A 72,089-nucleotide genomic window follows, 5' to 3' on the forward strand; every position below is an offset into this window, starting at 1 on the left:
GAGAAAAGGAAAGATATAAGCATCTGAATGCAGAGTTCCAAAGAATAGCAAGAAGAGATAAGAAAGCCTTCCTCACCAATCAATGCAAAGAAATAGAGCAAAAAAAGAGAATGGGAAAGACTAGAGATCTCTTCAAGAAAATTAGAGACACCAAATGAATATTTCATGCAAAGATGGGCTCGATAAAGGACAGAAATGGTATGGCCCTAACAGAGGTAGAAGATATTAAGAAGAGGTGGCAAGAATACACAGAAGAACTGTACCAAAAAGATCTTCACGATCAAGATAATCATGATGGTGTGATCACTGACCTATCGCCAAACATCCTGGAATGTGAAATCAAGTGGTCCTTAGAAAGCATCACTATGAACAAAGCTAGTGGAGGTGATGGAATTCGAGTTGAGCTCTTTCAAATCCTGAAAGATGGTGCTGTGAAAGTGCTGCACTTCATATGCCAGCAAATTTGGAAAACTCAGCAGTGGCCACAGGACTGGAAAAGGTCAGTTTTCATTCCAATCCCAAAGAAAGGCAATGCCAAAGAATGCTCAAACTACTGCACAATTGCACTCATCTCACACGCTAGTAAAGTAATTCTCAAAATTCTCCACAGCAATATGTGAACTGTGAAATTCCAGATGTTTAAGCTGGTTTTAGAAAAGGAAGAAGAACAAGAGATCAAATTTCCAACACCTGTTGGATCATCAAAAAAGCAAGAGAGTTCCATAAAAACATCTATTTCTGCTTCATTGACTATTCCAAAGCCTCTGACTGCGTGGATCACAATAAACTGTGGATAATTTTGAAAGAGAGGGGAATACCAGACCACCTGACCTGCCTCTTGAGAAACCTATATGTAGGTCAGGAAGCAACAGTTAGAACTGGACATGGAACAACAGACTCGTTCCAAATAGGAAAAGGAGCAAGTCAAGGCTGTATATTGTCACCCTGCTTATTTAACTTCTATGCAGAGTACATCATGAGAAACGCTGGGCTGGAAGAAGCACAAGCTGGAATCAAGATTGCCAGGAGAATTATGAATAACCTCAGATATGCAGATGACACCACCCTTATGGCAGAAAGTGAAGAGGAACTAAAAAGCCTCTTGATGAAAGTGAAAGAGGAGAGTGAAAAAGTTGGCCTAAAGCTCAACATTCAGAAATCTAAGATCATGGCATCTGGTCCCATCACTTCATGGGAAATAGATGGGGAAACAGTGGAAACAGTGTCAGACTTTATTTTGGGGGGCTCCAAAATCACTGCAGATGGTGACTGCAGCCATGAAATTAAAAGACGCTTACTCCTTGGAAGGAAAGTTATGACCAACCTAGAGAGCATATTCAAAAGCAGAGACATTACTTTGCCAACAAAGGTCCATCTAGTCAAGGCTATGGTTTTTCCAGTGGTCATGTATGGATGTGAGAGTTGGACTGTGTAGAAACTGAGCGCTGAAGAATTGATGCTTTTGAACTGTGGTGTTGGAGAAGACTCTTGAGAGTCCCTTGGACTGCAAGGAGATCCAGCCAGCCCATTCTGAAGAAGATCAGTCCTGGGTGTTCTTTGGAAGGAATGATGCTAAAGCTGAAACTCCAGTACTTTGGCCACCTCATGCAAATAGTTGACTCATTGGAAAAGACTCTGATGCTGGGAAGAATCGGGGGCAGGAGGAGAAGGGGATGACAGAGGATGAGATGGCTGGATTGCATCACTGACTCAATGGACATGAGTTTGAGTGAACTCTGGGAGTTGGTGATGGACAGGGAGGCCTGGAGTGCTGCAGTCTTGGGGTCGCAAAGATTCGGACACGACTGAGTGACTGAACTGAACTGAACTAAAAGGTATGGAGAAGGAAATGGTAACCCACTCCAGTATTCTTGCCTGGAGAATCCCATGGACGGAGGAGCCTGGCAGGCTGCAGTCCATGGGGTCGCAAAGAGTCAGACATGACTGAGCAACTACCAAATAGGTCTAGGTGAAGTAAATATAAATGTACTAAGTTCATTTCTCACCTCCGTAAAGTATTTTAAATCAGTATTTTAAACTGCATGTCTCTCTGTTAGGAATATACACATAATCTTCTGTTCTGACATCATGTTTAAGGTGAAACACTACTATCTTCTCCATCAAATTTGAAAAGAATGTTCACCATCACACATATTGTGAAATGTACAGCCAGGGAAATTAGGTAGAACAAGTTAACATTCTGATTGGAGAAAAGAAGATGCAAAGAATTGCCTTTACACATAATATGGTCGCATTCCTTGAATGTCCAAATATAACAACTGAAAAGCTCTTTGAAAAAGTAAAATTTAGTAAACTGAATAATCTTAATCTACAGAAAAACTTTGCATTTCATATATATTAACACCTGGGGGGGGAACTTTTAGGGTTATGAACAAGCAACACAAAATATATAGGACCTATTTTTAAAAGATATAAAACTATAAGGCAAAATGCATATATACAGATGTATCTATGAAAGCACATATTTTTTTTTCCTCCTAAAGAAATGTATAAATTAAATACAGTCTTAGATTTTTTTTTTTTTTGGTTTGTTTTTCTAATTCCATTGTTTAGTTCATGTGGAAAAGACAAAACACCCGAGAATAGGAGATTTTCATAAAGGAAGCTGTAAATATCATTTAAAAGCTATAGTGATTAAAAGACAATAGCATACACCTAGGACCAGATAGATTAACAAAACTGATGATCTAAAACTTTTTGTTTCAACTTGCTGGTTTGTTTCTACTGACTATCTTTTCTTTGTACAACAATACCTTGAGTTCATTTCCTTTTGAAATTGATTTTATGGTTTAACATTTGAATACTGTTTCTATTCATTTACAAATATGAACATTACGATCTTCCTGTATTTGGCACAGAAAGAGTCATAGGGAATTAATATTGGTCACATCTAAAGAAAGATTCCCATGAGGAAAACAAGGTAAAGAAAAGTAAGAATAGGAAAGAGCTGATAGTAATGAAAGGCTTACCTTGATAGAGGAGGTCTGAAAAGTGGGCCCTGAGTGTTCTAGCAACAGATATAAGGAGAGAAATACATTTATGGGACTTTTATTGTCTGAGATAAGTCAACCAGTTCTTTCAGAAATGCTGAACTATTCCTGATACTGAGGGCTTCCCCGATGGCTCAGCTGGTAAATACCCACCTGCCAATTCAGGAGACACAGAGGGTTGGGAAGACCCCTTGGAGAAGGAAGTGGGAACCCACTCCAGTATTCTTGCCTGGAGAATTCCATGGACAGAGGAGCCTGGCGGGCTACATTCCATGGGGTCGCAAAGAGTTAGATACAACGAGTTCATGTGCACACACACATTCCTGATACTGAGGCCGGGAGAATATGTCTCCAGTCGCAGTAAAAGGAAAGGGTATAACATGAAATGTGACATCAACACCTTTTCAGTAATTATAGTGACATCAGTTTTAGGAAAAATAAAATAGAGTCACTAGCAAAGTGAACTAAATCACCTCTAAATGAATCATGTTTGCACACTGCCTTTTAAAGCATTAAGTATTTATTTTGCTTTGTTTTGAACTTACTTTGACACAGCCACTTTCCAAAAAAGATATGGGGGAAAAATCAGATTCATGTTATGTATGCCAAATTCTTCATAATGCATTAGAGGACAAAGAATTTTTACTATCTTGGAAGGAATTTGGATATACAAATAAGAGCAACATCAGGTCATATGAACCACCAGCTTGAGAACTCAGTGTGTAAATCACAAGTACGGTATAATTGCTCAGCTTTACTTTTTTCATTTATGTTCAGCCTAAGAATCACTGTGTATATAGATTAATGTCTAATATACAATATATTTTACATGTTTTATAGTAAATATAGTGGTATATATTGTAGTGATTACATACACTGATGATTTATCATACTAAAAATTTAATATCTTCAGTCATCAAATTATTTTATTTCTCCCTTGTAGTCTACCTCTCTCTAAGGCCTATTACCACAAGCCTTGATCAACCTGTCAATGAAATGGAAAATAAAACAGAGCTCCTGGATCTAATGCCTGGTGTTCCTCCTGCCTATAACTGCCATTTAAATTCATCAGATCCAAATTCTGATGCCCCTCCAGAATACAATTCCCATTTTGTACCTGGTAAGTTAAATATTCTCTTCGACAGAAAATGACACTAAGAATTAAGGTTACTCTTTTAATTAACTGGTTAGCTTCTTGATTCAACAAATAAATAGTGTGTGCCTGCTGGACTCCAAATAGTTTACTGGCTGTCAAGTGGAACAGATTCCTGCCCTCAAAGAATTTATAGCCTCCTGAGGTCAGAAGTTGTGAAAACATTGATGGCATTCTCCACGTTATTAGGGAAATATGAAGCGAGTATTACAGAGGCCCAGAAGACAGAGTAACTGATTCTGCCAGAGATGAAAGTGAAATGAAAATGTTAGTCACTCAGTCATGTCTGACTCTTTCCAATCCATGGACTGTAGCACCCTCAGACTCCTCTGTCCATGGGATTTCCCAGACAATAACACTAGAGCAGATCACCATTACCTTTTCTCCAGGAGATCTTCCAAACCTGAGGATCAAACCCAGGTTTCCCACATTGCAGGCAGATTCTTTAGCATCTGAGCCACCAGGGAACACAGAAGACAGAGCAGATGATTCTGCCAGGGATGAGGGAAATCCTAAATAAGGAAGTAAATTTTGTTGTCATGATAAGGATTTTCTCAACCCACCCCCCCCCCAAAAAAAAGTGGGAAGGGACCAAGCCTGGGAGAAAGAAAAACATATTCAGAAGCACAAGGTCATGAAGACCTGGTGGTTTCTTGGGGACATGATAAAGGCCTATTTGGGACAAATAGCAAAAGTGCAGAGAAATGATGGTGAAAGGGCTTGAGTGCAGATAAGGAGTTTGCATCTTATCCAAGAGACCATGGGGGATCTGCAGATGCTGTTTAACAGGCCATCAGGACTATAAAGTAGATACTTGAGTTTGTTTTTCATCACCTTCCCAACTTCTGGCACAGGGTCCACTGCATAATGAGTGCTCAGTGAATATCCTGTGAGCAGCTAGTTGATATCTAATAAGACAGCTCTAAGGATCAGTGTGAAGGAATTACTGGAACAAAAAGAAAGTAAGAAAAAGGTGAAAAGTCAACAATAGTCCCAACTGGATGAGACTTAGTAACATTATCAAGAAGAGAGGCAAAAACTTACAGTTTCGAAAATAACCATCTGTGAGATGATGCAGAGATACTGTGTCTTTCTAGAAATAAGATTCTGTAGCTCAGGCAGCCTTTGCTCCTGCGCTGTTTTCTGAAAATAGCAGGGCTCTTTCCCCCTCTGCCTCATGTTTATGCATGTTGTCTGGATCTGGTCCAGTGTAACCCCCGATTCTTAGGTCAACCCCTTCTAAACCCAGATATTAACAATCCAACATAATACAGTCAGTACTATTTCTCAATATTTAGTGCCTTTCAACATGATTTATCTTAATTTCTTTTTTAATGGAGATAAATTTATATACATAAAATTCACCACTTTAAAAGTATGCAAGCCAGTGGTTTCTAGTATGTTCATAAGGTTATACAACCATCACTAGTTTAAATTTAAATCCAGAACATTTTCACTTTATTCATCACCTTCCATTAACAATCACTCCACATTTTGTCCTTCTCCTGGAAACCACTGATTTACTTATATCTGTATAGTCTTGCCTAATCTGGATATTTTGTATAGATGGAATCATAACACAGATGGCCTTTTATGCCTACTTTTTTCAGCATATAGTTGTCAGGGTTTATCCATGTTGAAGCATGTGTCTGAACATTATCCCTTTTTATGCTGAATTATATTCTGTTTCATAAACATCTTAATTATCCATTGATCACTTCATGAACATTTGGACTCTTTCCACTTTTGAGCTACTATAAATAATGTTGCTATGAACATTCAATTTTAATGGCAGGTTATGTGTTTCAGGAAAAAAATTCTAATCATCTCTTAAAGGGTAGTTTAATATATGCTAAGTGTATCAAAACAGTAGGATTTCTTTTAATAAAATAAAAATGATAGATTTCTGGCCACCTATTGAATCAAGATTGCCGGGAGAAATATCAATAACCTCAGATATGCAGATGACACCACCCTTATGGCAGAAAGTGAAGAGGAACTCAAAAGCCTCTTGATGAAAGTGAAAGTGGAGAGTGAAAAAGTTGGCTTAAAGCTCAACATTCAGAAGACGAAGATCATGGCATCCGGTCCCACCACTTCATGGGAAATAGATGGGGAAACAGTGGAAACAGTGTCAGACTTTATTTTGGGGGGCTCCAAAATCACTGCAGATGGTGACTGCAGCCATGAAATTAAAAGACGCTTACTCCTTGGAAGGAAAGTTATGACCAACCTAGACAGCATATTCAAAAGCAGAGACATTACTTTGCCAACAAAGGTCCGTCTAGTCAAGGCTATGGTTTTTCCCGTGGTCATGTATGGATGTGAGAGTTGGACTGTGAAGAAGGCTAAGCGCCGAAGAATTGATGCTTTTGAACTGTGGTGTTGGAGAAGACTCTTGAGAATCCCTTGGACTGCCAGGAGATCCAACCAGTCCATTCTAAAAGAGATGAGCCCTGGGATTTCTTTGGAAGGAATGATGCTAAAGCTGAAACTCCAGTACTTTGGCCACCTCATGCAAAGAGTTGACTCATTGGAAAAGACTCTGATGCTGGGAGGGATTGGGGGCAGGAGGAGAGGGGGACAACAGAGAATGAGATGGCTGGATGGCATCACTGACTCGATGGACATGAGTCTGAGTGAACTCCGGGAGTTGGTGATGGACAGGGAGGCCTGGCGTGCTGCAATTCATGGGGTCGCAAAGAGTCGGACATGACTGAGTGACTGATCTGATCTGATTGAATCAGGATCTCCAACAAAAATCTTGAAAGACATCCTATCTTGTTGATTTTTATCAACAGCTAAATTGTTTCAAGTTATTTTTAATTGGAGGACAATTCCTTTACAATGTTTTTTGGTCTCTGCCATACATCAACATGAATCAGCCATAGGTATACATATGTTCCCTCCCTCTTAAACCTCCCTCCCACCCAGACCCCACTCTACCTCTCTAGGTTGTCACAGAGCACTGGGTTGAGCTCCCTGTGGTATACAGCAACTTTCCACCAGCTAGCTATTTTACATACAGTCATGTATATGTTTCAGGCTACTCCCTCAATTTGTCCCATCCACTTCTTCCCCTGCTGTGTCCACAAGTCCATTTGCTAGATCTGTGTCTCTATTTTGGCCCTGCAAATAGGTTCATCAGTACTATTTTTAATATGCATTAATATATAATACTTGTTTTTCTCTCTCTGACTTCACTTTGTATAACAGGCCATAGGTTCATTCACCTCACTAGAACTGGCTCAAATTCATTCCTTTTTATGTATAAGTAATATTCCACTGTAAATATATACCCCAACTTCTTTATCCATTCATCTTTCAATGGACATCTAGGTTGCTTCCATGTCCTGTCTATTATAAATAGTGCTGCAATGAACATTGGTGTACGGGTGTCTTTTTTAATTATGTCAACAGCTAAATTTGAGAATTACTGTCCTAATATTGTTTCCCAACATATACATCCATGAGTAGACTATGAAATTAAGTTAGTAATTTTCAGTCAATAAATTCTTGACAAAAAAAGGTGAGAATATTCAAAATAAATAAAACCCCACAAATGTCATCAAGGCTTCAGTCAGTTTTATAGGTCAGGTCTCAGCTAGAATCTCCTGTTAATTTGGAGTTAGTTGTATTTTAGCTAAAATAGATCTGTAATAAAACATGAGAATAAAATATTCAACCTGGTTTTTTCTTTTTTTTTTTTAATTCTTAACTTTATTTTTTTTAATTTTATTTTATTTTTAAACTTTACAATATTGTATTGGTTTTGCCAAATATCGAAATGAATCTGCCACAGGTATACATGTGTTCCCCATCCTGAACCCTCCTCCCTCCTCCCTCCCCATACCATCCCTCTGGGTCGTCCCAGTGCACCAGCCCCAAGCATCCAGTATCGTGCATCAAACCTGGACTGGCGACTCGTTTCATACATGATAGTATACATGTTTCAATGCCATTCTCCCAAATCATCCCACCCTCTCCCTCTCCCACAGAGTCCAAAAGACTGTTCTATACATCAGTGTCTCTTCTGCTGTCTCGTATACAGGGTTATTGTTACCATCTTTCTAAATTCCATATATATGTGTTAGTATACTGTATTGGTGTTTTTCTTTCTGGCTTACTTCACTCTGTATAATAGGCTCCAGTTTCATCCATCTCATTAGAACTGCTTCAAATGAATTCTTTTTAATGGCTGAGTAATACTCCATTGTATATATGTACCACTGCTTTCTTATCCATTCATCTGCTGATGGACATCTAGGTTGCTTCCATGTCCTGGCTATTATAAACAGTGCTGCGATGAACATTGGGGTACACGTGTCTCTTTCCCTTCTGGTTTCCTCAGTGTGTATGCCTAGCAGTGGGATTGCTGGATCATAAGGCAGCTCTATTTCCAGTTTTTTAAGGAATCTCCACACTGTTCTCCATAGTGGCTGTACTAGTTTGCATTCCCACCAACAGTGTAAGAGGGTTCCCTTTTCTCCACACCCTCTCCAGCATTTATTGCTTGTAGACTTTTGGATCGCAGCCACTCTGACTGGCGTGAAATGGTACCTCATAGTGGTTTTGAGTGATGTTGAGCATCTTTTCATGTGTTTGTTAGCCATCTGTATGTCTTCTTTGGAGAAATGTCTATTTAGTTCTTTGGCCCATTTTTTGATTGGGTCATTTATTTTTCTGGAATTGAGGTGTAGGAGTTGCTTATATATTTTTGAGATTAGTTGTTTGTCAGTTGCTTCATTTGCTATTATCTTCTCCCATTCTGAAGGCTGTCTTTTCACCTTGCTAATAGTTTCCTTTGTTGTGCAGAAGCTTTTAAGTAGTTTTTAAAAGCCATCTCTTTTGGCTGGGATTAAGAGGAAAGCACCTTTTGTCTTGTGGATCTGACTGTTTATTACATTTTGTTCCGGCCCTTCCTCAAAGGTCAGAGAAAGAGACCTGTGGTTCTCCCTCTCACAGGGCTTCAGGTAAGGCTCTCCAAAGTTAGGAATAACATAGTTTATTAGATACCCCTTAGTAGTAGACCAAAGCCCAATTACTTACATAAATAAACCAATTAATTAGTTTAAATCTAAGAAAGTAAAATGAAACAAATTTGGAGATAAAAGTACTTAGATCTTATTTTTTTCGAGAACTATAGATACTTCCCAGCAGAATAGACAGTCTCAGGTCTAAATGCTGGTAATTCTTCATATTTTAAGCAGTCATTGTGAAATGTTTGTGGAAAGTTACCCATGCTTCTTCATTAAATGTCAGGGGATCCTGCTTCCTTACAGGGAGCCTTCCTTTTGCACAGGCGGAGGTGAAGTGCTCCTTGTTACTGCTGGCAGGAGTTCAAGCTCCCTATTAGGCCTGCACTGATACCATCCTGGCTGGAGAAGAGAGAGAGAAAATGAGATGATTTTAATATGCTGTCTAGGTTGGTCATAACTTTCCTTCCAAGGAGTAAGCGTGGAAGGAAAAACCTGCTGCTTTTAAGAGACATTTAGTAAAAGAAAAACAAAATCTAAAGTCACCCATTAGTTATACCCTCTTATTAATTCATGATTTTTGAGTGCTTGTCTTCTTAAACATCATGTCTCTTTAAGGAAATCTGGTTTCCTTGACTGTGATCTTTTTTATATTGACAGAGTTAAAATTTAACTGATCCTTGGTTGGAGGAAAGCTTGTGAGAACCAGACGATGAGGGTATAAACAGGTGACTGAGCCACAGACAATGCAGCAGTCTAAATCGTCACTTTGACACTAGCACATGACTTCAAATCTCAGTGTTACCACTTATGTGAACTTAAACAATAATGGTAAAGAATATAAAAGTAGAAATTTGTATCATGGTAATTTTATGCCAGACCCTGTGTTAACTAGCTTTATGTGATAGGCATAGAGAGGGTAACAAATTACTTAATCTCTTCAACCTTAGTTTTTGCACTTGTGTACTGGGCATAACTATCTCACAGGTATAAGAAGATTAAATGAATTAATAATCTGGAAATCCTCCCACTACATTTTTGGTACATGCCCCTTCCCTTAGAAAATGGAACTTCTTGTCATTGTTAAGAACCTGTCATGTGACTCATGTAATCTCCATATAAAAATTCATGCTAAGTCTCAAAATATTAGTTTTCACTATATATAATTGTCTCATTTGTTTTTGAATGCAGGCTCCCTGGACCAGCTGTCCCTTCACCTACATACACCCCATGAGACTTTCCTGTGGGATACTACAGCCCATAGCAACTCAGGACCCTCCCTTCATACCTGCCAACTGGTGGCACCCACCCTATACAGTACCAATATGACTGGTACCCTTCAACAAGTAAGTCTGCTCCAGCAACTTGGATGCTAGAGCCAGCTCCTATGCTGAACTGTCCTCCTGGTCTGGAATACTTAGGTCAGGTACTTCACACAAATCCAAATTGTTTTCTTATGAAATATGATCTGGGAGATCCAACAAGAAGAAATGCAAAGTTGAAGAGGGTGGGTAAAGGTTAGTGATGACAGGTGTCTATTTTGTGAGACTTTAAAAGTGGTGGTACTAATTTAAGAAATGTAGAGGATAGGGATTCTTTTAGTGGGAAGAGTGTGGTTTTCATAAACAGAGTAGGTTGAACTGTAAAATACTCAAGGTGGCCTCTTGTAGAGAATTAGAAAAACAGAAGTAGGAATAGAAAAATGCTATGGTAGATGCAAGCTGGGGTGTCATTTACTAGGAGCTAAGAGTGAACATGAAGAAAGGTGATATGAAAGAAATAGACACTTAATGACCAAATCATCAAGTGGCTTGACTCCTTGCTTTCCCTCACCACTCATAATTCATTAGCTGCTTCAGCCCCCACAAAAACCTAATACCTTAGTAAAAAATAAGGTAATTACCAAGCATACATGGGCTTCCCTGGTAACTCAGTTGTAAAGAGTCCACCTGCCAGTGCAGGAGATGGAGGTTCAGTCATTGGATAGGGGAGATCCCCTGGAGAAAGAAATGGCAACCCGCTCCAGTATTCTTGTCTGGAGAATACCATGGATGAAGGAGCCTGGGGAGCTACAGTCCATGGGGTCACAAAGAGTTGGATGCAACTGAGAGGCTAAACAACAGCAACCAAGCACACATAGCTTCAAGTCAAGTCCATAAGACTCCCCCTCCCACAAAATGGTGATCTCCTCAATCCCTTCTACATAAAAATTGTAGAACCACCCTGAAACCCTGATCAGAAATTTGAGGATAGGCAGGTTTGGTGAACAAAATGTTGTACACTAAAAAATTGTACCCTAAGATAAAGCTGTTGATGGAAAACCTTCTGTAATCTTGGCCTATTTGGTTTTGGATGCCAGGGGTTCTGAAGTTCATTGTGAGCAAAAGACTATAATTCAATACTTGTCTCCCAATATAGTCAATAAAATATTCTTTGAGATTGCCCAGTTCCTTTTGGCAATTCTATATATCATTAATCTTGTGCATTGCAAACTATTGATACAATGCTATAGAAACAATGTGTGAAATTCAATACAGTTGTATTAGGAAACTGAAATTTTAACACAAAAATTGTATTAAATTTTCTCTTTGTAAAACAACTAGAAATACACATAAAAGCCATTAAATTGCTAAAGTAAATCCTTTTATAGAATGTTTATAGGTAATACATTTTGGAAAATCATTTTTCTACTCACACACTAATAGAGCAATTTGTCCTTGCAAGCCTAGGGTCTCCTAGACCATTTCCCTTTCTTTTAAAATTGTACAGATTCATGTCAATATATGGCAAAAACCACCACAATATTGTAATTAGCCTCCAATTAAAATAAATAATTTTTTTAAAAAAGAAAAGGAAAAATAAAAATTATAATACATAATAAAAAAATAAAATTGTACAACTTTAAAATTACCCAAGTTCAAAAAAGTTGTTCAACTTTTTCTATTACCTTGACAGATACTATTGATTCACTTTTCCCTTTCAGAAATGGTTTCAGTTAAAAAACAAAACCAGAAATAAACAAAAATAAAACAGGCTTTGGAGCCAGACAATATGGTTTTTAATTCTGACTTTATCCCCTACAAGCTCTGCAACCTTTAACACACTTCTTAACTTGTTGGTGTTTTAATTCCCTCATTTATAAAACAGTACTATCTATCCCTGCCCTACTGGGCATTATGAGAATTATTGACATGTAATATAATTCCGCACACAGGAAGTACAGAGTAAATGAGAACTATATTGATGCTGTTTAGTTAAAGTGCCTCCTTGGCTGTGAGTGGAAGGCACACACCCAATCATTGTTCTGTATCTTCCCTAGATCTTTGAGATGTCATATGGAAGATATGTAGATCCTTTTCAGGACCCGTTAGGGGAATTCTGTCTAGCATAGCAGGATTATTTGGTCTCTGAGACTTAAGTTTGCTAGAGACTCCAATAAATCCTCAAATAACTAGTCCTAAATAACCGCAGTTTGCTATGGGGTAAATTTCTCCCACAATGAAGAGCTTCATTTCTTTAGGATATTTTGCCCAGCAGTGGACATTTTACCAAGTAGTGAATATGTTTTATCTTTTAATCCTAGATTTAAGATGCTAGAATGTTTAAAAGGGATGGTAAACCATTTTAATGGCCACCTTTGAAGTATCACAAGACATTTTCAGACTCCCCCTGCCACCTTTTTGTGTTTTCACAGGAGAAATACTACCGAATTAAACATGGATTGTGTTATCTCTGTCTGCATGTAATCACTCACATGACTAAACACTCATTATTTCAATTCATTTCAAAATGTATTCATTAACTTTTTCAACAAATTCATTAACTTAATCAATAAATATGTAAGAAATATGGCATTTCAGTCAATGTTCTATGTTCACAGATTAGGAATGATGTAAAATTGTATAAAGTATTATCAGTCTGTCCTCAAGGAGATTTGCTCTCTTAGAAGGAATCAAATATAATAGGTAATGGAACTGTCAAATGTCTATCTTGGGAGTAATTCTGAAATAAAGTGAAGATAAAAATTTACCTAATGGTATTCCCAACCTCCCTTTCCTTTGCTCTAATCCTAGTCACATGTTGCCTGCCCTCTCCAAACTTTTCCTAATTAAAGTATGTGCTGCGGGAAGATCTTGGTGTTTAGTAGTGTACATGAATGGCAGTCACTATGTTATTTTCTCAGAAGTACCCGTGAAATGATATAAAATTGGGCATTCCTGAGTAAAGTGCACTGGCTAATTCACTCTCTGTAAACCACTGAGAAAATTGGCTTCTCTGTGACTGGTCCATATTAAACCATCATGAACTTCCTGACAACTCCAGTCTGTGGGAGACATGTCAGATGTCAGTGAGTGGAGATTGAGGGGACTAAGCTGGGAGCAGTCCATGTCAACACAGCTTCTCAATTCAGTCACTGTAGCAGGAAGGTGCTTTTCTGATATTTTAGATAAATATTTCTATCTTTTACGGTAGAACTGGAGGAAACTGTTTTCCCTATCTGGTCATCTCTGCTAATAACCATCTGATCAGGTGCAAATAGGCTAATTTCACTTGATAAAATATATTTTTAATTAATTCTACTCATATTAAGTCATGTCCAACTCCTTGCGACCCTGTGGACTGTAGCCTACCAAGAGCCTCAGTCCATGGAATTTTCCACGTAAGAGTACTGGAGTGGGTTGCCATTTCCTTCTCCAGGGGATCTTCCCAACACAGGATTGAACCTGAGTCTCCCGCATTGCAGGCAGATGCTTTACCGTCTGAACCACCAGGGAAGCCCTGATGCTATTATTAAAGATACTTTAAAAATCAAGTAATATGCCATAATATATGATCAATTTCTTTTCTAATGCTGACTTAATTCTTTTATTTCTCTCCTAATTGTTTTTTTCTCTCCTAACAGTTGGACTACATACATGTTCTTCAGCATTTTGAGCTTCTGGAAAGTATATATAATTCAACAATGTTCAACAGTATTTGAATAAGGTGAAAGTTTGAATCAGCAACATTACAATCAGAATTATACAGTGGCCACTTTCTTCTTTAGACTAATCCATTTTAGTGGTTCAAAGAGGAAAGATTTCCTTTAGAAACTAAGAGAATTATCTTTGTATAATTGTATTTGTTTATAAATCATGTAATCATCAAATCTTTTATATTATCTGGTTCTTCATTTAGTCCTTGTCTCCACTCCTATCATTAACGTGTGTAAGGTGGAGGGGAAAGAGCAGAAAAACGAAATGACTTAGCAAATGCCAGGCAGAATCTTGATTTGCTGAATTACAGTCCAGGGCCCTTGCTTTGGAAATAGGAAGAATGAGGATAGTCAACATGGAGACTGTCCTTCATCACTAAAACATTCCTAACCCTTAAAGCAACAGCTCTACACATTTGTTTGACTATAACATAAAGTTTTTAACTCTTCTTGGTCCTTTTCCTATTTGCAAGTTGCAATTACACTAATCATCTTCCACAAGCTGACTAATTCATGATGCAACATACAATCTCATCAAAATACTTTTTTATAAGTCAAATTTTCTGGATATAGGTATTATATAAGACATGATCAGTCTTCTTCAATATGGTTTTAATCTTTACTTTTATTTGAAAAAAATTTTTTAATCATTTTACACTGAGATTAAAATAAATGTTTTAAATTCTAAAAGATCTAAATACTTATAAGATTATAAAATATTTTTGATGTTTGAATCAGTTGCATTTGTTTCACATGAAATTTTAAAAAGTTGTTTTTTTTTACATCTGTAACAAATGTTGCACAAATAACTTCTTGAGGACTATTTTCACTACTTCTAATTTAAAATGGCTCTCTCATTTTTTGTTGTAATGATGGCAGGTTTTGAAACTAATTGGAGAAGGAAATGGCAACCAACTCCAATATTCTTGCCTGGAGTATTCCATGGACAGAGGAACCTGGTGGGCTACAGTCCATGGGGTCACAAAGAGTAGGACAGGACTGAGTGACTAACACACTTTGAAACTAATTATAGATACAATGATGAAAATAACCTGGACCAGATGGTTTACATTGTAACTGAAGATGGAGCTGACTTTATGCAGAATGCTACTGAGACACTAAAGCCCTCTGTGCTCAGGGTCACTGCCTCTGTGGGCCAAGAAGTCATGGCAATGCAGAGACCTTTCAAATGCACCTGTTTCTGTTGTCCCTTCTCTGGGCAAGAGGTCATAGAAAGAAAGCTAATCCATTGTTTCTTCCTGATCCAACTCTTCACCACATGGCTGTGCTCTTTCCAAAACCACAGAGATGGGGATTGTCACTGGCTCTGACAAGTCAGTATGGAAGAAGATTTAGGGGAGGGGGAAATTTAATTAATCAATTAATTCACCAGAGGAAAATTGCCAAGGGATTTTCTTATGGGTTCTTGCTTTTCAGTGATAATTGGTAAGCCAAGAACAAATTAGAATTGTTTAGTCAGTGTCCACAGTTCTATCAATTGTGTGTACTGAATTAGAAATTTACCTGTCACCGAGAACAGTAGTAACACACTTATCTAAAGGTACCTTTGGATCCCTAGATAAGGTATTGGTAAACATACACTTAGGCTTTTAGTATTAGAAGAGATTTTAGGTAACTTTACACAATCCATCACACCCATGTCTTGCTACAGATAAAGAAAGAGTGGTCAAAAGAGCTAAGTGCCTGATGATAGTGTTCTGTTTGGCAGGTGGCAGTGCCAGAACTAGAAAGCAGATATTCTGAATTATGGTTTGGTTGTGCATGTGTATCTGTCACTTCAGCCATGTCTGACTCTGTGACCCTATGGACGGTAGCCCGCCAGGCTCCTCTGTCCATGGGATTTCCCAGGCAAGCATACTGGAATGGGTTGCCATGCCCTCCTCGAGGGGATCTCCCCAACCCAGGGATCGAACCCCCATCTCCTGCAATGGTGGGCAGAATCTTTGCCACTAGCGCCACCTGGAAAGCCAACTCTTCTCCAAACTGTTTGCTACAAGGAAAAGAAAAGCAGTTTTAAAAAGAGGCCAAACAGAATTTTGAATTCCAGATATGTCACTCACTTAAATGTCTACAGTTTATTTAACTTCTTTGGGACCCAGAGTTCTTGTACTTAAAAATAAGCACAATAATATCCACAGGATTTTTTAAAAGATGTTTATTAGCATTTAATAGATGTTAATTTATTTACATTAATAATTTAGTAAATGCTGATACTTAATGATTATGTGATTCGATTTTCTATATAATAGAGAAAATAGTAGTACCCATCACTTGGATCTTTTTGAGGATTAAATAATAATAAATGTTAACTGCTCTGAACAGCACCTGGCACATAGTACACTGGTGGCAGAATGTTATTAATATTTATTTCCAGGTATCATACTTTATCACTACTGCTTTTGTAATAACAGTCTTATATTTGGAATGAAACTTTATTTCTAATCCTTTATTATTTTGGATATACTAGGAATTTTTCTTCATATTCATGGTTTGCATTTTCTTCCAAGATTAAAGCAAGCCATGATGTAGTATGGCTCCATGGTAAACAATCTACATACCAATGCAGGAGACACAAGTTTGATCCCTGGGTTAGGAAGATACCTTGGAGAAGGAAATGACAACCCACTCCAGTATTCTTGCCTGGGAAATCCCATGGACAGAGGAGCCTGATGGGCCTCAGTCCATGGGGATCATCAAGAGTTGGACACAACCGACTACACACACACACATGCTTTAGTAAAGCTAATCAAAATTATAGACTTACTCAATTTATGGAACATTTATCCCATGATAAATTTTTTTTTCTGATTTTTCCACTTATATTTGTGTTATGTGTGTATTCATGTTTAGTTCTATGAAATTGTATCACCTGTGTGGATTCCTGTATTCACCACAATACAGATACCGAACAGTTCCATCACCACAAATATCCCCTTTTATAACCACATCCACCATAGAATTAGAAAGGGAGCTGCCTGTTTTATAGCAAGCAGTAGTCAAGCCTCCTCTGTGTCCTGAAGGAAAACATAACCCCATCCTTCAAAGTTTCTTTCTGCAAAGATATCCTTGAAGTGTAAGAGCGAAGTACCAGAGAACCATGAAGGGCTATCTCTCCCAACAATAGTTTCCCTAGTCCTTGAATAAGTTAAGAACATATGTAGTGGTGTGTGTGTATGTGTGTGTGTGTATAAATATAGCATCTTCACCTCTGTCTCGGCTTCACTGGCAGGTGGAGGTGCAGTGTTCTCCTGGTGTCACCACTGGCTTTGTAGCTGAACACCTGGAACCCGTGCAGGGTGGTGTACAGCACGAGAAGAAAGGAGATATGATGGAGTGCTTGGGCCATGTTCTACCTATGGCTGTGGTTCATTCTATTTTTGAGGTAACCTAATGTTAAAATCGGAGAAGGCAGTGGCACCCCACTCCAGTACTCTTGCCTGGAAAATCCCATGGATGGAGGAGCCTGGTAGGCTGCAGCCCATGGGGTCGCTAGGAGTCGGACATGACTGAGCGACTTCACTTTCACGCGTTGGAGAAGGAAATGGCAACCCACTGCAGTGTTCTTGCCTGGAGAATCCCAGGGACGGGGGAGCCTGGTGGGCTGCCGTCTCTGGGGTTGCACAGAGTCGGACGCGGCTGAAGCGATTTAGCAGCAGCAGCAGCAATGTTAAAATAATGTATTTAGAATTTCTCTATGTGGCAGATCAGCCTCTGAATGATCTTGTTTCAGTCCACTTTCACATATAAGTGAATTGAAGTTTATAATATTACTCAAAAATGAATATAGGACTTTCCTGGTACCGTGGATAGGAATCCACCTTCCAGTGCAGGGACACTGGTTCTACCCCTGGTCCAGGAAGACTCCACATGCTATAGAGCAACTAAGCCCATGTGCCACAACTCCGAGCCTGTGCTCTAGGGCCTGCGAGCCACAACTACTGAGCCCACGTGCCACAACTCCTGAAGCCTGCACACCTAGAGCCTGTGCTCCGCAACAAGAGAAGCCGCCGTAATGAGCAGCCTGAGCGCCATGACAAAGAGTAGCCCCTGCTCACCTCAACTAGAGAAAGCCCATGTGCACCAACCAGTGCAACCAAGAAATAAAGATTGCTTTTTTAAAAAGCTTTAAAAAATAAATAAAATAAGCATAGTAGTATGGTCAAAGAGTTAATTACCCAGCTGATATCAAAACATTTTCAAAGATTGCTAATGGGTTCCATCATCCTTTCCCAAAATGGGAGGTCTTTTTTTTATGATTTCAGCAGTTGATAAAGGTACAAAGAGTAATAACTCACTAAAAATATCAAAAATGTTCTGAGAGATAGCCTGACCTAATCTATTTTTTAATACAAACAGAACTTATAACAGGTCATACTATAGCATTTTTTAAGTTAAAAAAAAATTGCCTTTCAGTGTCTACGAGAAATTTCTTATTATCTAACAGTAAGATTTGACAAAAGAAATTTATAGAAATATTTCCAGGATTTTTTAAAGATTCCTTTCTGAATGCTTGACAAGCCAGCTAAGTTCATCATGCTTATCCAGTAAACTTCTCAAAGTCCCATATTTATTTCACCATATTATCCGGCATTGCTTATCTGATTAAAAAAGACAAAAGTTACTGTCACAAAGAGAAAATGTGGCTGAGCTAAAGAGTGGGAAGGATGGAGTATATTATTCCCATGAGCAAGTGACATTAACATATTCACCATATAGTAAGTGCCAGGGTCTCCCTTTTAGAAGCAGAAGTCCTTTGGTGTCCTAGAATACCTTAAAGACAGTGAGTTTAACCTATAAAAGCTTGTGAGTATATGGATTTTATGAAGTGCACAGTACCATACCTCCTTGCTTTTTCATGTTGCTTGCTAAGCTGGAGGAGAATCCTCCCAATCCCCAGTCCTAATCCTTTGCTATATTGAGAATAATTTAGTAATTAATTCAAATAATACCTCATGACACAAGTTCCCCCTAATGCTTCATTTAAAGTTGAAGAAAGAGCATCGGCCTGATAATTTTAAGATGTAGTCCATTCTCTACATTTGCCTCTCTATTCTTGCCCTGCAAATAGGTTCCTCTGTACCATTATTTTAGACTCTATATATATGTGTTAATATATGATATTTGTTTTACCTTTTCTGACTTATTCACTCAGTATGACCAACTCTGGGTTCATTCACACTACTGCAAATGACCCTTTCACTCCTTTTTGTGGCCGAGTAATGCTCCATTGTATACATGTACTACGTTTTCTTTATCCATTCATCTGTAGATGGACATTTAGTTTGCTTCTATAATTTGGCTGTTGTAAATAGTGCTGCAATGAACATTGGGATGCATGTATCTTTTTGAATTATGGTTTTCTCATGATATATGCCCAGTAGTGTGATTGCTTGGAGAAGGCGATGGCACCTCACTCCAGTACTCTTGCCTGGAAAATCCCTTGGATGGAGGAGCCTGGAAGGCTGCAGTCCATGGGGTCACACAGAGTCGGACACGACTGAGCGACTTCACTTTCAATTTTCACTTTCATGCATTGGAGAAGGAAATGGAGACCCACTGCAGTGTTCTTGCCTGGAGAATCCCAGGGACGGGGGAGCCTGATGGGCTGCCATCTCTAGGGTTGCACAGAGTCAGACACAACTGAAGCGACTTAGCAGCAGCAATGTGATTGTTGGGTAATATGCTGGTTCTATTTTTAATTTTTAGCTCTTAACTAATTGAATAGTACATAACCCTTCTTAACTATAATTTCCTCATTTGAAATTACATTAAATTCTAAGTCCCTTTCCTGAACTGTTTTTATGCTCTCTCAATATAAATTGTTTCTAATTAGAAAATTAAAACATGTATTTTAACACTTTTCAATCATCACAAAGTCTCATTCTTGTCTTTCTAGGTAAGATTACTTGATGGCATATCTAGTATGGGCAGTATCACTCGGAAGTAGAATGGTATGTTATCAGCAATGAGCAATGCTGACCACTTTGAAATTCACTTCCCATTAGACCTGGATGTGATGATGAAAGCCATGATTTTTGGAGCTTGCTTCCTCATTGTAAGTCTGTCACTTTTGAATTATCTTGAAAGTGTTATTCTTTCTAATGAGGAATAATAGTACAGAGTGCTGGGAAGGGAATAAATGTGAGAACTAGGACACCTCCTTTCTCTGCCACACACGGTAGGTACATGACTTGTGACATGATTCAGTTGAAAAGGTCAGTCAGTAAATTTGAGTTATTCATTAACCAACACTGAAGCCAGGAACAGTCTCTAGTACATTTGAAATGTTCAGTGAATTCTGGATGAATAAAAGTCCTGTTATTTGTAAGACATGGCTGGCTATTTAAGGGGAATCAAAGATAAACAAAACAGTACTATATCCCTTAGCAAATGTAAATGAATTAAATATGTAACTAGATATGAAGCTTCCCAAGAGTTTCTATTATAAAATCAATGTAAATTAATCTTTTCCAGACCATGTCATGAGACAGGTGTCAATTACTTCTGTTTTTTTAGAGATAAAACTAAAATTTTTCAGGCGTTCATAGTAGGCAGATGGGAGTACTGAGGAATCTCTTCCCTCAAATGGAATTGTAATGAAGGGAGTTGGAAAGAAAGGGAGAGACTTGAAAGGTCCATGAAGAGAGGGTTGCAGAACGGACAGAATTTAGCTGATACAAAAGCTTAGTGAGCTCATAAGTTCAAATTTCCAACAGAAAACTTGATGAGGCAGCCTGCTGTCTTAACTCTGTTTTCCCAGTCCCCTAGAGTAGGCTGGTGGTCAGTGCCACTGGACTGTGTGGTGGGGCAGGGAGAGGTCTAGGGCTGCAATGACCGTGGTACATCCACTCTTGAGATCAAAGCTATATTCTGTTTACCCAACCAAGTGTGTATCTTAGAGCATCTATCCATGTAACAGTTTTTGGATTTTAAGAAATCAAAATATATGTACAGTAACATAACACATTATAAGGCAAATGATTTACATTGGAAACCTATATATAAATGTAGTTAAAAAAATAAATTCTAAAAATAAGTTTTCAGTTCAGTTCAGTTCAGTCACTCAGTTGTGTCTGACTTTGGGACCCCATGAATCGCAGCACGCCAGGCCTCCCTGTCCATCACCAACTCCCGGAGTTCACTCAGACTCACGTCCATCGAGTCAGTGATGCCATCCAGCCATCTCATCCTCTGTCGTCCCCTTCTCCTCCTGCCCCCAATCCCTCCCAGCATCAGAGTCTTTTCCAATGAGTCAAATAATTTTATTATTCTAAAAAATAAGTTTTAGACACATATAATTAGATAGCTGAATAGTTGCCCATTACATTTTCCCATGGTTCTTAGTTCTACTGCTGATATCAACAAAGGACCAGTCATGTGAAATCAAATAACTTTGTTATATATAATTTCTAGGTTTACCTTAAAATTAAATGCAGGCCAGACTTATATGCATCTGGGTAGATTTTGAGGAAAAAAATCCTAATCATGAAATGGGTGGATAATATAACCAATTACTTGTAATAACAAAGATGCTAACTGTGATGCTAATGATGATAGGGGCAGCTATTCCTTTTTAGTGTTTTTGTATTATATGCACGCTTCTTGTTCTAACTACTTTCTGTGTAGTAACTCACTGAATTCTTATATGTTAGATAAGTTACTATGATGATTCCCATTTTATTTATTTATTTATTTTAATTTTATTTTATTTTTAAACTTTACAAAATTGTATTAGTTTTGCCAAATATCAAAATGAATCAGCCACAGGTATACATGTGTTTCCCCATCCTGAACCCTCCTCCCTCCTCCCTCCCCATACCATCCCTCTGGGTCGTCCCAGTGCACTAGCCCCTTGCATCCAGTATCGTGCATCGAACCTGGACTGGCAACTCATTTCATACATTATATTATACATGTTTCAATGCCGTTCTCCCAAATCTTCCCACCCTCTCCCTCTCCCACAGAGTCCATAAGACTGTTCTATACATCAGTGTCTCTTTTACGTCTCGTACACAGGTTTATTGTTACCATCTTTCTAAATTCCATATATATGTGTTAGTATACTGTATTGGTGTTTTTCTTTCTGGCTTACTTCACTCTGTATAATAGGCTCCAGTTTCATCCACCTCATTAGAACTGATTCAAATGTATTCTTTTTAATGGCTGAGTAATACTCCATTGTGTATATGTACCACTGCTTTCTTATCCATTCATCTGCTGATGGACATCTAGGTTGCTTCCATGTCCTGGCTATTATAAACAGTGCTGCGATGAACATTGGGGTACAAGTGTCTCTTTCAGTTCTGGTTTCCTCAGTGTGTATGCCCAGCAGTGGGATTGCTGGATCATAAGGCAGCTCTATTTCCAGTTTTTTAAGGAATCTCCACACTGTTCTCCATAGTGGCTGTACTAGTTTGCATTCCCACCAACATTCCCACCTTTTCTCCACACCCTCTCCAGCATTTATTGCTTGTAGACTTTTGGATCGCAGCCATTCTGACTTTAGAGATGGGAAAACTAGGGTTAGTTATCTTGTGCAAAGCCATCTAGTTACATAAGTGTCCAAAAGCCACTATTCAAGGTGACTACAGAGACTATACCTTAAACCACTGTGCCGTGTGCCTCTTTCATCTCTGTGTGATCTCTGGTTTCTTTCTGTGTTAACACAGAGGAAGAGAAACAGGAACATGGTGGCATGTTGCCTCGTGTATTTTTGAAATTTTAGGATTATAACTGGGAAGCCCATGAGGCTCTAAGGAGGTCTTGTCTGAGGGTATGTTTTTCTTTCCTTTGGTGTCCCAACGGTGCAACCAACTGAAGACCACTTTTTATGTTATTCTGTCAATTTGGTGCTTCCCAGATCCTGTATGTGTTTTAGTGTGAAACCCTAAACAAATACAAATCTTTATTATGAATTCTCAATGGACAGTTTTCTCCCTACCTCTGGCACAGACTAGTGCAGTCAAGCTTTTTTATTAATCCTCATTTGCCAGTATTTTTTCCTGGTTTCTCTTTTATACTGGATTGTGTCCCTTTGAAGGTTCCCATGTTATTGGGAGGGTCTTTAATACAATACATTTATTGCTCTGGCCCACTGCCTTGCCACAATTGGTGAAATCAAATCAGAAATTGGCAATTCTTAGAAGCCAAAGATAATGCCTGTGTAATACATAGAATTTTCAGATTTTTCCTTACTTTCTGCTGCACAGATTTCTCTAAATTTCCTAGGAGTTTGGCTTTTTATGAAAATAGGTTTTAATTATGCAGTTTTCCCTAGAACAAGGGTTTGAACTGCAGGTCCACTTGTATGTAATTTTTTTCAGTAAATATGTAGCACAATGCCACATGATCCACACTTGGTTGAATCCACAGATGCAGAACTGTAAAGTTATATGTGGATTTCTGATTCCCACTGCCCACATTGTTCAGGAGTCAACTGTACTTTAGTTAGCACTTTTAGATTTTCACATTATCTACTCTGAACATTCCAGAAATGGAAATTACATGGTTTGTTAGTGCCAAGAACATAGGCAGAGTGCTCAGATATCAACATAACAATTAAAATAATTTCTCCTTATGAATTATTAATTGTTTGCAATGACTAAAAAAGATAGTCCTTTGTTTTCTGTTTAAGATAACATATGCAATGTTTTGTCAGATGGCATGCATACAGAATTTCCAATTGTCTGAAAATGTTTGTTTCCACTATTGTTTATTATGTAAAACATCATTCAGTTAATATAGGAGTAACTGTCTTATGATCCAGGATACAGAAAAATTTATCTTGGAAAAATTGATGAAACCATGTTTCTTCTGAAAATTTCAAGAGCATGTTTGCTCAGTTATTTTCACTAACAGTCATTGAACATTATTTACTCATTATTTTTTTTTTTGCTAAAAACAAGCAAAACAGATTTAGAAAATAAATAAATTTTAGACTCTTGCTTATGCAAGGATAGGCAGATGATGGATGCCAGTGAAAATAATTAAAATGACAAAATATTTATCTAGCTTTTTTAATTAATTTTAATTGCTGCTCGCAGCTGTTTCTGCCCTCTCCACCATAAAACTGAATAAAACAAGCCTACAAAAGGGGGCAGCACTAGCTCATAGCTTTCTTTACTAAAATATACTCATTTTCTTAGCCAGAATTATGCCGAATCTAATCAGTACATTTTAATAAATAGAAGCAAAGGGTTTTAGAGTTAGAGGAAACAGGAAGAACTATCTGCTCTACATTCTACTGTACAAGTAAGAAAGCTGGAAAGGCCTAGTTCATGTATCCAAATTAGTACCAGAAATTAGTACTGGAACCAGAACTGTGATTACACTTCCCCCTTTTTTTGTCCAGTATTCTGGCAATCACACCAGAAATTTGATTTAAAACATTTCAAGGTACTTTCATAACAGTGACATTTTAATTATTAATTATTCTAAATTAATTCTAAACTATTTTAAACTCATGCAAACAGGGCCCATTTCAATCATTCAGACTCATCTCACAGCAGTCCTCTAACTATGGTGGAAGAGCCTAATTACTCTGTTGCAGAAATAAACACTTTAAAAGTGTCTATGTCATGGATTACATAAAGGTTTATTTTATTTTAAATGTCGATACACTTGTATCTTTACTTTCATGGCTACCATTCACATCTGAGTTTAATTTTTTTATTAATGTAACTGCTTTTAGATTTTTTTGTAAAAGGATATTTAGCATTTGACAGATTCACTTGCACTGAGGTAATTTAATTATTGGTGGCACAATATCAGATGACCACAGACAGAATCAAATCACTACCTTGATTAGGAGAAGGGAAGTATATTTAATGGGCAGTCAGATATAGTCTGCCCAGATATCATCCAGCCTTCCTGCCAGCCTGACAGAAAACATGCCTGGGGGTGTGAGAATATTTCATTCAGAGGTCTAGCAGACTCAGTCAGCTATGGAAATTATTCTGGGTACCGCTACAATATTTCCATGAGTTTATTTTTATTTTTTCATCAGTTTTAACATTTGCATTTTCTGTTCTGTTTTCTCTGTTTGTATATTTCTTTCTGTTCTGTTTGTCTTTGTGTATTTCTGTCTACATGTAATCCATGCCGTTTGTTTGTGATATGGCTATAGCACCTGCCTGGAAATGGATATTAGGGCGAGATTGTGCCATTTTCTTCACTGATAGATTTATAACATTCTAAGAGAGAATGTGTTCATATTTTTTTAATTTTTCAAGAGGCCACTTTATAATCAATTGAGAAAACAGGAGTGAGAAACATGTTATCTTTATCCTAACAAAGCTATTGAGAGTACATGGCTGTGTTCTTTGGGAACACAATAAGTGCCCTACATGCAAACCTTCATGCTGTGAACTTTCAAAGATGCAAACGTGCATCTGATTCTTAGAGGGAACCAGAACCTGTGCTCTCAACATCAAGTATGAGTGAAATTGTAGCTTGCCTTCCGTCTCCTGTTGCTAACCATCCTTCAACTCTACCATCTCCCACCTCTTCTCCCTCCTCCAGTTAGTAACTCTTCTTGCCTGTTCACACGATGGCAGCCTGTCCCCCAACTGTTATACTGACTACTGTACTTTTTGAGGTATTGTACTGTAAGATTAAAATGTTTTCTTTATTTTTGTGTTTTTTTATGTGTTATTTGTGTGAAAAGTATTATAAACCTATTACAGTATAGTACTATATAGCTGATTTTGTTGTTTGGTACTTTGGCTAACTTTGACTTAATGAGCAAATTGAACTTATGAATATGCTCTTAACTCGTTTGTATGTAAGGGACTTAGTGCAATAGATCTGTAGAAGGATACAGATTGACATTTACTCTCCTTGTCTCAAACAGAATCAAAAACCCACAGTCCTCAGAAGTGAAGTACCTCACCTACAGTCACAATGCATTGGTCAACCCAAGATAGATACAACCAACTTTAAATGAGTAAAAAAATACAATCTTATTATATACCTGGAAGGAAAGAAAATAGTTTGTAAGAACACTAGTGCTAACTCACTGATGTTCTGGTTTGGGTTTTTTTTCCCCTTTTCTTCAAAAAAGCTTGCAATTCAAAATGTTATATGAAATCACTTAATATATAAATGTGGGCAACTGACTACATTTTTAAAACACATCTGTAGGTTGATGATGCTTGCTGGCTTCTCGTTTTGTATTTCATTTTTATCAACTAACATCTTAGTAGAAGCTAGGATAAATTAGGCAGTTGAGTGAAAGGCCTTAGGGATAAGGAAAATGAAAAACAGAGGGAAGTTTCTCAATTGGACACAGGCAGAGGTATCAAAGATAGACATTTGCTCACTTCAAAGCTTGCCTGCCCTGAATGTTTAAAATTAAAAAGACTGACAAAAGCAAAGTGAGAGTGGAGAACAACTGGAACTCTCATAAATTGGTTTACCATTTTAGAAAATCATTTGGAAGTATCTAATAAAACTAGACATATACTTTATGATTTTAATTTTTAAAGGTATATGCTCAAGTAAGTGCAAGTGTCTAGCAAAGGTCATGCACAATAATGTTTCTAGCAGCTATTTTCATAGCACCAAATGCAAAGATCCCAAAATATCCATCCACATATGTGGAATACCACACAGGAATAAAAGGGAGAAACTGCGACGTACAACACAGCATGGCTGATGGAAAATCTCAGAAGCTATCTATATTAGGCAAGTTTCTCCAGAGAACCAAGAGAATATATATTGATATATGAAATTGGCTCATTTGCTTATGGAGACTAAGAAGTCTCACAATCTGCTGTTGGCAACCTAGATACACAGGTGTCTGGTATTCTAGTCTGGTATTCGAGTGTCCAAGTGTCCAAGGTGTCTGGTATTCTAGTCCAAGTCCAAGGTAGGAGAAAACTGATATCACAGCTCAGACAGAGAGAGAGTAAATTCTCCCTAATGCCACTTTTTGTGGGCATCCAGCTGATCAGATGAGAATCAGCTACACTGTTTTGCAGGGCAATCTGCTTTGTTCAGTCAAATGATTCAAATATTAATGCCATCCAGAAACTCCATCACAGACACACCCAGGAAGCCTAACTACATATTTGGGCAACCCATGGGCCAGTCATGTTGACACATAAAACTAACTATCACGCGCCTACTCTGTGTCAACTTGGCACCCATACATACCTCCTTAAGCCATACTTCACCTTTGAACATAGACAATAAAAGTTAATTCTACCTAACCTGATAGGACTATACTTCTACAGCTGGAAACACAACCACCCCTTCCCCAGAAGATAAAGTCCTTGCATGACATATACCCTTCTGATACCTGGTAACTTAAATACTATGATATAAAATTAATATATAAGTACCACGATAATAAGTCAGTACATCTTATGTGACATGATAAAGGAATAGGAGAGGAAAACAAAGGCATCTGGTATACACACAACATATACAAAATAAGGAACACTCTAATTCCCAATTCTGTAACAGATCACATGGTCATAGCTGGCATTTATAATTGCCTTCTTCCTCTACCCATTACCTTTGCCTGCAGACAACACTTCAGATGGTTTGATTTTTTGCTTGGTGGACTTACCCAAACCTTCACTCCTAAAGAGCATAGCACACTAGTAGTTCTGTCTGGATTGGGTTGTTGTAGTTTTCCATTGACATTAATGCAGGGCATGATAATATCAAGATATGCCCTAAGAGACTTCCTGTATTCCAGAATACTCTTCTTTACCTTCATTGTTGAGTAGAATCCAGTTTCCCCTTGGTAATCAGGATTAGTCACTTCATTCAGGATAGTTACACCCTTGTTTACCTGTTGATTCAAAGGCTCAAAGTGCCAGGGTGGTGGTTCTTAACTTTCAGTTTAATGCAGTTCATTGCTTTTCCTCCTAGTATAAGCCATCCTCATTCTGGTACTAAGGCTTCTAGGCCAGCAGAGCATGAGGTCACAGGAAGAGGAAACATAAATTGTGCTAACAGATTCACTATGGGTAACAGTGGTTCTGCTCCCATTTCCTCCCCTTGATTCCTGTATTCATGAATATTGGCTACAGAAGAACAGCACTGTATTTTGGATTCTGAGTCAGAGCAAATACAGCCTCATGGAGAACCTCACACCAGCTTTGCAAGGCATTGCCACTTGGTGCTGTAGCCAAATCTTCAAAAAGCTGTTTAACCATTATTTCAACCCAGCTGCTTCCAGATGGTGAAGAACATGGTAACACCAGTGAATTCCATGAGCAGAAACCCTTTGCCACACTTCTTTTGCTGTAATGTGTGTTCCTCAATCAGAAGCAACGTTTTGTGAAATACAATGATGTGATGAAAAAAAGAACACAAGTGGTAGTTTTGGCAGAAACCTTGCATGCAAGGAAAGCAAATCCATATCAGTTAGCATCTATTGAAATAAGAACAAAATGCTGCCCCTCCATGAGCTAAGAGCCCAAAGCAGTCAACCTGCCGTGTAGTAGCTAGCTGGTTACCTCATGGAGTGATGCCATATGAGGACTCAGGGTTGAGCTCTGCTGCTGGCAGAGTGGGTGCTCAGCCTCGGCCGTGTGTGTGTGTGTTAGTCGGTCAGTTGTGTCCCACTCTTTGGCCCCATGGACTTTAGCCAGCCAGTATCTTCAGTCCATGGAATTCTCTAGGCAAGAATACTGGAGTGGGTTGCCATTTCCTTCTCTAGGGGATCTTTCCCGACCCAAGGATTGAACCTGGGTCTCTTATATTGCAGGGTCTCACCATGCTTGGTGAGACGTTCATGGTGCTGAACCTGTGTTGACCTCTCTCCCTGCCACCATGAATCCAAGGGGCAATGATGTGTGGCAGGGGAAAGGGATTGGCTGGTAGAACAGAATGGTTCATCCTATTTGCTTGATTATTAAAACTGTCCTCTGTTGAGGTCACCCTTTGAGGAGCATTCACACAGGACACAGATATCTTCATGTTTTTGCCCAAAGAAGTCTGCCCATATACCTCTTCCTCGTATTTCCTTGTCATTGGTTTTCCAACCATGTTCATTCCAAAGCTCTGATCATCCAACCAAATGGTCATGTAGCCATTGATGGATATTGATGAATCATATAGCCCATGCATCATTATCACACATCTGGCCTTTTATCCTTCCAATCAAAGTGAACAACCAGGTATCTTGCCCAAGGGTCTGCTAACTGGGAGGATTTTCTTGACCACTGTCCTTCAGGGCTGTCCCAGAGAGGGGCTGTAGTGTTGCAGCTGTCCACAGCTGGTGTCTGTGTATCCTGCAGAACCATCTGTAAATCAAGCCTGAGTGTTTTTCTCCTCTGTGAATTGATGGCAGGTGTATTCTGAGCGTGAACGAGAAGTCAGTGTGGCAGGAGTGGGGACCACAGACATTGGGGCTATTTCTTCATGTAATCTGTGCCTTCTGGGCCTACTAAGGCCCAATCACATATATACCACTTCCATTTGATGATATAGTGCTTTAATGCACACCCAGTCTTATGACTTGCTGGATCAGATAACAGGCAGTTCATGACCAGTAGCTTAGATCCATGGTACTTGGTGGCCAATGCTAAGAATTTTTTCTCTGCTAAGGCCCATAGCTGGCCAAGAGTGATTTCTCAAAAGGAAAGTAGTTATCTGCAGGGGATGTCAGGATTTTGCTCCAAAACCCAGTTGTTATCATTCAGTCACCAAGTCATCTCCGACTCTTTGCAGCCCCATGGACTGCAGCTCGACAGGGCTCCTTGTCCCTCACTCTCTTGAAGTTTGCCCAAGTTCATGCCCATTGAATCAGTGATGCCATCCAACCATTTCATCCTCTGTCGTCCCCTTCTCCTGCCTTCAATTTTTCCCAGCATCAGGGTCTTTGCCAATGAGTCGGCTATTTGCATCAGGTGGCCAAAGTATTGGAGTTTCAGCTTCAGCCTCAGTCCAAAACCCTAAGGGTCTGCTAAAGACTCCAGGCAGCATCTCTGTATGTCATAGACACTTCAAACACCATTGGATCTGCTGGGTAACATGACCAAGCAGTTTGCACAGCAGACCAGATCTCTTGCAGAGCTTTCTCTGGTTCTGGCTCAAAACTATCAGCCATTCAGGACACTTGGTAAATGAGCTGCAGTAACACTCAAATGAGAAAATTCTGCCTCCAAACTCCAAAGGCTGCAAGGAGGCACTGTGCCTGTTTTTTGTTTTGTTTGATTTTGTTTTGTTTTTCAGTTGTAGAAGGGGCCAGATGCACCAAATTATCCTTCATGTTAGAAGGGATATCTAAACATGCCCTACACCACCAAAGTGCTAGAAATTTCACTGAGGTGGAAGGCCCCTGAATATTTGCTGGATTTGTTTTCTACTCTCTGTTATGCAAATGTCTTACCAATAAGCCTAGAGTAGTTGCTACTTCTTGCTCACTAGGTCCAGTCAGCATAATGTCACCAATACAACAGACCAGTGTGATATCTTGTGGAAGAGAAAGGTGATCAGGATCTCTGTGAAGTAAACTATGACATGGGACTACAGAGTTTACATCCCTGTGAGGTAGGACAGTGAAGGTTTATTATTGGTCTTGCCAGCTGAAAGTAAACAACTTCTGGTGGACCTTGGAGACAGGGATGGAGAAAAAGGTATTTGCCATATCAATAGCTGCATACCAGGTACAAAGGGATGTGTTCATTCGCTCAAAGCAATGAAACCATGTCTGATACAGCAACTGCAGTTGGAATCACCACCTGATCATCTACAATAATCCACTGTCATTCTCCAAGATACTTCGGTCTTCTGCACAGGCCAGATAGACAAGGTGCATGGGGATATGGTAGGAATCACCACGTTTGCATCTTTCAAGTCCTTGATGATGACGCTAATCTCTACTCTATCTCTGGGTGTTACAGTATTGATTTTGGTTTACTATTTTGCTGGGTAAAAGTGGCCCTAGTTGGCTTCTCCTTGGTCTTTTCCACCATAATCACCTTCACTCCACATGTCAAGGAACCAGTGAGGGCATTCTGTCAACTACTGAGTATTTCTTCCTGTTATGCACTCTAAACTGGGGAAATAGCAACAGGATGGGCTGAGGGACTCATTATTTCCTATCCTCAATGCACAGTTACCCTAGTAAAAGGCCATAGGTCCCATAGGGATGGCTTGGGGAAATAGTAGTAGTGTAAATTTTTAGTAATGTTTCTGGGTCCTTCCTCCAGGGGACCTGACCTCATCTTTATTCAGGGACTTTTCAGTGTATAAACTGACTCAAGTCTGGGAGTTGACTCAGTGTGTGTGACCTTCTGTTTTTATGATTCAGTTTTGACTTTTGTTCTCTTAATCTAGAACTTTTCTGCTGCAAGTGTAAGACATCAGAGAGTGAAGGAAAGAGGGGGAACTGATGGTGCAGGTCACTTTAATGTCCTTCAAGTTAAAATACAAACAAGCAAACAGTGCTGACATGATCCTAACATGTGGACTGGCCTGACTAAGACAAAAAGACTCCATTTGCACCCATCTTCAAATAGTATTTGCATACCTATGCACTAGGCAATGGCACCCCACTCCAGTACTCTTGCTGGAAAATCCCATGGATGGGGGAGCCTGGTGGGCTGTAGTCCATGGGGTTGCAAAGAGTCGGACACGACTGAGCGACTTCACTTTCACTTTTCACTTTCATGCATTGGAGAAGGAAATGGCAACCCACTCCAGTATTCTTGCCTGGAGAATCCCAGGGATGGGGGAGCCTGGTGGGCTGCCATCTATGGGGTCGCACAGAGTCGGACACAACTGAAGCGATGTAGCAGCAGCAGCACTACTTTTAAATAACAAATGGATTATTAATAAAAATTAGTACTTAAAACAATTTATCATAGGCAGCAGTATTTCCTTATGATTAAAATAAGGTCTATGGAAATAAATATTCAGTTAGAGTTAGCATCCCATTTCTACCATTCGTTCCTCTGTACTTCATTTTCCCCTTAGATCCATGCTTCAGGCAAATCATATTAACCTCTCTATGCCCTAGTGTTCCCATATGTAAACTGGGAAAAAATTATACTACCTACCTACATGAGTTGATTTGAGGATTGCGTGCTTAGCAGCTTCAGCTGTGTCCAACACTTTGTCGGACTATAGTCCGCCAAGCTCCTCTGTCCATGGGATTCTCAAAGCAAGAATACTGGGGTGGGTTGCCATGCCCTCCTCTAGAGGATCTTTCTGGCCCAGGGATCAAACCCAAGTCTCCTGTGTCTCCTGCATGCAGATGGATTCTTTACCCACTGAGCCAACTGGGAAGCCCAATTTGAGGATTAAATGGGTTCTTATATATAAAGTGCTTAGGACAATGCCTTCTTCACAGCCACAATAGACACTACAAAGGTGGTAGCTATTTTTTGTTACTAACTTTTCCTTTTTAAAGGGAAGCTCTGTTGTTAACTTGAAATCTGAGATTTCAATGACACCTGCCATAGCTCAGTTTTTTTTTTAAGCATTTAATTGTTATATCTTTTTAAAAATACTTTAAATATTGTTTCTAGTTTGATTTTGGATCAACAGAAATAGAACAAATGTATTCACTACAACTAACCCTTAAGCTAAGGATTTCTTAGAGATTCTCAAACTAAATTGTACATCAAAATCACTGGAGGGTTTGTTAAAGTAGATTTCTGGGCCTGAGATGGGTTCAGTAGATGGGTTCAGTTTCTCATGCAGTAGGTTTAGGGTAGGGCCTCCCTAATGGCTCAGTGGGTAAAGAATCTACCTGCATTGTAGGAGACACAGGTTCAATCCCTGGAACAGGAAGATCCACTGAAGAAGGAAATAGCCACCCAGCACAGTATTTTTGCCTGGGAAATCCCATGGACACAGGAGCCTGGTGGGCAACAGTCCATGGGGTTGCAAAGAGTTGGACACGACTAAGGGACTAAACAGCAACTGAGGTTTTGCATTTCTAAGTATTTCTGGTATAATCCTGTTAGCCTGGGGATGACACTTGAGAGCTATTATCTTAGCGAACAAAATTGAACATTTGTTAGGGAAATAATTTTGAAAATTTAGTAAGTCATTCTCATTCTCTATCTGGGTGTGTGTGTGTGTGTGTGTGTGTGTGTGTGTGTGTGTATATAGTTGTTGTTTAGTTGCTAAGTTGCATCCAACTCTTAGGATCCCATGGATTGTAACCCACCAGGCTCCTCTGTCCATGGGATTTCCCAGGCAAGAATACTGGAGTGGATTGCCTCTTCCTGCTCCTGGGGATCTTCCTGACCCAGGAATTGAACTCATGTCTCCTGCATTGCAAGGAGCTTCTTTACCACTGGGAAGCCCAGTTGTATTATATTCAAGGTTAATTTCTCTCATGCAATGTTAGGCAGTATCCTAATCACAAGATTAACTTATTGATGCTTCCCAATATGATCCCAAGTCCTGAAGAACACCACTTAGCCAACACATGTGGCCAGGATTGGAACTCTGAAGCCCTAGGAGATGGAGCATAAAATATATCTTCTAATGGTCTTAAATATACAACCTTCCATGAGCACTTACTCTGTTTGCAGCATGAAGATGAAGCAGCTGCCCCCACACAGACTCCACAAGAGGGAAGGGGCTTTAGAACTATATGTGGGCTCTACCACCAGCTTGCCCATGTCTCGGGGAGCATGAGGAGGGACACTTGGCATTCCAGAGAGAACTCTACTCCTGGGGCCTCTGAACAGAAGGGCTGGGACAACAGCTGCTTCTGCATTGCTAAGATATATGAAAGTGTTACTCTGTATCAGTTCAGTTCGGTTGCTCAGTCATGTCCCACTCTTTGCAACCCCATGGACTGCAGCATGCCAGGCCTCCCTGTCCATCACCAAACCCTGGAAGCCTGCTCACTTACATCCATTAAGTCTGTGATATTATCCAACCATTTCATCCTCTGTCATCCCCATTCTCCTCCTGTCGTCAATCTTTCCCAGCATCAGGGTCTTTTCCAATGAGTCTGTTCTTCACATCAGGTGGCCAAAGTATTGGAGTTTCAGCTTCAGTATCAGTCCTTCCAATGAATATTCAGGACTGATTTCCTTTAGGATTGAGTGGTATGATCTCCTTGCAGTCCAAGGGGCTCTCAAGAGTCTTCTCCAACACCACAGTTCAAAAGCAGTGATTTTGGAGCCCAAGAAATAAAGTCTGTCAGTGTTTCCATTGTTTGCCCATCTATTTGCCATGAAGTGATGGGACCAGATGCCATGATCTTAGTTTTCAGAATGTTGAGTATTAAGCCAACTTTTTCACTCTCTTCTTTCACTTTCAAGAGGCTTGTTAGTTCTTGTTCACTTTCTGCCATAAGGTGGTGTCATCTGCATATCTGAGGTTATTGATATTTTTCCTGGCAGTCTTGATTCCAGCTTGTGCTTCAGCATTTCTCATGATGTACTCTGCATATAAGTTAAATAAGCAGGGTGACAATATACAGCCTTGACTTACTCCTTTCCTGATTTGAGCCAGTCTGTTGTTCCATGTCCAGTTCTAACTGTTCCTTCTTGACCTGCATACAGATTTCTCAGGAGACAGGTCAGGCGGTCTGGTGTTCCCATCTCTTTCAGAATTTTCCTGAGTTTGTTGTGATCCACACAGTCAAAGGCTTTGGCATAGTCAATAAAGCAGAAGTAGATGTTTTTCTGGAACTCTCTTGTTTTTTCAATGATCCAATGGATGTTGGCAATTTGATCTCTGGTTCCTCTGCCTTTTCTAAATCCAGCTTGAACATCTGGAAGTTCATGGCTCACATACTGTTGAAGCCTGGCTTGAAGAATTTTGAGCATTACTATGCTAGCATGTGAGATGAGTGCAATTGTGCAGTAGTTTGAGCTTTCTTTGGCATTGCCTTTCTTTGGGATTGGAATGAAAACTGACCTTTTCCAGTCCTGTGGCCACTGCTGAGTTTTCCAAATTTGCTGGCATACTCAGTGCAGTACTTTTACAGCATCATCTTTCAGGATTTGAAATAGCTCCACTGGAATTCCATCACCTCCACTAGCTTTGTTCGTAGTGATCGCTTGACTTCACATTCCAGGATGTCTGGCTGTAGGTGAGTGATCACACCATTGTGGTTATCTGGATCATGAAGATTTTTTTGTATAGTTCTGTATATTCTTGCCACCTCTTCGTAATATCTTCTGCTTCTGTTAGTCCATAGCATTTCTGTCCTTTTTTGTGCCCATCTTTGCATGAAATATTCCCTTTGTATCTCTAATTTTCTCAAAGAGATCTCTTGTCTTTCCCATTCTGTTGTTTTCCTCTATTTCTTTGCACTGATCACTGAGAAAGACTTTCTTATCTCTCCTTGCTATTCCTTGGAACTCTGCATTCAGATCAGCATATCTCCTTTTCTTCTTTGCCTTCAGCTTCTCTTCTTTTCTCAGATACTTGTAAGGCTTCCTCAGACAACCATTTTGCCTTTTTTGCATTTTTTTTCCCTTGGGTATGCTCTTGATCACTGCATCTTGTACAATTTCATGAACCTCCATCCATAGTTCTTCAGGCACTCTATCATATCTAATACCTCGAATCTATTATCTTTTACTCTGTATATCATTTACTCTATAGTTGAAAAGATAAAATCTTACCAAATAAAATCCTATAAATATAAATACTTAGAAAGTTTAACATTCATGTAACATTTCTAATGCCAAGTACTCCAAAGGAATATGTTTTTTATTTCATAGCCATAGAACTTTTCTTTCTAAACATTCTTTTTTTTTTTTTTTTTAAACAACTAGCTATTCTTCTCTTGTCTACCAAGTAATCCATATGATTACTATCATTTAGGGCAAGATGATTTCTTGGATATTCTTTATGTCACTAACTTCCAGGGAAAGCTCTGCTAAAAAATAAGCAAACAAATCTCTTCTTGCTTCTGTGTATGTGTGTTTGCCATTTACTTTACTGAGATCTAAGTGTAATTGTGAAATATTTTAAGCTATGTGATATCAAAATTTAGTATCAGTTGTATAATAATAGTAAATACGTGTAATAATTTTTAAAATTTAAGTGTAATAATTTTTAATATTTAAGTGTAAGCCATTTACTTTAAAGAGATCTAAGTGTAATTGTGAAGTATTTTAAGCTATGTGATATCAAATTTTTAGTATCAGTTGCACAATAATAGTAAATAATTTAAAGAAGAAGAAGGCGAATCAAAACAGTAGTGAAGCTTGTTTTTTGTAAATAAGTTTTTCTAAGCTGTGCATAAAGTAAAAAGCAGGAAAACATGTAGGAGATAAAGTAAAAGCAGGACAGATTCCTTTGTTATTCCCTCTGTTGTAAACTCATATCTGGTGACTGACTCAGTTTTATCATTTGTGGTATTTTTATGATGCACTCTTTAAGAATGTCAGAAGGAAATAGGATTTGAAGAGTAAAACTGGGAGCAATAGAAATACAAAACTGTACCAGTAATTATTTTATTACATTTTTTTATCTTACTGAAAATGTGGCTGTGTGTTATTTAAGCAATCACTTCCTTAAAAGAAGACTGACTCAGCACTCTTTGTTAATTGATACAGTGTCTTAGGATATATAAGGTAGAGCTTCTATTTTGGTCAAATTGTAGAACAAAACTTGGAATTCTGCCAAATGACCAGGTAATTGTGATATCAGGCTTCTGACACTATGAGTCCACAGGGTCACCGGCTTTAAAAAACAAAACAAAACAAAGAAACAGATCTGTGAAGCCAGTTTAACTAATGGGTTGATTCATTTTTACTTCTTTGTTGGTTTTTAACACTGTCCTATTTTATTGTACAGGTCACAGGCCTTCGTGTCTGGAACTGATCTAGTTTTTTTCCATTGAGATAATGAAAAGTTCATATCCATGCCTCAGAGTTACGTGGGAGTTGATGTTTTGGGGATTATTATCCAAACTGCTCTTCTAATAGCATTTCAGTATCATCCATCCTTAGGGAATTATGAGTAAATGCTAGATAATGAAATTCACTCATTATCAGATATAAAAATATGTAAAAGAATGTCATTTTTGCCTCAGAAATCCAAATATGACCAGAGTTTGATTTCCTAGCTCTATCCTTTTTAGACAAAATCCTTAATGAAGTCTCTGTGAGCCTTGATTAGTAAGGGTAAGAATTCCCTCTTTTTAGATTGTTGTTATAAACATATTTTACTATTATTATTTTATTTATATTATTACTACACCCTTCATTCTCAACTCTAAGTATTTTTATGGCTTTCAGATGATGCATAAGTACTCTAAGTGGGAGATAAATTTCTTAGAAAAATAATGAGGAAGTAAAATTTTACTAATTCTAAATATTGGATATATGTAATCTAGCATTTTATACACTGAGGAAATAGATGTTCTCCTACAATACTGGTGTATATTTGTAACATATTTTTGATTTTTAATAGTCAATTCAAATAACAACTATAATTATTAATGTGTGTATTTATATTAATAAGCCACACATCCTCCAGATTAGTTTTACAATAATATTTTTCCAAATTTTAGTTTTTGTGAAGACTTGTTAAAGACTTATTCTAAGTTGAGAATCCATGATTCAGTTCAAGTTTTACCTCTCAAAATATGTGATGGATTTCCTTCAGAGTACAGTAAGGAGTGTTTGAGAGCATTTATACAACCACAGAATTTATAAATAGAAGGAACTTTAGTATTCAATCAGATCAGATCAGATCAGATCAGTCACTCAGTCGTGTCCGACTCTTTGTGACCCCATGAATCGCAGCACGCCAGGCTTCCCTGTCCATCACCTACTCCTGGAGTTCACCAAGATTCACATCCATCAAGTCAGTGATGCAATCCAGCAAATCTCATCCTCTGTCATCCCCTTCTCCTCTTGCCCCCAATCCCTCCCAGCATCAGAGTCTTTTCCAATGAGTCAACTCTTCGCATGAGGGGGCCAAAGTACTGGAGTTTCGCTTTAGCATCATTCCTTCCAAAGAAATCCCAGGGCTGATCTCCTTCAGAATGGACTGGTTGGATCTGCTTGCAGTCCAAGAGACTCTCAAGAGTCTTCTCCAACACCACAGTTCAAAAGCATCAATTTTTCGGTGCTCAGCCTTCTTCACAGTCCAACTCTCACATCCATACACGACCACAGGAAAAAACCATAGCCTTGACTAGATGAACCTTTGTTGGCAAAGTAATAGCTCTGCTTTTGAATAGGCTATCTAGGTTGATCATAACTTTCCTTCCGAAGAGTAAGCGTCTTTTAATTTCATGGCTGCAGTCACCATCTGCAGTGATTTTGGAGCCCAGAAAAATAAAATCTGACCCTGTTTCCACTGTTTCCCCATCTATTTGCCATGAAGTGATGGGACCGGATGCCATGATTTTAGTTTTCTGAATGTTGAGCTTTAAGCCAACTTTTTCACTCTCCACTTTCACTTCGTCAAGAGGCTTTTTAGTTCCTCTTCACTTTCTGCCATAAGGGAGGTATCATCTGCATATCTGAGGTTATCGATATTTCTCCTGGCAATCTTGATTCCAGCTTGTGTTTCTTCCAGTCCAGCGTTTCTCATGATGTACTCTGCATATAAGTTAAATAAACAGGGTGACAATATACAGCCTTGATGAACTCCTTTTCCTATTTGGAACCAGTCTGTTGTTCCATGTCCAGTTCTAACTGTTGCTTCCTGACCTGCATACAAATTTCTCAAGAGGCAGATCATTTTTTTTACAGATAGTATTTTCTATATTATTTATTTTATAGATAAGAAAACTAAGGCCCCATATTAGTTAATTAATGTTCATTGATACTATAGACAGATGCGAGGTATTCCTTTTATACCCACAATCTTCTGGAGGATTTCCAAATCACTTCCCTTTGTTCAGGGGATTTACAAATGTCCAGGACTATTGTGTTGTCCATAGTGCATGGATGAAATGAGCAGAGGAGGTCATGCCCAAGGACAACTCATTTATAACATCCCTAAACCCTGCTGCTAGGTCTCATGTGTTCAGAGTCTCTTTCTCTCTTTGATTTTTAATATTATTTTCACTCCTATTTTGAATTAGCAGTCTTCCTTTTTCTTTTACCAAACCTTGTACAAATTAGACCATTCTGATTCACATTCCACATAGGGTGTCTCTCTCTCTCTTTTATACATGTGCTTGAGGACGATACTTCTAAATACCATGCCATCACACAAGGTTCAAAGAAGTGAACCAGTACAACAGACAACAGCTTACAATACTCTTAAACCAATTTATGGACCACAATGTAATTCTTCATTATCTTACACACAATCTTATCAGTTCAGTTCAGTTCAGTTGCTCAGTCCTGTCCGATTCTTTGCGACCACATGAACCACAGCATGCCAGGCCTCTCTGTCCATCACCAACTCCTGGAGTCCACGCAAACCCATGTCCATTGAGTCAGTGATGCCATCCAACCATCTCATCCTCTGTTGTCCCCTTCTCCTCCTGCCCTCAATCTTTCCCAGCATCAGAGTCTTTTCACATGAGTCAGCTCTTCACATCAGGTGGCCAAAGTATTAGAGTTTCAGCTTCAACATCAGTCCTTCCAATGAACACCCAGGGCTGATCTCCTTCAGAATGGACTGGTTGGATCTCCTTGCAGTCCAAGGGACTCTCAAGAGTCTTCTCCGACACCACAGTTCAAAAGCATCAATTCTTTGGCACTCAGCCTTCTTCACAGTTCAACTCTCACATCCATACATGACCACTGGAAAAACCATAGCCTGACTAGACAGACCTTTGTTGACAAAGTAATGTCTGTGCTTTTTAATATGCTTTCTAGGTTGGTCACAACTTTCCTTCCAAGGAGCAAGCGTCTTTTAATTTCGTGGCTACAGTCACCATCTGCAGTGATTTTGGAGCCCAGAAAAATAAAGTCTGACACTGTTTCTCCACTGTTTCCCCATCTATTTGCCATGAAGTGATGGGACCAGATGCCATGATGTTAGTTTTCTGAATGTTGAGCTTGAAGCCAACTTTTTCACTCTCCTCTTTCACTTTCATCAAAAGGCTCTTTACTTCTTCTCCACTTTCTGCCATAAGGGTGGTGTCATCTGCATATCTGAGGTTATTGGTATTTCTCCTGTCAATCTTGATTCCAGCTTGTGCTTCTTCCAGCCCAGCATTTCTCATGATGTATTCTGCATATAAGTCAAATAAGCAGGGTGACAATATACAGCTTTGACATATTTGGAAACTTTTTCTATTTGGAACCAGTCTGTTGTTCCATGTCCAGTTCTAACTGTTGCTTCCTGACCTGCATACAAATTTCTCAAGAGGCAGATCAGGTGTTCTGGTATTCCCATCTCTTTCAGAATTTTCCAGAGTTTATTGTGATCCACACAGTCAAAGGCTTGGCATAGTCAATAAAGCAGAAATAGATGTTTTCTTGGAACTCCCTTGCTTTTTCCATCATCCAGCAGATGTTGGCAATTTGATCTCTGGTTCCTCTGCCTTTTCTTAAAACCAGCTTGAACATCTGGAAGTTCACAGTTAACATATTACTGAAGCCTAGCTTGGAGAATTTTAAGCATCACTTTACTAGCATGTGAGATGAGTACAACTGTGCAGTAGTTTGAGCATTCTTTGGCATTGCCTTTCTTTGGGATCAGAATGAAAACTGAACTTTTCCAATCCTGTGGCCACTGCTGAGTTTTCCAAACTTGCTGGCATATTGAGTGCAGCACTTTCACAGCATCAGCTTTTATAATCTTATCATACCATTAAAATTACATAATTATATAATTAATTTTACTGACTAATTGCCTTTTAAATGAAATATACTTGATTTACTATATTGTGTTAGTTTCATATTTACAAGAAAGTGATTGAGTTTTATGTATTTACTTGTATACCTATATTTCAGATTATTTTCCAATATAGATTACAACAAAATATTGGATATTGTGCCTTGTCTTCCAGTAAGCCCTTGTTCCTTAGCTATTTTATATATAGATGTGGCTTCTGTTAATCCCATACTTCTAAATTATTCCTCTCTCCCATCTTCCTTTCCTCTTTGGTAAAAATACTTTTGTTTTCTGTGTCTGTGAGTCTGTTTCTGTTTTGTAAATCAATTCATTTATGTTATTTCTTAGATTTCACATGATACACAATATGTGTCTCTTTGTCTGACTTACTGCACTCAGTTTGATAATCTCTAGGTCCATCTGTTTTGCTGCAAGTAGCTGCCGTATTTCATTTTTGTCTGTGACCAAGAGTTATTTTATTGTATATGCATACCACATCTTCTTTATCCATTTATCTGTTTATGGACACTTAGGTTGCTTCCATGTGCTGGTTATTATAAATTGTGTTGCTATGAACACTGGGGTGCATGTGTCTTTTTGAATTAGAGTTTTCATTTTTTCCAGGTATGTGCACAGGAATGGGACTGCTGGACCATATAGTAGCTCTATTTTTAGTTTTTTAAGGAAACTTCATACTGTTCTCCATACTAGCTGCACCAGTTTATATTTCTACCAGCAATATAAGAATATTCCCTTTTCTACACACTTTCTCCAACTTTTATTATTTGTAGACTTTGATGATAGTCATTCAGACCTGTGTGAGGTGATACCTCATTGTAGTTTTGATTTGCATTTCTCTCCTAATTAGTGATGCTGGGCATCTTTTCATGTGCCTTTTGGCCTACTGTAGGTCTTTTTTGGAGAAAAGTCTATTTAGGTCATCCACCCATTTTTTAATTGAGTTGGGCTTTTTGTTGTTATTTAGTTTTATGAGCTGTGTGTATATTTTTCATATTAACCCCTTTGTTACATTTGCAAATATTTTTTCCCATCCCATAGATTGTCTTTTTGTTTTGTGTATGGTTTCCTTTGCAGTGCAAAAGCTTTGAAGTTTGATTAGGTCCTGTTTGTTTATTTTGCTTTGGGGAGACTGACCTAAGAAAGTATGCTACAATTTATGTCAGAGAATGTTTTGACTTTCTGCCTGATGTCTGATTGGGTGATTTCCATTATTCTATTTTCCTCATCCCTTATGTATTCCTCTGCATTATTTAGTTTGCTACTCATCGCTTTTAGCCTAGTTTTTATTTTGGCAACTGAGTTGTCTAATTTTGATGGGTTCCTCTCTATAGATTTTAGTTCCTTGTCACAGTGATCTATGTTTCTATTGATAATCTTTCTTAATTCCTTTAGTATTTTTATTACTGCCTTTTTGAACAGGATCTAGTAGACAAGACAGGTCTGTTTCATTATTTGTTCTTTTAGGAGATTTTTCTAGTTCTTTTAACTGGGAGTAGTTCCTCTTCTTTTTCATTTTACTGGTTTCTCTGCCTGTATGTATTGGGAGAATACTGTGTTCTTGAGGGTTGTTTTTATGTGGGAGAGTTTCTGTGTAGACTGTGTGACTCCAATATTTTTGGTGCCTGGGCTGTTTCTCGTGTGGACGCCTGCCACACTTTTCCTCAGAGTGTGCTGGCCATTATTCCCTTGATAGCGGGCGTGATTGGTATTGTGGTGACCAGAGCCTGCACCGGATGTTGGGTGGGGTTTCCTCTTTGTTTTGTGGCTGCGTTAGCCCTGTCAGGGGCAGGCCTGTTCCCCAGTTGTTGGAGTAGAAGCCCTGAAGATTGGGTTCAGTAAAGCTCTATTCCTGTTAAGTGTGTGCTCTATCTCTAAGGAGGTGAGGTGCCAAAGCAAGAGAGGCCTCTGTGGTCACAGTGAATCTATGTGTCACCTGTGCTGCTGTCCTCAGTTTTTCCCAGAAACAGCCCAAGGTCACATCCCCTTCTCCACTGTGTTCATCCCAGACCTGTGTTAGTCTGACACAGGGAGCAGGGGTGTCGTGGATGTAGGAATCAAAATGGTTGTACTGACGACTATTACCTGGCTTGCCTCTCTGGTAAGTCTCTCCTAGGGCATGTCTGGCCCAGATCCAGCTCTAAGCTGTGGTATAATGTAGGTGGGACTGGAGTGCTCTGCTGGGAAAGGAACCACTCCATACTCCTCCCCAGGGGCTGTCCTCCAGGGACATGCAATTCTGTGCTGCCTTCCACCACCTGATGTGTATGCTGACTAAGTCTGCTGCTGTGGAACCTGCCCCTGGATGACCCCTGCTGTGAGAGAACTGATAATCACTCTGCCCAGTCCTCAAGCTCACAAAGCTTGCAGCCTCTGAAGCCACACCCCACCATGGCAAGGGGGAAATGGGGCTCTCATGGCTGACTCACACCTGTGTATATGCTTTTTTGGGGGCATGTACAGCATACCCACACCCCACCCTGAATGCACTCACTGGCAGCCCAGACTACACTCCACACCCTTCAGGCTGTCTCTATGCAGCCTACATGGAGTCCTTTCCAAGGGTCCATCAGCTGAAGCCCTGCTTTCAGTGCCTGGGCACTTCACATACTCGCAGCCCCAGGCACATTTTGGGCTGGAAAGGGCAGGGAAGTGGAAGCCAACAGCTCCTGTCTGTCTCTGCCCAGATAGTTAGGCAAGCATATTCCAGGCCCCTTAAGCTCTCTATCTGTCCTAATGAACTTCCCAGCCACTGAAGGGGATTCTCAAGGCAAGGGCACCTTTCCTCTTTCACAGCTCCCTCTCAGGAGCTCCAATTCCATTCCAAAGTCTTTTTCTTTTTTATCCTTCCCAGCTACATGAGGATCTTTCTTGCAGCTTTGGTTGTATAAGAGGTCTTATACCAGTTCACAGTTGCTTTTGTGTGAGAATTGTTCCACATATAAATATATTTTTGATGTGTTTGGAAAGAGAGGTGAGTTCCAAATCCTTCTACTCCATCATCTTGATCTCTACCCTTAAAACTTTTTCCTACTAAATAATTTCCTGCACATTGAAATTACATCCATTTATGACAGCACTTATCACAGCTTGAATGTAGGCAGGGTCTATGACTTGCTTCTAAAATAATAAAATATGAAAATGAGATGGGATATCTCTGCCTTAATTCAGTTAGTAATATGGCAAAAGTTATGAGATGTCACTGTTAACTGATTAGAGAGATATTTTTTTCTCTATTGATGACTTTAAGGAAGTAAGCTACCAATTTTTTAGTAACCCCAGGCAGAGGTCCAGGTGACAAGAAACTGCAGATAGCCTTCAGCTGACAGCCAGACAATAAAATAGACATTTCAGTCATACAGCGGCAAAGAAGTGAACTATGTCGACAAACTTGGGATCAGATTCATCCACTCAAGCCTCCAGATGATAATTCAGCCTACAGAACACCTTGACACCTTGTAAGACCCTGAACAGAAAACCCACGTAAGCTGTGCCCAGACACCTGACAAAAATTTTGAGATAATAAATGTATGTTGTTGTAAGCTACTAAGTTTATGGTAGTTAATTACACAGCAACAGAAAAGTTACACAATCAGCCAGGTCAAATTGAAATAATTTGAGCCTGCTTTACCATTTTCTATAGTGCTGTCTCATTCAAAGTATTTGTTGCTCAGTCACGTCTAACTCTTTGTAACTCCATGGACTGTAGCTTGCCAGGCTCCTCTGTCCATATTTTCCAGTCAAGAACACTGGAGTGGGTTACCTTTTCCTCCTCCAGGGGATCTCCCTAACTCAAGGATCGAACCCAGTCTCCCACAGTACAGGCAGATTCTTTACTGTCTGAGCCAGCAGGAAAGCCTGCTGTCTCATAAACAATTGCAATTTGACTTGTGAGCTTTTTCAATTAATAAAAATATTTTATTTTTCTGAATTTAAGGTTTCTGTGGCATGACCAGTTTTTTTTAATTTTAGATTTGTTAAACACGATTTCTTTAATATATGTAAAGCAATACTCACTTTCATACCTAAGTACTATTTTTTTGTTTTGTTTTTTCTTTAAAGAAGGCTTGTAAAACCCTATCTACTTTGGCCTTTCAAAACCTAGATTCACCCTGAGCACTGATCATACTCTCTGGCTCTTGGACAGTCTTGCACACCGACTGCAAGCTCCATGAGCTATCAGGGATAGGCTAACTCCTCTCTTTGGCTGATTAGGAGTCCTGCCTACATCACCAGGCAAAATTGGCTGAACCTACAAAGGGACAGATTGGAAGCCTTACAGGCTTTAAAGAATCAGAGGAACTGCTCTTCTCCCTGCCAGAGCTGAGACTGAACTCATTTTCCTAGAGACACCATGTAGTAGGGGACATTAGCTGGGGGAATCCCACCGCAATTTCCTAGTCCACAAGGTTCTCTTCTCCCCCACAGGGTACATGACTCTTCTCCACAGCCCGGAAATACCATTCTGCTGGCAGCACTGGCAGATGGCATCATGCCAGTCTAGGAGATGTTCTTTGTCCCACACACTGGAGAATCCCTTCCCTAGAGGTGCAAAGTCACTAAGCCTGGGGAAGCTCCATCAGCTCCCTCAAATTGCATTAGCTGAGACCAGTGGCAGCCTCATGTCACAAGCTAAGAGAAGCAGAAGACAGCTTTGAAAATTAGTTATTGGAACCACAGTCCATATAGAATTAGGCCAAAGATAAATAGAGGACTGCAAGCTAAGACAAAATTTTAAAAGGACAGGGGGCATCCTTAAAATAGAGTCCAAATGCCTGGGATACAATTTAAAAGATCACCCATTATACAGAGGATTGAAAATTAACTTGAATGAGAATCAAAAATTAACTGATACCAATACAAAGATGAGTCAGGTATTGGGGTGATCTGACAAAGATCTTAAAACAATCATTATAAAAATGATTTCACAAGCAATCAGAAATTATCTGAGACAGATGGAAAAATGGAAAATTTCATCATAGAAATATAAATTACTTAAAGGAACAAAACAGAAATTATAGATCTGAAAAATACAGTAACAATTTTTTAAAACTTTCTAGACTTGCTAGACAGCCTCCCTGGAGTAGGAAATGGCAACCTCCTCCAGTATTCTTGCCTGGAGAATCCTGATAGCTTACAGTGAATGGTAAACAGTGCCTCCAGATTCATGGTCTCTGAAGGAGAAGATTTAACTCCAGGATCAAAGACAAGGTCTCAGTCACTCAGAGCTTTGTGTGCAAAATTTTATTTAAAGTGACAGGACAGAGAAAGCTTCTGACATAGACATCAGAAGGGGACAGAAAGGGTACCTGCCTCACCAGTTTAAGCGGGGGCCTTATATACTTCTCAACTAGCTGCTGAGAATAGATAAAAAGAATACCTCAAGGTTGTTAAGAGTTCTACCAGACCCTTTCCCAAGGCATACATCCTGAGGTAATTTTGGCATAAGATTAGTCAGGGAGAATGTGTTCTGGGCAACCTCTCTGGGTGAGATCTACTGTTGCTGTGTAGTCAGGGGTACAAGTCTTCAGAAACAGGTTCCCAGGCAAGATTTGTTATAATTATAATCATTAATATAGAACCTAAGAAAAGTATTTCCATGAGTAAGACATTGTGCTGTGTGATCATTCCTTTCCTACCTAAAGAAAGGCCAGTTCTTGGGCAAGATACATTGTTGCACAGGGCTTAAGGAAAGCATGAGGGAGAATGTTCAACTCCTCCTTAAAGGGCCTTGGACTACCTGCCTAAGCTTTAACTCTTTCAATCGCATGGACAGAGACACCTTGGAGGGCTACAGTCCATGGGGTACCAAAGAGTCAGACATGACTGAAGCAACTTAGTACAGCACAGCACAGACAGGCCCAATAATAGAGTGGAGATGACAGAGGATAGAATCAGCGAACTCTATATAATTGATCTAACCTGAACAAAAAAAGAAACTAGACTGAAAAAAAAGAAAATAAACAAAGCTTCAAAGATAATAATAACAAATAATCTGACCTTTGTGTCATCAGAGTAGATAGAGAGGGGCTGAAAGAGTTTTCAAAATATAATGGCTGAAAACTTCCCAAGTTTGATGAAGGATATAAATTCACAAGTTCAAAAAACTGACAGGTATATCTACATGGAAAAATCACAAGAAATCTACATATTAAATAAATAAAACTATAATTAATGAGTTCAGCAAAGTCACATGATACAGATCAAGACATATAAACAATAGCAATGAGCATGTAGAAAATCAAAATTAGAAATGTAATATCATTTATTGTTAACGTAAAAAAAAAATGAAAGACTTAGGTAATCTTTAACAGGCCTTAGTTCTAAGTGAATGATTTCTCCTACTTTATTCATAACCTTAACAAACATGTACAGGATCTATATGCTGAGTTACAAAATTCTGCTGAAAGAAATCAAAGATGTAAACAAATGGAAAGATTCACTGTTTTCATCATGTATTGGAAGATTAAACATAAAAGACAATTCTCTCCAAATTGGTTTATAGGTTTAATGTAATTTCTATTGAGTTAAAGAAAAAAGAAAAAGAAAAACTTGTGCAAATATAGATAATCTTATTCTAAAGTTCATATTGCAAAAAAATTAATAAACAGAAACTTTCAACTAAATAGGATTAGGAGATCAGAAGAAGAGGCTCTCATTCCCTGTGACAACAGCAAGTCTTACTGGAGGGAAACCAGGAAGAAGGACTCAGCCAATGAAAAGCGATGGACTCTTTATTTACTGAGGCTTCCCAGGTGGTGCAGTGGTAAAGAATCCGCCTGCCAATTCAGGAGACCCAGGAGATGCTGGTTCAATCCCTGGGTCAGGAAGGTCCCCTGGAAAAGGAAATAGCAACCCTTTCTAGTATTCCTGCCTGGAAAATCCCATGGACAGAGGAGCCTGGCAGGCTACAGTCCACAGGGCTGCAAAGAGTCAGAAATGACTGAGTGACTGAACACACTGTGTTTACTACAGCCCTCCCAGCTTCCCTTTCCCTCTGAAAAGCATTCTCCTTCCCTTGCCATGCAGACACTGGCCATAGACGCAGACCCAAACTACAATTCTTTGCTAATCTCAAATAAACTCATCTTTGCTGGAGAAATATCTGTTGAACTGTTTACTTCAGGTCTACACAATATAAACATACAACTATCCCTAGAACAGCTAAATAATCATGAAAAAGAACAAAGAAGTAGGAATCCTCATACTGAACATTAAGGCCTAAAGAGAGCTACAGTAATGAGGGCCACATGCTACTGGTGGAGGTCTAGTCACATAGATCAGTGGAATAGAATACAGAGTCCAAAAGTAGATTCACACAGATTTGTTGAACTGATATTTTACAAATGTGGAAAAATAATTCATTGGAGAAAGGAGAACTTTTTCAATAAGTGGTGCTGGAGCAGCTGGAAATCCACAGGCAAAAATATAAACCTCAACATAAATCTCATACTTCACATAAAAAAATTTACTCAAAATACATCAGATATTGAAATATAAAACGTAAAACTATTAAAATTGTATTAAAGCATAGGAGAAAAATCTTCAGATCTAGGACTAGGCAAATAATTCTTACACTTGGCGATAATATTCCAATCCATGGAAGGAAAAATTGATAAAATGGACTTCATCAAAACTAAACATTTTTGCTCTGCAAAAGACCCTGTGAAAAGACAGACTGGGAGAAAAAATGTGCTAATTAGAAACCCAAAAATAGACAACTATCTAGAATATATAAAGAATTCCTAAAACTCAATAGTGAAAGAGAAACTGTTGTACTACAATTTTATATCAAGTTAAAATATGCTTAAAAATAAACATGGCAGTAGGCTATTTTAAGGTAAAAGAAAATGAAATTTTTCCCTTAATTCTTTTATACTTATGAATGATCAAGCAAAGATTATAGCCCTAATTGGATTTATAACATATAAATATTTACTGCATGTGCCAAATAGAGCACAGAGATGGGAACAGACTAAATAGACCCAAATGTTTTCAATGTTTATACATTAATATGAAATAGTATAATGCTAACTCTATTAGACTGAAAAGGACATGAACTGTAACCAGAAAAACGACTAAAAATTATGTAAATAATTATAGCTAAACATCCAATAGAATGCTACATACAGGCATTGCACTTTCAAATAAAGGTATAGAAATACGTGAATTAATGGGTGGAAAAATATATGAGGGAAACAGCATAACAAAGCTGAAATGGCAATATCAGTATTGGGTATGGTAGTCTTCAAGAAAAAATATGGTTGAACACAAATAAGGACATCATAATAATAAAATAACCACTTTATTTTGAATAAATATAAATATACTTTATCTCACATGCAAGCAAAAGTAATGCTCAAAATTCTCCAAGCCAGGCTTCAACTGTGAAGTATGTGAACTGTGAACTTCCAGATGTTCAAGCTGGATTTAGAAAAGGCAGAGGAACTAGAGATCAAATTTCCAACACCTGTTGGATCATCAAAAAAGCAAGAGACTTCCAGAAAAACATCTATTTCTGCTTCACTGACTACACTAAAGCCTTTGACTATGCAGATCACAACAAACTGTGGAAAATTCTTAAAGAGATGGGAATACCAGACCACCTGACATGCCTCCTGAGAAATCTGTATGCAGGTCAAGAAGCAACAGTTAGAACTGGACATGGAACAACAGACTGATTCCAAGTTGGGAAAGGAGTATAACAAGGCTGTATATTGTCACCTTGCTTATTTAACTTACATGCAGAGTACATCATGCAAAATGCTGGGCTGGATGAAGCACAATCTGGAATCAAGATTGCAGGGGAAAATATCAATAAAATAACCTCAGATATGCAAATGACAGTACCCTTATGGCAGAAAGTGAAGAGGAACTAAAGAGCCTCTTGATGAGAATGAAAGAGGAGAGTGAAAAAGCTGGCTTAAAACTCAACATTCAAAAAACTAAGATCATGGCATCTGGTCCCTTCACTTCATGGCAAATAGATGGGGAAACAATGGAAACAGTGAGAGACTATTTTTGGGGGCTCCAAAATCACTGCAGATGGTGACTGCAACCATGAAATTAAAAGATGCTTGCTCCTTGGAAGAAAAACTATGACCAACCTAGATGGCATAATGAAAAGCAGAGACATTACTTTACTGACAAAGGTCCATCTAGTTAAAGTTATGGTTTTTCCAGTAGTCATGTATGGATGTGAGATTTGAACCATAAAAAACGCAGAGCACCAAAGAATTGATGCTTTTGAACTGTGGTGTTGGAGAAGACTCTTGAGAGTCCCTTGGACTGCAAGGAGATCAAACGACTCAATCCTAAAGGAAATCAGTCCTGAATATTCATTGGAAGGACTGATACTGAAGCTGAAACTCAAATATTTTGGCCACCTGATGTGAAGAACTGACTCTAGAAAAGACTCTGATGCTGGGAAAGATTGAAGGTGGGAGGAGAAGGGGACAACAGAGGATGAGATGGTTGGATGGCATCACCAACTCGATGGATATGAGTTTGAGTAAGCTCTGGGAGTTGGTGATGGACAGTGAGGCCTGGCTTGCTGCAGTCCATGGAGTCACAATGAGGTAGACACGACTGAGTGACTGAACTGAAATAATAAGTATACAAAAGCTGTAACAATCTTCAATACTCCTGAACACATAGCTTCAAAATTTAAGAAGTAAAAGAAGATCTTGACAGAATTCCCTGGTGGCGCAAGGAAGAATCCACCTGCCAATGCAAGGATATAGTTTTAATGTCTGGCCTGGGAAAATTTCACATGCTGTGGAGCAACTGGTCCCGTGTGCCAGAACTACTGAGCCCACGCTCTAGAGCCCACAAGCCATAACTACTGAAGCCCTCACACTTAGAGCCTGTGCTCTGCAAAAAGAGAAATCACCACAATGTGAAGCCCTTACACTGCAACAAGAGAAAGCCTGTGCAAAGCAACGAACCCAGTGCAGCCAAACAAACAAACAAACAAAAATTGTTAAGAAATACACATGTATACCTGTAGAGGATTCATTTTGATATTTGGCAAAACTAATACAATTATGTAAAGTTTAAAAATAAAATAAAATTAAAAAAATAAAAAAAAAGAAATACATAATTTTAAAAAGAAATAGGAAATTCCCCAATAATAACTGAAAGTTATAAAACCTCACTCTCAGCAATTGATAGAACAATGAGAATAATACATACATACAAAGGAGCTTCCCAGGTGGTGCAGTGGTAAAGAATCCATCTGCCAATACAGGAGACACAAGAGAAGTGTGTTCAATCCCTAGGTTGGGAAGATCCCCTGGAATAGGAAATGGCAACCTACTCGAGTGTTCTTATCTGGAAAATTCTGTGGACAGAAGAGACTGGATTACAGTCCGTGGGGTCACAAAGATTTGAACACAAAGAGTCAGACATGACTGAGCACACGCGCATGCACAGACATACATAATGAAGACTTAAAAGATGAATAACACTATTAATCAACTTAGCCTAATTGTTATTTATATTTAACCACACAGGAGAGCTACAGAATACATGTTCTTTCCAGTTTTACTTGGTACAAGATAAACAATATAGTGGGCCATAAAACAATCCTCAATAAATTTGGAAGAACTGATATCATATAGAGTTACCCTCTGAGCATCATATGATTAAATCATAATGAAATATTTTTAAACTGACATATATGTGAAAATTAAACAATACATTTTGAATAATGTATAGAAGAAAAATTGATCAAAAGGAAAATAATGAATGACAATAAAAACACAATATATCAAAATTTGTGTGATGCATTAGTTCTTATAGGAAGTTTTATAACTTAAATTATTTATATTAGAAAATTACTTAAAGTGAAGCATTTAAGGTTTCATCCAAGGAAGTTCGGAGAAGGCAATGGCAACCCACTCCAGTACTCTTGCCTGGAAAATCCCATGGATGGAGGGGCCTGATAGGCTGCAGTCCATGGGGTCACTAAGAGTCGGACACGACAGAGCAACTTCACTTTCATTTTTCACTTTCACGCATTGGAGAAGGAAATGCCAACCCACTCCAGTGTTCTTGCCTGGAGAATCCCAAGGATGGGGGAGGCTGGTGGGCTGCCATCTATGGGGTCGCACAGAGTCGGACACAACTGAAGCGACTTAGCAGCAGCAGCAGCAGCAGCAAGGACGTTAAAAAAATTATTCACATCTACATAAAGAAAAATATCAATATAAGACCAGAACTTGGTGAAGTATAAATGTCAATGGAAAACATCATAAATTAATAAACCTAGCTAAACTTACCAAGAAGAAAAGGAAAGGAAAAATAAATTATGATGATGAGGGATGGCAATAAGTAAGAAAAGTTGACAATTATCTTGGAAATACTACTTATCAAAACTGATACAAGCTACAGCAGAAGATATATACAGTCCTGTATCTAATACAAAAATTGAATTTGTTATCAAAATCATTTCCACAAGCAAATTTCTGGGTTCCCTGATGAATTCTATAAAACATATGAGAAAGAAATAACACTTATATTTCAGAAACTCTGAGAGAATATAGGGGGAAGACAGTCTTTACAACTGGTTTTATGAAGCCAACATAACTCTTAAAATGAAATCTGACAAAAATATTACCAAAAAATAACACTCTATACCAGAATTTCTCATAAAAACACAAAAGATTTTTAACAAGATATTGGCAAAGTTGATCCAGCAATATGTATGATTTGAGTGATTGAGTGAAAGTCACTCAGTTGTGTCCAACCCTTTGTGACCCCATGGACTATAGAGTCCATGGAATTCTCCAGGTCAGAATACTGGAGTTGGTAGCTGTTCCCTTCTCCAGAGGATCTTCCCAATCCAGGGATCGAACCCAGGTCTCACTCATTGCAGATGGATTCTTTACCAGCTGAGCTACTAGAATAATAAATCTTGATAAAGTGAGTTTGCCTTAAGTATGCAAGACTGGTTTAAAATGCATGTCATCAATGTAATTCACTATATTAACAGAATAAAAGAAACCCAATATAATCATTTCAAATAGATTCAGTTCAGTCACTCAGTCATGTCCGACTCTTTGCGACTCCATGGACTGCAGTGCGCCAGGCTTGCCTGTCTATCACCAAATCCCGGAGCCTACTCAAAATCATGTCCATCGAGTCAGTGATGCCATCCAACATCTCATCCTCTGTCCTCCCCTTCTCTTTCTGACATCAATCTTTCCCAGCATCAGGGCTTTTCCAATGAGTCAGTCCTTCCCATCAGGTGGCCAAAATATTGGAGTTTCAGCTTCAGTATCAGTCCTTCCAATGAACATTCAGGACTGATTTCCTTTAGGATTCACTGGTTGGATCTTGCAGTCCAAAGGACTCTAAAGAGTCTTCTCCAACACCACAGTTCAGAAGTATCAATTCTTTGGCACTCAGCTTTCTTTATAGTCCAACTCTCATATCCATGCATGACTACTGGTAAAACCATAGCTTTGAATAGACAAAGATTTTGGGCAAAGTAATGTCTCTGCTTTTTATTATGCTGTCTAGGTTGGTCATAACTTTTCTTCCAAGGAGCAAGCATCTTTTAATTTCATGGCTGTAGTCACCATCTGCAGTGATTTTGGAGCCCAGAAAAATAAAGTCTGTCACTGTTTCCATTGTTTCCCATCTATTTGTCATGAAGTGATGGGACCAGATACCATGATCTTAGTTTTCTGAATGTTGAGAATTAAGCCAGCTTTTTTACTCTCCTCTATCACTTTCATCAAGAAGCTTTTTAGTTCCTTTTCACGTTCTGCCATAAGGGTGGTGTCATCTGCATATCTGAGGTTATTGATATTTCTCCCAGCAATCTTGATTTAAGTATGTGCTTCATCCAGCCCGGCATTTTGCATGATGTACTCTGCATATAAGTTATATAAGTAGGGTGACAATATACAGCCTTGACTTACTCCATGCCTGATTTAGACTAGTCTGTTGTTCCATGTCCAGTTCTAACTGTTGCTTCCTGACCTGCATACAAATTTCTCAAGAGGCAGATCAGGTGGTCTGGTATTCCCATCTCTTTCAGAATTTTCCACAGTTTTTTGTGATCCACACAGTCAAAGGCTTTGGCATAGTCAATAAAGCAGAAATAGATGCTTTTCTGGAACTCTTATGCTTTTCCGATGACCCAGTGAATGTTGGCAATTTGATATCCGGTTCCTCTACCTTTTCTAAATCCAACTTGAACATCCGGAATTTAATGATTCACATACTGTTGAAGCCTGGCTTGGAGAATTTTGAGCATTACTTTGCTAGTGTGTGAGATGAGTGCAATTGTGCTGTAGTTTGAGCATTCTTTGGCATTGCCTTTCTTTGAGATTGGAATGAAAACTAACCTTTTCCAGTCCTGTGGCCACTGCTTAGTTTTCCAAATTTGCTGGCATACTGAGTGCAACACTTTCATGGCATAATCTTTTAGGATTTGATTTAGCTCCACTGGAATTCCATCACCTCCACTAGCTTTGTTCGTAGCGATGCTTCCTAAGGCCCACTTGACTTCACATTCCAGAATGTCTGTCTCTAGGTGAGTTATCACACCATCATGATTATCTGGGTCATGAAGATCTTTTTGTACAGTTCTTCTGTGTATTCTTTCCACCTCTTCTTAATATCTTCAGCTTCTGTTAGGTCCATAGTATTTCTGTCCTTTATGGTGCCCATCTTTGCATGAAATGTTTCCTTGGTATCTCTAATTTTCTTGAAGAGATCTCTAGTCTTTTCCATTGTGTCGTTTTCCTCTATTTCTTTGCATTGATCACTGAGGAAGTCTTTCTTATCTCTACTTGTTATTCTTCAGAACTCTGCATTCAAATGGGTATATCTTTCCTTTTCTCCTTGCCTTTTGCTTCTCTTCTTTTCTCAGCTATTTGTAAGACCTCCTCAGACAACCATTTTGCCTTTTTTGCATTTCTTTTCTATGGGGATGGTCTTGATCCCTGCCTCCTGTACAATGTCATAAACCTCCGTCCATAGTTCTTCAGACACTTTGTCTATCAGATCTAATCCCTTGAATCTATTTGTCACTTCCATGGTATAATCGTAAATGATATTATTTAAGTCATACCTGAATGGTCTAGTGGTTTTCCCTACTTTCTTCAATTTAAGTCTGGAATTGGCAGTAGGAGTTCATGGTCTGAGCCACAGTCAACTCCCGGTCTTGTTTTTGCTGACTGTATAGAGGTTCTCCATCTTTGTTGCAAAGAATATAATCAATCTGATTTTAGTATTGACCATCCGGTGATGTCCATGTGTAGAGTCTTCTCTTGTGTTGTTGGAAGAGGGTGTTTACAAACAAGCATTTGACAAAAGTCATCAATCATCTGTGATAACTCTCAATATACAAGGAATAGTAAGAACTTTCTTAGCCTGATAAAGGGCATATGAAAAAGCTATTTAATGCTAGAATATTGAGTGCTTTGCCCCTAGGAGCTGAAAAAACAAAGGCAAGATGTCCAGTCATACCATTTCTATTGAATCTTGTATTGGAGCTATAAGCTCTTTGCTGTAAAGAAATGATAATACTTAAAAGGCCTTAAGTTCAAAAATAAACAAAACTTAACAAAATTGTTAAGGCATCAGTTCACTCCACATTGATCTATAGATTTAGGGCAGTCCCAAACACAATCCCAGCAGACACTTCTGTAGAAATTGATTCTAATATTTATATGGAAGCATGAATAACCTACAATATCCAAAGCAACCTTGGAAAAGAACAAGATTGGAGGATGTACATTAGCTAACCTCCCCAGGGACGGGGGAGCCTAGTGGCTGCCATCTATGGGGTCACACAGAGTCGGACACAACTGAAGTGACTTAGCAGCAGCAGCAACAGACTTACTAGGAAGCTACAGTGATAAATGTGGTACTAGTCTACAACTGATAAACAGATTAAAGAGGAGAGAATCCAGAAATACAATCACATGTTGATGGTAAGTCAAGTTTTGACAAAGGTGCTCCTGAAGTCCAAAAGGGATCCAAAGGGATAGGAATGTCTTCAATATCTGAAAGAGATATCCAATATCCAAAAGGCATAGGAATGTCTTCTGTAAATGATCCAGAAAAATTGGATAGCCATATGGAAATAATTAACTTCAAACACTATCTAGTACCATACACAAAACTTAACTCAAGCTATATCATGAACTAAAACATGTTAACTGAATCTATAAAACTTTAAAAATAATAAGCATGGTGTAATACCCTTGTAATGTGGATTTAGCAAAAGTTTTATGGACAAAACTAAGAAAGCAATAACCATAGAAGAAAAAAAACTATATCAGGCTTTGTGTAAAGTAAAATTTCAGCCATCAAAAGATATTTTAAAAATTAACAGGTAACGCAGAGACAGGGAAGAAACTTTTACCAACATGTATCTGATGAAAGACTGCTATATACAATAGTTTTAAAAACTCTTATAACTCAACAATTAACAGACAAAAGAAAATTATTAAATATGGGCAAAATATTTCAACAGTCATTTGACAAAAGGAGAGATACTAATGACCAATAGGCACATGAAAACTGCTCAGTATTGCTTGTTAGGAAAATGTCTGTTAAAATTGCACAAAGATATCTACACACCTGATCAGAATAATTCAAATGAAAAAGAATGACCTAACTAAATTTTGGGGAGAATATTAAGCACTTGTAACTCTCGTGCATTTTTATTTGGTGTGTAATACTGTACAACCACATTGGAAAAATTCTGGCAATTTTTTATGAAACTAAGCACATATTTGTATTTTGACATAGTAATTCAATCCTGTGTTTATCCAAGAGAAGTGAAACACATGTTCACAAAAACACTTGTATAAAAATATTTTTAGCAGCTTTATTCATAATAGCCAAAGCCTGGAAATAGCTCATGATTCCATCAGTGACAATGGCTGAGGAAGGTGGGATCCAGATGGTGGAATTGAATGACACTGAGCTCATCTTCCCTCACAAACACATCAAAGCTACAACTACATAGAGAACAACTCTCAGAAATTGACCTGAAGACTAGCAGAACATCTGTTCTACAACTAAGCTATAAAGAAAGATCCACACAGAGTCTGATAGGAAGAAAAGAGAAGTGATCTAATCTGGAATCACATTGCTATCTGGGAACCCAGGAGAGAGGGGGATATTACAGCCTTGGGGATGCTCTCATGGTAGTGAGGTGTTCAAGTCACATAATAGGAATGCCAGCCTTGCAGTCTGAGAGCCTCCTTAAGCTAGTTTGAAAATCAGTGAGGTTTACCAGAGGGCTCTAAGAAATTGAGACTCTGCTCTTCAAGAGTGCATACACAGACTTTGCTTAATCCCATTCACAACATGGAGACAGCCAAGTGATCTGGCTTGCTGGCCAGTACCACCAACAGCATGTCACGCAGCTCTCATTGGGCTCCTGCTTCAGTCCCTCTTGCTCTGGTGCTGCTCCCAATTAAGACATAGGCAGCCATTGCAAATGAGAGTGTGCACACTAAAGAGGGAACAGAGCTGGGTTGGGCCCTGGCCCTGCCTTTGACCAGGGCAGAGGCAACCATTGCAGGTATGTGCATTTGTGCACACACTTAGGAAGGCATAAAACCAGCTCCAAAGAGAATAACATTTCTGGCACACACATCCATATTTACACTTGGGAGAGAATGAAACCAACTCAGTGGTGTAGCCCCATCCAAGTCTAAAACCAAGGCATACACACTGGTGGGAAATGTGAAACCAGCACAGAAGTGCAGCCCCCAAGTCCTTGGGCCTTGGCCACAATGCCAACCAAGATGGAGACTGCCATCATCCCCACACCCCCATCAACTCCCTCACAGCTCCTGCTCCACCACTTCAGGTCCACTCCTACCCCTAACAACATGGTGACTGCTGTTGAGCATAAGTGAAGCCTGGCTCACACCTGGCTCTAGCTCTAGATTCTCCCACTCAAGCCCTACAACTCACCAATGCATTGACAGTCACTGTACCCCTTTAGAAGACACAGCCTCTGCTCATTTCAGATTCAGCTCTCCCACCAGAGCCAATGGGCTCACAGAAACTGCATAGGGATGCTCCCTCACATGCCTTTAATACTGTGATAAGTAACTGTTTCATCAAATCTACAAAGACAGAGAAAGTTAAAATGAAAACACAGATATGTTTAAAAAAAAAAAAAAAAAACAAGAAAAAAAATCTCTAAAAATAAAACCCCTAATGAAACAGGGACAAATAATCTTCTTGATAAAGAGTTCAAAGCAATAGTAATAAGAATGCTAAATTAACTTAGGAAAAGAATAGATGACTACAGTGAGAATTTCACAAAGAACAATATGAAATAGGAAAAACCAATCAGAGTTTAAAAAAAATACTTATAATAACAGAAATGAAATGTCTATTGGAAAGAATTAGTGGACTAGGTGATACATAAGAACTCATGAGCAGGACTTCCTTGTAGGCCAGTGGTTAAGACTCCATGCTTCCACTATTAAGGTGCACAGGTCTGATCCCTGGTCAGGGAACTAAGATCCCACATGCTGCGGTATGGCCAAAAAATGTCTAAAATGAACTCATAAGCAACCTGAAAGACAGAATAAGGGAAACTACCCAATCAGAATGGCAAAAAGGAAAACAAATTTTAAAACATGAGGATAGTTTAGTGCACAAAAAATAGAAAGGATCAATGAAACTAAAAGCTGTTTTTTAAAAAGATAAATAAAATTGATAAGCCTTTAGCTGCTGCTGCTGCTGCTAAGTCGCTTCAGTCGTGTCCGACCCTGTGCGACCCCATAGACGGCAGCCCACCAGGCTCCCCGGTCCCTGGGATTCTCCAGGCAAGAACACTGGAGTGGGTTGCCATTTCCTTCTCCAATGCATGAAAGTGAAAGGTGAAAGTGAAGTCGCTCAGTCATGTCCGACTCTTAGCGACCCCATGGACTGCAGCCTACCAGGCTCCTCTATCCATGCGATTCTCCAGCCAAGAGTACCGGAGTGGGGTGCCATTGCCTTCTCCAAGACTTTAGCTACACTAATTTAAAAAATAAGACAACAGGCCCAAATAAATAAAATAAATTAAAGACAAGAAATCACAATTGATATAACAGAAATAAAAACAGTAATAAGAAAATAATATGCCAACAAATTGGACAACCTAGAAGAAATTGATATTTTTCTAGATACATACAATCTTCCAAGACTGAATCAAGAAGAATTAGAATTAAACAAAGTATTAGAATTACAGGGTATTAGAATTATAATTGAATCAGTATTCATAAAATGCTCCAAAAGCAAAAACTTAGGACCATACCACTTCAAAGGGGAATTCTACCAAACAAACAGAAAAGTAAATACTTATCCTTCTCAAACTATTCCAAAAACTGAAGAGGAGGGAACACTCAAAAACTCATTATATGAGGTCACCATTACCCTAATAGCAAAGCCAGACAAAGACACTACGAAAAAAGAAAATTACCAGCCAATATCCCTAATAAATACAGTTGCAAAATCTTCAACAAAATATTAGCAAACAAAATTCAACTATATTTAAAAAGTATCATATACCATAATCAAGTGGAATTTATTCCAGGGAAATAAGAATGGTTCAATATTCACAAATCAATCAATGTGATATACCAAATTGACAAAAGCTGGATAAAAGACACAAGATCATCTCAGTAGATCCAGGAAAAGCATTTGACAAAATTCAACATCCATTCATAGTAGAAATTAATCAAAGTGGACAGAAAGGGAATGTATCTCAACATAACAAAGGCCATTTATGACAAACCCACTACTAACCCTATACTGGTGAAAACTGAAATCTTTTCTTCTAAAATCAGGAGCAAACAAGGATGCCTACTCTTACCATTTCTATTTAAAATGTTATTGTAAGTCTACTCACAACAATAAGAAAAAGAAATAAAAGTCATCCAGGTTGGGAGTGGGAAGTAAACTTTCACTATTTTCAAATGCTGCTGCTGCTGCTGCTAAGTCGCTTCAGTTGTGTCCAACTCTGTGCGATCCCATAGATGGCAGCCCACCAGGCTCCTCCATCCACAGGATTCTCCAGGCAAGAATATTGGAGTGGGTTTCCATTGCCTTCTCCAATTTCCAGATGACATAACACTATATATTAAAAACCCTAAAGCCTACACACACACACACACACACCTATTAGGACTAATAAGTGAATTCAGTAAAGTTGCAGGATATAAGACATATACAGAAGTCTGTCACTTTCCTTTACACTAATAATGAACTACCAAAAAGAGAAAGCAAAGAACAATCCCACTTAAAATTCCATCAAGGAACTTCCCTGATGGTGCAGTGGATAAGAGTCCACCTACCAGTGCAGGGGACAGGGATTCAATCCCTGGTCCAGGAAGATTTCACATTGTCTCAGAGCAACTAAGCCCATGTACCACAACTACTGAGCCTGAGCTTTGGAGCCCGTGAGTCACAACTATCAAGCCCATGTGCTACTGGACTACTGTAGCCTGTGTGCATGTTCTAGGGCCTGTGAGCTGCAATTACTGAGCCTGTGTGCCATAACTACTAAAGCCGGAGCACCTAGAGCATGTACTCTATAACAAGAGAAGCCACCACAATGAGAAGCCCGGGCAGCAAAACAAAGAGTAACCTTCACTTGTGGCAACTAGAGAAAGCCTGTGGAAAAAGCAACAAAGACCTAGTGCAGCCAAAATAAATAAATATTGCATCGGAGAGAATAAAATATCTAGGAACACACTTAACCAAGGAAGTGAAAGACTTATCCTCTAAAAACTATTAAACACTGATGAAGCAAACTGAAGATGTTAAAAAGAAATGGAAACATGTTCCATTTGGATTGGAAGACTTAATATTATGAAAATGGCCATACTTCCCAAAGCAATCTACAGATATAATGCAACCCCTATCAAAATACCCATGACATTATTCACAGAGCTAGAAAAAAATAATCCTAAAATTTTTATGTGATCACAACTCTGAATAGCCAAAGCAATCTCTAGAGGGGAAAAAAAAAAGCCAGAGATATCAAGCTTCCTGACATCCAGCTCAGATCAGTTGCTCAGTTGTGTCCAACTCTTTGTGACCCCACGGACTGCAGCATGCCAGACATACCTGTCCATCACCAACTACCAGAGCTTGCGCAAACTCATGTCCATCAAGTCGGTGATGCCATGCATCCATCTTATCCTCTGTCATCCCCTTCTCCTCTTGCCTTCAATCTTTCCCAGCATCAGGGTCTTTTCCAATGCATCAGGTGGCCAAAGTATTGGAGTTTCACCTTCAGTATCAGTCCTTCCAATGAACATTAAGGACTAATTTCCTTTAGGATTGACTGGTTTGATATCCTTGCAGTCCAGGGGATGCTCAAGAGTCTTCTCCAACACCACAGTTCAAAAGCATCAATTCTTCGGTCCTCAGCTTTCTTTAGAGTCCAACTCTCAGATCCATGACTACTGGAAAAACCATAGCTTTGACTAGACAGACCTTTGTTGGCAATGTAATGTCTCTGCTTTTTAATATGCTGTCTAGGTTTGTCATAGTTTTCTTCCAAGGAGCAAGCATCTTTTAAATTCATAGCTGCAGTCACCATCTGCAGTGATTTTGGAGCCCCCAAAAATAGTCTCTCACTGTTTCCATTGTTTCCCCATCTATTTGCCATGAAGTGAAGGGACCAGATGCCATGATCTTAGATTTCCAAATGTTGAGTATTAAGCCAAATTTTTCATGCTCTTCTTCCACTTTCATCAAGAGGCTTTCTAATTCTTATCTGAGGTTATTGATATTTCTCCTGGCATTCTTGATTCCAGCTTGTGCTTCACTGGCCTGGAATTTTGCGTGATACTCTGCATATAAGTTAAATAAGCAAGGTGACAATATACAGCCTTGACAAACTCCTTTCCCTATTTGGAATCAGTTTGTTGTTCCATGTCAAGTTCTAACTGTTGCTTCCTGACTTGCATATAGGTTTCTCAAGAGGCAGGTCAGGTGGTCTGGTATTCCTACCTCTTTCAGAATTTTCCACAGTTTATTGTGATCCACACAGTCAAAAGCTTTGGCATAGTCAATAAAGCAAAAATAGATGTTTTTCTGGAACTCCCTTGCTTTTTCCATGATCCAGTGGATGTTGGCAATTTGATTTCTGGTTCCTCTGCCTTTTTAAAACCAGCTTGAACATCTGGAAGTTCACAGTTCATGTATTGCTGAAGCCTGGCTTGGAGAATTTTGAGCATTATTTTACTAACGTGTGAGATCAGTGCAATTGTGCAGTAGTTTGAGCATTCTTTGGCATTGCCTTTCTTTGGGATTGGAATGAATCCCAAGTCCTGTGGCCACTGCTGAGTTTTCCAAATTTGCTGACATAGGGTTTTAAATAGCTCAACTGGAATTCCATCACCTCCACTAGCTTTGTTTTTAGTGATGCTTCCTAAGGCCCACTTGACTTCACATTCCAAGATGTCTGGCTCTAGGTGAGTGATCATCCCATCATGGTGATCTGGGTCATAAATATCTTTTTCATACAGTTCTTCTGTGTATTCTTGCCACCTCTTCTTAATATCTTCTGCCTCTGTAGGTCCATAACATTTCTGTCCTTTATTGTGCCCATCTTTGCATGAAATCTTCCCTTGGTATCTCTAATTTTCCTGAAGATAGCTCTAGTCTTTCCCATTCTATTATTTTCCTCTACTTCTTTGCATTAATCACTGAGGAAGGCTTTCTTATCTCTCCTTGTTATTCTTCAGAACTCTGCATTCAAATGGGTATATTTTTCCTTTTCTCCTTTACCTTTAGATTCTCTTCTTTTCTCAGCTGTTTGTAAGGCCTCCTCAGACAACCATTTTACCTTTTTGGATTTCTTTTTCTCGAGGATGGTCTTGAGAATGTTGTATCCCATCAAAAAACGATACTCCACATCCAAAGGCAAAGGAGAACCCCTGGCAAGACAGTAGGAGGGGCAAAATCATGTTTAGAATCAAATCTCATGCCCACCAGAGATACTTGGAGGGCTCAAACAAAACGTTGAGTGCACCAGGAGTCCCCACAGAAACTGAGCCAGACCTGCCTTTGAGTGTTTGAGTGTCTCCTATGGAGGTACAGCAGTGGCCTGCCACAGGGGCAGGGGCTCTGGATGCAGCAGACCTGGGTGTGGTATAAGCCCTCTTGGAGGAGGTCACCATTATCCCCACCATAGAGCCACCAGAACTTACACAGGACTAGTGAAACAGACTCTTGGAGGACGCAAACAAAACTTTGTGTGCACCAGGACCCAGGAGGAAGGAGCAGTGACCCCACAAGAGACTGACCCAGACTTGCCTGTGAGTGTCCAGGAGTTTCCAGTGGAGGCATGTGTCGGCAGTGGTCTGCTTCAGGGTTGGGGATACTGAGTGTGGCAGGCATCCATGGGACCTTTTGAAGAAGGTTGCCATTATCCTCATTACCTTCACCATAGTTTGGTCTCAGGTCAAACAACAGGAGGAAACACAGCCCTGTCCATCAACAGAAAATTAGATTAAAAATTTACTGAGCATGGCCCCACCCATTAGAACAAGATCCAGTTTCCAGCACAGTCAGTGTCTCCCATCAGGAAGCTTCCATAAGCCTCTTATCCTTATCCCTCAGAGGACAGACAGAATGAAAACCACAATCACAGAAAACTAATCAAACTGATCACATGAACCACAGCCTAACTCAATGAAACTATGAGCCATGCTATGTAGAGCCACCCAAGACAGATGGGTCATGGTGGAGAGTTCTGACAAAATGTGGTCCACTGGAGAGGGGAATGGCAAACCACGTCAGTATTCTTGCCTTGAGAACTGTATGTGAACAGTATGAACAGTATCCTGACTTCTAACTATACTGAAAAATGATAGTAATTAAAACAGCATGTTTCTGGCAGAAAAGCAGACATATGAATAAACAGAAAAGAACACAGAGCACAGAAATAAACCTAAGCTCATATAGCCAATTAATATATGACAAAGGAGGCAAAAATATTCAATAGTGAAAAGACAGTCTCTTCAATAAGCAGTGTTGGGAAGACTGGACAGTTACATGTAAAAAAATGAAATTAGAAAATTTTCTTACAATATATACAAACATAAACTCAAAATGGATTAAAGACATAAATGTGAGACCAAAAATCATAAAACTCGAAGAAGAAAACATAGGCAGTACTCTCTATGACAGAAACTATAGCTGCACTTTTTTTTTTTTTTTTGATCTATATCCTCAGGCAAGGAAATAAAAAGCAAAAATTAACAAATGGGACCCAATCTAATTTAAAAGCTTTTGCACATCAAAGGAAACCATCAACAAAATGAAAAGACAACCCGCTGGATGGGAGGAAATATTTGCAAATGATATGTTTGATAGGGGGTTAATATTCAAAATCTATAAAAAGCTCATACAATACAATATAAAAAGCAAACAAACAATCTGATTGAAACTGAACAGAAGGACCTAACAGACATTTTTCCAAAAATACAGATAGCAAACAGGTACATGAAAAGCTTCTCAGCATCATTAATCATCAGAGGAATATAAGTCAAAACCACAGTGAGAAATCACCTCACACCTGTCAGAGTGGCTATCATCAAAATTCTACAGATAATATGTATTGGCAAGGATGTGGAGAAAAGGTAGCCTTGTGCCTTACTGGTGGGGATGTAAATTGGTAAAGTCACTATGAAAAACAGTATCGAGATTCCTGAAAAAATTAAAAACATAACTACCATATCATCCACCAATCTCACTCTTGGATATTAGCATTATTTACAATTGCCAAGATATGGAAGCAATCTAAGTGTCCATCAATAGAGAAATGGATAAAGAAGATGTAGTGTGTGTGTGTGTGTGTGTGTGTGTGTGTGTGTATAAAATATTACTCAGTCATGAAAGGAATGAAGTTTTGATATTTGCAACAACATAGATACATCTGGAAGGTTTTATGCTTAGTGAAGTAAGTCAGACAGAGAAAGACAAATACTGTATTTTAACTTGTACATTGAACCTAAAAAAATTAATGAAAATAACAAAACGGAAACTCACAGTTACAGAGAACAAACTGTTTAATCAAGGAAAGAATACCTATAAGATTTTATTTCTCTTATGATTTCTAATTTTTTTATTTTTTACTGGAGTATTGTTGTGTTAGTTTTAGGTGCAGAGCAAAGTGATTCAGTTGTACATATACGTGTATTAATATCTATTCTTTTTTTCAAATTCTTTTCCCATTTGGTTATTACAGAGTATTGAGTACAGTTTCCTGTGCTATACAGTAGGTCCTTGTTGGTTGTTTTAAACATAACAGTGTACACATGTCAATCCCAAACTCCCAGTCTATCCCTCCCAGTCATCCTTTCCTCCCAATCCCGGTACTCATAAGTTCCTTCTCTGTGAGTCTGTTTCTGTTTTGTAAACTGTTCATTTGTACCATTTATTTTGTAGATTTCTCATGTAAGTGCTATGATAGTAATGAAGCACTTATGCGTTCATTTTGGGGATTCATTAAGTTTTGAGTTTAGGGAAGTTTCACATAACTCACCTGAAAAGTGCATAATTGTGATTGACATATATAACAGTTCAAGTCATTGAATATAGACCAACTTTAGCAATTCATTTTATTTCATTTTACCAAATTTGATCAAAATTTTCCTAAATACTGATGCTCTAAAGATAAGGCAATATTCCACTACTTAAGTAGCCTAGTAGAGGAGAACCACATTTAAACCTTTACAACCAGGTGATAAGGGCAATTAAAGAGGTTTATATAGGGTACCATAGGAACACACTCAGAGAAGGCAATGGTACACCACTCCAGTACTCTTGCCTGGAAAATCCCACGGACTGAGGAGCCTGGTAGGCTCCAGTCCATGGGATCACTAAGAGTCGGGCATGACTGAACGACTTCACTTTTACTTTTCACTTTCATGCATTGGAGAAGGAAATGGCAACCCACTCCAGTATTCTTGCCTGGAGAATCCCAGGGACAGAGGAGCCTGGTGGGCTGCTGTCTATGGGGTCGCACAGAGTCGGACATGACTAAAGCGACTTAGCAGCAGCAGCAGGAACACACTGAGAGATAAGTGTGTAGGAGACAAAGTCTTGTTGTTGTTCAGTCACTCAGTCTTGTCCGACTGTGCAACTCCATGGACTGAAACATGCCAGTCATCCCTGCCCTTCATCTCCTGGAGCTTGCTCAAACTCATGTCCATTGAGTCGGTGATGTCATCCAACATTCTCATCCTCTGTTGTCCCCTTCTTCTCAGGCCTTCTATCTTTCCCAGCATCAGGGTCTTTTCTAATGAATTGGCTCTATGCATCAGGTGGCCAGAGTATTGAAGTTTCAGCTTCAGTTATCAGTCCTTCCAATGAATATTCAGGACTGATTTCCTTTAGGATTGAGTGGTTTGATCTCCTTGCAGTCCAAGGGACTCTGAAGAGTCTTCTCCAACACCACAGTTCAAAAGCATCAATTCTTCGGTGCTCAGCCTTCTTTATGGTCCAATTCTCACATCTATACATGACTACTAAAAACCATAGCTTTGACTAGACAGACTTTTGTCAGCAAAGTAATGTCTCTGCTTTTTTAATGCACTGTCTAGGTTTGTCATAACTTTTCTTCTAAGGAACAAGCGTCTTTTAATTTCATGGCTGCAGTCACCATCTGCAGTGATTTTCAAGTCTATAGACAGTTTTATAATTTCTTTCTCTCCCTCCCTTCCCCTCAGCTACTGTATTTTAAAAATAACTGCTGAGAAGGGTCAAATATTCCTACAAGAAGCTAGAGGAAGTCACGTTTGTCCCAAGTCCTGTGGTTTGCCAAGAGGGTTGCTCAAGGCAAAAAAAGGGCATTCTAGGTAACTGTAGAGAGAATCATCAAGGTATCTTCCTCTGGAGGACTTCAGAGGCATCAGCACGGTTAGCCAGCACTTTATCAACAAGTGAGCACATTTAGAGTAAATGAGTACCGTTCTCATAAGAGAGGAAACTGATATCTGAAAGGTGAAACTGTTTTCCCAATAATGTAAAGAAATAGCTCAGTTCCAAAGATGTTCAGAAGCAGTTTCGCTAAATAGTCCAGGCTTTTTCACACTCATTACAAACATGAAGACGGTGTAAACAGCTGTCCAGATCTTTTCTAGAAGCAGGACCAGCAACATAATGCTGAACCCCGGACAAACTAAAAATGCTGACCCCCTTGCTAAAAAATGCAGAATTTTAAGAGGGCATTGAACTACATGTGGTGTTCCATGCAACTGACTGAGGCCCTTGAGGCCATCCCTGGCAGCGGGCAGTATCACTTTACACACTGAAACAAGCAAGCTAAATAGTTTCCATTTCTGTCCAGTACTAGAAATCACTGGTTTCAGATCAGATCAGTTGCTCAGTCGTGTCCGACTCTTTGCAACCCCATGAATCGCAGCACGCCAGGCCTCCCTGTCCATCACCAACTCCGGGTTTACAAGGTAGCAAATGCAGATCTGAGTCCTACACCCTGTCACATATCACCTATTGGATTGGGGGCAAGTTATATTTGGTTTCCTTTCTGAAATGTGGCCATGCAAATTAAACTTCCATGGCAAGTTCCAGCATCACATGTGAATTGCACACATAGATTTCAGTCCAGTGAATGTACAAATAACTGAGTTCATTATAAATACTATGAGAATCTGTGACTTCAAAATCTTGCTATTAGTGTTAGAACAAGAATTATATTAATTAAACAATCTTTTGTTTTTCTCCCCTGCAACTTTTGGGGTTCTTCATCCCAATTATGAGCTAGCAAACATAAGTACAGATTATTTTAAAATCAGAAAAGCTTATTAAAAGCAAAGTTATATGTTTAGAATTAAGAACATAATACCAGGACTTTTCTGGTAGCACAATGGATAGGAATCCACCTGCCAATGCAGGAGACAGGGTTCTGATCCCTGGTCCAGAAAGATTCCATGTGCTGTGGAGCCACAAAGCATCACAACTACTTGACTTATACTCTAGGGCCTGCAAGTCACAACTACTGAGCCCACATGCTACAACTACTGAAGCCTGCATGCCTAGAGCCTGTGCTCTGCAACAAGAAGAACCACAATGAGAAGCCTACCTACTGCAACAAAGAGTAGCCCCCATGCACTGCAATTAGAGAAAGCCCAGGCAAAACAATGATGACCCACCGCAGCCAAAGCTAAAAAAAATAATAATAATAAATATGCTATAAAAAAGAGGACTAGACAGTTAAGATGTGAAAAAGAACATAATATCATGTGTACTATATATTCCACTCAATACATATAGTATTCTTCATTGTACTCTGTTGCCATTACTTTTTAGTATTTGTAAATAGATTAATTTACATAGTGCTTAACAATTCTAAAAATCTGTTTACTTACATTTTACCTTTTACTCATGTACTGAAAAACAGGAGTGCCAGTTCTTGACTGTGGACCTCTCTCTGTGGGCAACCTGGCAACTTCCTTCATGGTCTGCACGTGCTAAAGAGCTGGCTTTTTTTTTTTTTTTAATTTAAATTTATTTATTTTAATTGGAGGCTAATTACTTTACAATATTGTATTGGTTCTGCCACACATCAACATGAACCACCACGGGCATACACGTCTTCCCCATCCTGAAGCCTCCTCCCTCCTCCCTCCCTGTACCATCCCTCTGGGTCATCCCAGTGCACCAGCCCCAAGGATCCTATATCAAACCTGGACTGGCGATTTGTTTCTTATGTGATATTATACATGTTTCCATGATGTTCTCCCAAATCACCCCACTCTCTCCCTCTCCCACAGAGTCCAAGATTGCTCTATACATCTGAGTCTCTTTTGCTGTCTCGCATATAGGGTTATCGTTACCATCTTTCTAAATTCCATATATATGCATTAGTATACTGTACTGGTGTTTTTCTTTCTGGCTTACTTCACTCTGTATAATGGGCTCCAGTTTCATCTACCTCATTAGAACTGATTCAAATGTATTCTTTTTAATGGCTGAGTAATACTCCATTGTGTATATGTACCACTGCTTTCTTATCCATTCATCTGCTGATGGACATCTAGATTGCTTCCATGTCCTGGCTATTATAAACAGTGCTGCGATGAACATTGGGTTATGTGTCTCTTTCCCTTCTGGTTTCCTTGGTGTGTATGCCCAGCAGTGGGATTGCTGGGTCATAAGGCAGTTCTATTTCCAGTTTTTTAAGGACTCTCCACACTGTTCTCCATAGTGGCTGTACTAGTTTGTATTCCCACCAACAGTGTAAGAGGGTTCCCTTTTCTCCACACCCTCTCCAGCATTTATTGCTTGTAGACTTTTGGATCACAGCCATTCTGACTGGCGTGAAATGGTACCTCATTGTGGTTTTGATTTGCATTTCTCTGATAATGAATGATGTTGAACATCTTTTCATGTATTTATTAGCCATCTGTATGTCTTCTTTGGAGAAATGTCTGTTTAGTTCTTTGGCCCACTTTTTGATTGGGTCATTTATTTTTCTGGAATTGAGCTGCAGGAGGGGACAACTTGGAAGAGATGGACAAATTCTTAGAAAAGTACAACTGTCCAAAATTGAACCAGGAAGAAATAGAAAATCTTAACAGACCCATCACAAGCAAGAAAAATTGAAGCTGTAATCAGAAATTTTCCAGCAAACAAAAGCTCAGGTCCAGATGGCTTCACAGCTAAACTCTACCAAAAATTTAGAGAAGAGCTAACACCTATCCTGCTCGAACTCTTCCAGAAAATTGCAGAGGAAGGTAAACTTCCAAACTCATTCTATGAGGCCACCATCACCCTAATACCAAAACCAGACAAAGATGCCACAAAAAAAGAAAACTACAGGCCAATATCACTGATGAACATAGATACAAAAATCCTTAACAAAATTCCAGCAAACAGAATCCAACAACACATTAAAAAGATCATACACCATGACCAAGTGGGCTTTATCCCAGGGAGACAAGGATTCTTCAATATCTGCAAATCAATCAATGTAATACACCACATTAACAAATTGAAAAATAAAAGTCATATGATTATCTCAATAGAAGCAGAGAAAGCCTTTGATAAAATTCAACATCCATTTATGATAAAAACCCTCCAGAAAGCAGGAATAGAAGGAATATACCTCAACATAATAAAAGCTATATATGACAAACCCACAGCAAACATTATCTTCAAGGGTGAAAAATTGAAAGCATTTCATCCTAAAGTCAGGAACAAGACAAGGGTGCCCACTTTCACCACTACTATTCAATATAGTTTTGGAAGTTTTGGCCACAGCAATCAGAGCAGAAAAAGAAATAAAAGGAACCCAAATTGGAAAAGAAAAAGTAAAACTCTCACTGTTTGCAGATGACATGATCCTCTATATAGAAAACCCTAAAGTCTCCACCAGAAAATTACTAGAGCTAATCAATGAATATAGTAAAGTTGCAGGATATAAAATCAACACACAGAAATCCCTTGCATTCCTATACACTAATAATGAGAAAATAGAAAGAGAAATTAAGGAAACAATTCCATTCACTGTTGGGGGCCAGCGTGAGGCACTCCGCCCATGGCAAAGGTCATGAGGAAGGAGGCTCGACATACACAAAGGCGGGATCGAGCCTCAGGAGTCCCCCTGGAAATCCTCGAGCATATACCCCCATAACCAGAGCCTGCCTACTTTACTACTTTGTGCTCTCACCTACACCTCTGACTTTACGGGGCACTGTCCCCCACCACCTCTTTCGGAGAAGGAGTTAACTTAGAGCTCCAGTTAATAATAATTCCTCGGTGTGATAGGAGTGTTTCAACCTACAAACTCCTCTGAATATTCTCTAGCCTGCCTGACAGGCTTGTCTGGCCACATGTGATTGCTCACAGCCTCCCGTGAGAGGCACGAGATGCTTTAAACCTTCTAGGTTCTTTAGAGAAGTTAGAAAATTATTAGTATAAGTATAGTGGGCTGATTAGAAATTGTATTGGTAAAGGGTGTTTCATTTGTTGAGCCAATGTTCGCTGCTAAGTCTCCACATCCCCTGCCCTTATACACATTAATGAATATATAGAAGAAATAAGTATTAACCTTTGATATTAATAACGTTGGACCTTAGGCTAAGCAAATTCTTTCCTTAACTAAAACCCACTACACCCTCACCCTATAGGAATGTAACTTTATTTGGGTGGCATCTGTTTCAAGAATAATCACCCCTGGAGAAATAAGTGTCCTGGTTGACTGACTGCTGTCACAAGGAGAGGGTCATAAATTGTCAGCAGGCCCCCTGGCCAGAAGATGATGTAACACCCCTAAGACCTCTGTATACATTTGTATGAAGCACCTGACTTTGATAAAAGTCAGGACTGCTGACCCCGCGTGACTTTTGTATAACATCTCAGTGTAAAAAAGCAGACCATGGAAAATAAAGAATTGGGATCAGTTTCTCAAAATACTGGTCTCCCCATGTCGCTCTCTCTCTCTCACTCTGGCTGAGTCTCCATCTGGAGCGCGGAACCCGCCATGCTTACTAATTATGCCTGGGCTTCTAAGATCCGACCGGGGAGGCCTCAGTGTCTCCTCTCCTTCAGGAGAACGGAAGGATGCCTGCGGCCTATGTAAGTGGTGCAAACTTCTTATCTTGAAGTTTTATTGGTCTCCCGCATAAACCAAGCTACTCAGCCTCTTTTCTCCACTGAATTTTCCTACTGAGCTATCCTCATTCTATTACTCTTTATATCTCTAATTAATATCTAATTGAAGCTATTATATCCTGATCCTCGCCGATGCTGTCCCCACTTAGAACTCCCTGGATCAGCCAGGGCTGGACCTTGGCAATTCACCATTGCAATGAAAAGAATAAAATACTTAGGAATATATCTACCTAAAGAAACTAAAGACCTATATATAGAAAACTATAAAACACTGGTGAAAGAAATCAAAGAGGACACTAATAGATGGAGAAATACACCATGTTTATGGATTGGAAGAATCAATATAGTGAAAATGAGTATACTACCCAAAGCAATCTATAGATTCAATGCAATCCCTATCAAGCTACCAATGGTATTTTTCACAGAGCTAGAACAAATAATTTCACAATTTGTATGGAAATACAAAAAGCCTCGAATAGCCAAAGCAACCTTGAGAAAGAAGAATGGAACTGGAGGAATCAACCTGCCTGACTTCAGGCTCTACTACAAACCCACAGTCATCAAGACAGTATGGTACTGGAAAAAGACAGAAATATAGATCAATGGAA

This window comes from Bubalus kerabau, chromosome 2, assembly GCF_029407905.1.
Source record: "Bubalus kerabau isolate K-KA32 ecotype Philippines breed swamp buffalo chromosome 2, PCC_UOA_SB_1v2, whole genome shotgun sequence".
Classification (NCBI taxonomy): Eukaryota; Metazoa; Chordata; class Mammalia; order Artiodactyla; family Bovidae; genus Bubalus; species Bubalus kerabau.